General features: G+C 34.0%; 5 protein-coding genes and 1 long non-coding RNA gene across 15 annotated transcripts; 2 read left to right on the forward strand and 4 right to left on the reverse strand.

The window, feature by feature from the left end:
* Positions 1-11,956: 11,956 nt before the first annotated feature.
* On the forward strand, positions 11,957-20,843 carry LOC144565783 (calmodulin-binding transcription activator 3-like). Of its 5 annotated transcripts, XR_013514965.1 has the most exons (14): positions 11,958-12,270; positions 12,793-12,912; positions 13,150-13,265; positions 13,561-13,649; positions 13,785-13,830; positions 13,925-14,309; positions 14,774-14,967; positions 15,082-15,138; positions 15,516-15,896; positions 16,025-16,689; positions 17,079-17,643; positions 19,309-19,596; positions 20,023-20,173; positions 20,494-20,843. XR_013514965.1 is itself a non-coding variant. In XM_078315620.1 (13 exons), the coding sequence occupies exons 1-13, from the start codon at positions 12,210-12,212 to the stop codon at positions 20,107-20,109; spliced, it is 3,054 nt and encodes a 1,017-aa protein (XP_078171746.1). In that variant the 5' UTR covers positions 11,958-12,209; the 3' UTR covers positions 20,110-20,843. The 5 variants fall into 5 exon arrangements, 2 of the variants coding, with proteins under 2 accessions (XP_078171746.1, XP_078171747.1); XR_013514967.1 differs by having other exon boundaries at positions 11,957-12,270; positions 19,309-19,658; positions 20,023-20,843; XM_078315620.1 differs by having other exon boundaries at positions 20,023-20,843.
* Positions 20,844-21,107: 264 nt separating this feature from the next.
* Positions 21,108-24,320, reverse strand: LOC144565784 (Chaperone DnaJ-domain superfamily protein). Its single transcript, XM_078315622.1, has 6 exons — positions 24,119-24,320; positions 23,731-23,823; positions 22,862-22,892; positions 22,241-22,267; positions 21,657-21,786; positions 21,108-21,367 (listed from the first exon to the last, which is right to left on the reverse strand). The coding sequence occupies exons 1-6, from the start codon at positions 24,182-24,184 to the stop codon at positions 21,313-21,315; spliced, it is 402 nt and encodes a 133-aa protein (XP_078171748.1). The 5' UTR covers positions 24,185-24,320; the 3' UTR covers positions 21,108-21,312.
* Positions 22,928-23,802, forward strand: LOC144565785 (uncharacterized). Its single transcript, XR_013514968.1, has 2 exons — positions 22,928-23,428; positions 23,693-23,802. It is a non-coding gene; the product is annotated as an uncharacterized LOC144565785 (long non-coding RNA).
* A 623-nt stretch (positions 24,321-24,943) lies between the features above and the next one.
* LOC144565572 (uncharacterized) lies at positions 24,944-27,628 on the reverse strand. Its single transcript, XM_078315362.1, has 3 exons — positions 26,127-27,628; positions 25,203-26,019; positions 24,944-25,131 (listed from the first exon to the last, which is right to left on the reverse strand). The coding sequence occupies exons 1-3, from the start codon at positions 27,450-27,452 to the stop codon at positions 24,944-24,946; spliced, it is 2,331 nt and encodes a 776-aa protein (XP_078171488.1). The 5' UTR covers positions 27,453-27,628.
* A 9,080-nt stretch (positions 27,629-36,708) lies between these two features.
* Positions 36,709-42,266, reverse strand: LOC144565232 (CBL-interacting protein kinase 1-like). Of its 6 annotated transcripts, XR_013514858.1 has the most exons (14): positions 41,825-42,266; positions 41,427-41,489; positions 39,963-40,034; positions 39,765-39,872; positions 39,502-39,582; positions 39,367-39,420; positions 39,119-39,244; positions 38,686-38,898; positions 38,305-38,406; positions 37,795-37,911; positions 37,519-37,612; positions 37,352-37,423; positions 37,008-37,082; positions 36,709-36,867 (listed from the first exon to the last, which is right to left on the reverse strand). XR_013514858.1 is itself a non-coding variant. In XM_078314930.1 (13 exons), the coding sequence occupies exons 1-13, from the start codon at positions 41,990-41,992 to the stop codon at positions 36,775-36,777; spliced, it is 1,344 nt and encodes a 447-aa protein (XP_078171056.1). In that variant the 5' UTR covers positions 41,993-42,266; the 3' UTR covers positions 36,709-36,774. The 6 variants fall into 6 exon arrangements, 5 of the variants coding, with proteins under 5 accessions (XP_078171056.1, XP_078171057.1, XP_078171059.1 ...); XM_078314930.1 differs by lacking the exon at positions 37,519-37,612; XM_078314931.1 differs by lacking the exon at positions 37,519-37,612 and having other exon boundaries at positions 39,765-39,863; positions 41,825-42,115.
* Positions 42,267-65,745: 23,479 nt separating this feature from the next.
* Positions 65,746-69,571, reverse strand: KCO5 (Ca2+ activated outward rectifying K+ channel 5). Its single transcript, XM_078315579.1, has 3 exons — positions 68,946-69,571; positions 67,287-67,624; positions 65,746-66,053 (listed from the first exon to the last, which is right to left on the reverse strand). Exons 1-3 carry the CDS (start codon positions 69,528-69,530, stop codon positions 65,906-65,908), a joined length of 1,071 nt encoding a protein of 356 aa, XP_078171705.1. The 5' UTR covers positions 69,531-69,571; the 3' UTR covers positions 65,746-65,905.
* Positions 69,572-72,089: the final 2,518 nt, after the last annotated feature.

Raw genomic sequence — 72,089 nt, forward strand, 5'->3', positions numbered from 1 at the left:
AGTTACAGTACGCCACAACAAAATGTGGCTTAAGTACCAGAAGGCCTATGTAGGGACGTTGCGTGCCATGGGATTGTACCAGCTATCCCAGATGATCGAGGAGATTGCCGATCCGGGATTGTGCTCTGGGCTCATTGAGCGATGGCATCCCGAGACCCACTCATTTCATCTCCCCCACGCTGAGATGACAGTCACCCTACAGGATGTCAGCTGTCTATGGGGCATGACCATTGTCGGGGAGCCTGTGACGGGCGTCGAGTATGGAGATTTCAGATCCTTGTGCGCAGGGGCGGACACAGGATTTTTGTCAGGGTGGGACAATAATCGGATGCAAATAGCTTATCGGGTTCAAACCCAATAGCTTATCGGGTTCAAACCCAATAGCTTATCGGGTACAATTCAATATAACAAAAAAAAAACCAATCAATATAATAAAAATCCTAAATTACTTGAAAAAAAAATCAAAAATTCAACATTTATAAGGAATTTGAAATCAACATTTTGGTTCAACTTGGCAGCCTTTGAATTCAAAAAAAAAAAATAATAAATAAAAACATTTTGGTTCAATTAATTTTCGTTATTTGGGATCAGTGCCTATTTGAGCTCTGCTAATTTGTTTCGCTCAGAATTTATATGGGTCCCGTTCCGTCTATTAGACTTCCAGAATGGACTACAGGGGGGCAATTTGAATTCCAGGGAGGGGCAGAGGTCCGAAAAATAGATTTTTAGAACTATTTTTGAAAATCCAGCGGGGGGCAGCTGACCCCCCCTATGCTACAGTGGATCCGCCCCTGCTTGTGCGAGGACCTGCTGGGGATACCGCATGCTGCTTTGCAGAAAGAGAAGAAGAGAGGCGCAAAGACACGGATCTCCTCATGTATCATCAGCTTGGCAAAGCTGAGATCCGCCTTCAAGGAGTTTCCAGCTCCTAGTAGTCGTCCCCCTCAGGTATGTAAATTTTATCTTATTTACGTATACAAAATTTCAGTTTTCTTCTAAATAATATTTTAATTAAAATAAATAACAGGCCACCATTGATCAGCACTTGCGTGCATACATTTTGGAGATGATCACAGTCAAGTTGTTCCCTGATTCATGTTACACCCCAAAGGGGTATATAGAACAAAGTTTCAATACACCAAAAGATGTACAGTTTAAACCTTGACCTAACTATGATTCAGACTGCAAGTGCACAGTCCTATCTTGGTAGTAAAGTCAGGTATCGATCCACAGGGACGGGACTCAATTACTAAACTTGGCTTAGACTCGAATTGGTTAAGTACTAGAAGTGAGAAAGGGGTGTTTTGAGTATTTAATGTTCCTAACAATTCAATCAATCAATTCTAAGTAAAGAAAGCGATATAAACTTGGTTTTGGTTTATGGTAAGAGGCGCTTCATGGATTTCGGATTTCATTTCTGTTTTGCCTCAGTCTGTCCGACCTAAGAGGTCCGACCTTAGGTCCGACCTTGGTTGGTCCGACATTAGGTCCGGCCTTTGTGGTCCGAGTCGGACAATGAGGTCGGACCAGACTGAGTTAATGTACCAGATTGCTGGTACCAGGTACAAATCTTGTGTGTAGGGTTCATCTGACCATACCTAATGTTCCTAAACCTCAACTATCGTATATTGGTTCGTTAACTTGGTATAGAACTGCAGTTTTTACCCTCTAAGGTCTCTAATCCTCAACTTTCGTGTTTTGGTTCAATTCACCTTAGTTGCTTGTTGGAATTCTAAAGGTATCCTCTAATCCATCGATTAGAGGAGATGTTCACCTGTCGGTTACAGATCGGGTTCACCTTTCGGTTCACTACTCCTACCTCAATTGCTTGGTTTGGTTCAAGAAAAGGTAATGGTTACATAACCTTGGTAGATGTGATCAAGCATCCATAGGCACACCATATACAATCAAGAAAGACAGATCAAGCAAGTAAAATCAGTTCAATCACAAGCAAACAAACACAATCAAGATTCAATACAAGGATTCAACAATTCAATACAATACAAAACAAGAAAATAGATCCTAATCCATGAAACTAGGTCAACTACTCATCCATAGATCTAGAGATCAAAGAAAGTAAAGAGAGAGGGAAAGCCATGGCAGAATGGAGATGGAGGAGGAGAGAATTCGCAATCCGTCGATCTCTTTGAGCTCCCTTCCTTCTTCTCCAAGTCTTCTCCAAGATTCCTTCAATTGCTCCTTCTCTTGCTCCTCTCAGATCTCAATTTTTACTGGAAATGGTCGTTTTTTTTCTCCCCTTTGGAAAGAGCGAATCCCGCCTATTTATAGGGTTTGAATCGTCCTGACAGCTGTCAGCTGAAATAGAGCTGTTCTGCGAAGGCTGGTCCGACTCGGACCAAGAGGGTCGGACAGAGGCGGTCGGATCAGGGGTCGGACCATGGAGGTCGGACCGAAAGGTTGAAGCGCTTGTTTCCACCTTAATCTTGCTCGTATCCTGCAAAACAAGAACAAACTCACAGCAGTACCAAATCTTGGCATATTTCAATGAAACACAGCTGATTAAACAGTTTAAAGCAATTGTCTGGTATGAAATCAGGACCGAAATGTAGATATATTTGCGGGATATCAATTCACACGGAGATCAGGTACGGTTGTGCTATCTCCCATTGCTGGCTGATTTGCCCAATGCGAGCAAGTACAATTGGGGGGCTGCGACTCTCGCATGCTTGTATAGGTGTGTGACTTGAAATTATTGTTTACAAATTTCAATATGAAAAATATCATCACTACACCGGTTGTTGACACTAACATTGTACAGGGGTCTTAATCAAGCATGTCTGAAGAAGAACAAGACATTTATTGGACCATGCATGTTGTTGCAGCATTGGTCCTGGGCGCATCTGATTGTTGGACGTCCGACAATCACTTGCAAGACAGATGTGCCAGATTGGGGCAGACCCGAGCCAGACACATGCCCTGCATATGCGCATATGTGGAGCTATCTGAAGACCTATATCGGGGCAGGTCATGGCGGGACTCTCGGCATCAATCACTGGAGACAGGAGATCGAGCATCTCAGGGATGATCCAGAGTATGTTACCTGGCAGCCCTATAGAGAATATGTAAGTTCTTATTTTATTTAAAATTTGATCTAAATAAATTTGTAAATCTTGGCACATCTGATTGAGCAAGTGTTAAAATCTATGAATTCAGCTCGAGGTAAACGGGGTACATCAGACCTATCTTGAGATACTGCCCGAGAGATGTCGGCAGCAGGAGCGTTACTGGCGTGCCGAGGTGCCCCTCATATGTTTTCAGGTACTGTATTTTGAATTTATTTTACAAATTTTAGCTATGACAACATTTATTAAAAAACCTACTAAATTCAGATTGTCGAGCATCATTACCCTGGTCGGGTCATGAGACAGTTTGGATTGAGGCAGACAGCTCCTCCCCCAGAGCCGATCAGTGAGGACGTTTAGCGACAGCTTCATTTGGCCAGAGACATCTCTCCGGGCAGAGACTGGGCGCACTGGTACAGAGCATACGTCCAGCTGGCATCCGCTATCGACCCACCTATAGCTGATGAGCACCGCCGTCACATGGATGTACCGCCAATGTAAGAATCTTTTTTTTTAATCTCTCTGGTTAATGGATGATACGTCGCATTGATGACTTTTTTTTCAAAAAAATACAGGCCTTATAGAGATTGTTATCAGGAGTGTGGCGTGTACACAGTGTACTTAGAAGGGTGTATCACCGACAACCCTCACGAGCATGCACCGAGGCCGAGGGATCGGCGAGGACGAGTTCATGGTATCATTCCAGCCGGCACACCGTTTGCATCTACGATATGTTTACTTTAAAAAACTTGTAATATTTACATCTGTACAACATTTATATATTGTACTTACTTATAATTTTGCAGGCCTTATATCTGGTGAAGAGCTGTGTCATAGCGGCGACAATGGCCACAGTACGGGGCTGTAAGAGACTCGGAAAAGCCATTCTAAAGCACAATGTACCCGCGGTCTGCCAATGTGGGTACAAGACGCGCCTAGACTCTCTCCTGAGATGTGCAGGATTGCCTGGATGTGATCAGATTGATGACATATCGAATGAGCCTGATATATACGTCCGATACGGTGGTGACGAGGCATTGTGGGCTTCAGTCCAGGATGCTCAAACTGTCAGTCAGGCGTTCGATAGAGGACAAGAGACGCTTAGGAGGCGCGCTGCAGAGCAGGTTGTCCCTACTCAAGAGCAGGCCGTCCCTACTCAGTAGCAGATCCCTACTCAGTTTTTCTCTACGCAGGTAAGTTATTTTTTTAATATATACAACTTGTGCATTTTTTTTTAAAAAAATGATGCATAACTTGTTTGTAAATTTGTAGGAGGAGGAGGGACTCGGCTTCAATATCGACCCAAACCCTGATGGTTTGTATTCTCCGGGTTATGATCTGACCCAGTCGATTCCTCCTGCATATCTACCAAGGTTCACTATGCCGAACCCCTTTCCACACTTTCCTGGCAGCTCACAGCCTACGCAGTATCCTCCCATTCCGGAATTTGCTGGCACATCCACACAGTATCATCCTGGTACGTACTTTCTTGACATCTCCATGGATGATCCTATCGTGAGAGCTGCCTACGGTATGTTACCGACTCAGGAGTCTGGACACACAGTTGCATTTGGTCCTGCAGTCCAGCAGTCAGCTGAGATTGAGGAGGTTGAGGCCGTTGAGTCAGATGATTCTCTCGACCACACGCCACTCGCAGTGCGGATTAGGGGTTTGAGGACCAGGAGGGCGCCCATTCACTCCTTCTGACTTTTAGGTTGTTGTTTGTTTTTGTACTTTTTTTTACTCTAGTGTTGTCATATACTGTGATTTGTTATATCAGGATGCTTATCTTTCTTTCATGTTGTTATTTATCGTACTATTTTGCTTTTATCTTTCTTTCATGCTTATCCTTCTAATACATTTAATTTATAAAAAGTTATATCTATTTTGAGAATTATTTTTGAAAAACAATCATTAAATAAATTAAAGTTTTTATTTTTTTTCAAAAATAGATACAACTTTTTAAAAATTAAATGTAATAGAAGGATCATAATATTTTTTGTATTACCTAGAAGTGAATTTTGAACCGGGATCAATAACTCGGAATCTAAGTATTTTTATTATTTTTCAATAACACATAAAGAAATATATTAATTTTTCTTACAGCCGCGAAAAATCCGGCCTGAAAAATATTGATCCGGGTTATTTGTTGCAGTCTTTCTAATAAATCAAATTATATTGTATTTCATCTATTTTCAAAGAAATATATTCAACATTTCTAATATTTTAATACAAAAAAAAATTATGTTTTCCAAAAAAAAGCAAAATCCAGTGTGGCCGCTGGCCCCCAAAGCGGCCCAAATAAGTGCCCACTTCCCCGGGAAGCGGCCATGCGAAAAATATAATTTCCAACCGAAATTGGTGTTTTGGTTTAATAATTTAAAAAAAATGGTATTTTTAAAAATTTCGGGATTTGGACAGTTCAATCAGAACATGTAGGGCTGCTTATGAGTCGAGCCGGCTCAATATTTCATAACAAATTGGACTTGAAACTAAAAAATGTTCTAACTCGACTCAGCTCATTTTTGAAAGAAAAAAGCTTGGCTCGACTCGACTCATGTAAACATTTGGCTCGACTCGTGAGCTCGCGAGCCGGCTCATATTACATGTTGAAAAAATGATCATTTAACTATTTTAAAGAAATGATCGAAATGGGATAGTGACTTTAAATTACACGTTGAAAAACTTTGATTATTTTTTAAACAAATGATCTAAAAAATTTGAAAAAAAAATCATTTCTTTAAAATAATTTTAAAATGCCGGCTCATATTACTCGTTGAAAAACTTTGAAATATATTTTGTACTTTTGCTTTATATTAGTATATGATTTATGAGCGAGGTTAGCGCTTGTGACTTTGTGAGTCGAGAAAGAATTGAAAGAGGTTAATTTATTTTAAAATTGATTTTAAACGACAAATTTAAACTGTTAAAACTTTTTGTTTTCACGAGCGATTCATGTATATGCATAATTTAAAATTTAAAATTTTATTCAGACAAAATAATACTTTTGTTTTATATAAGTATATGATTTATGAGCGAGGTTAGCGTTTGTGAGTCGAGAAAGAATTGAAAGAGGTTAATTTATTTTAAAATCTATTAAGTTGATTTTAAACGGTAAATTTAAATTGTTAAACTTTTTATTTTCACGAGCGATTTATGTATATGCATAATTTAAAATTTAAAATTTTATTCAGCCAAAATCAAACATTAAAAAAATTGAAGATTCGTAAATTTAACTTTTTCTTCAATAATTGAACAAAGTCTGAAAATGGGCTTGAGAATAAAAAGCTTAATGTCTCGTCACGTCATGCCGTGGACAGGATATTATTTGATCATATCATCAACTATAAAATATGGATAACATGTTGAAATCTATGAATGAAATCCGCTGCTATCCTCTTTTCGTGAACAGTAACCCTGCTATTTTTGTTTTTTTTAATCCAATCGTTTAATATTTTTTTATAACGAATCTCAAAGCAACGTTTTTTAGAACTTTTCTGTGCACATATTTCGAAACAATTTAATGGTTGAATTTGGAAAACCAGGGATAGCAGGAATACTGTTCATGCACAAGAATAACAGCAGATTTTAATCTTGAAATCTAGGTGTCAAACGATGATTACGTGTTTACGGTACGGATTATTGCACACGGCACACTAATGGAACACAATTTATATAAGTACAATTAAACAGTCTTCAATAGTTAAAATTCTTTTATTTTTCCCTGAGACAAGTTAAATTATTCATCTACGAGATAGCACACCGAGAGCATGCACCGAGAAGCTAAGGTTAAGCACGAATCTAAGTGTTATGATTCCAATAGACGGTCCATATCATCGTAAGGCTATCCAGCAACTGTTCAGATTGACGGAGTAGATTTTTTTAGGAGACTTTTTTCAGATCGAAGTATTTAGCATTTCGAAGCAAATCAACAAATTGGGTTTGAATATAAACTTTTTCTAGGTAATTTCAACAGATTTTATTTCCGAAATTAGTTCCGAATGAATTTCTAAAAAAATATCAAACAAAATCCGGGATCTAGAAAGACCGGAATTGAAATTCCAACTTTAATCAATTTTTATTGAACACATCATGGGGAAACAATAATGTTTTATAAAAAAAGCCGTCGGATTATTATCCCGTCTTAGGAAGAACTGAACATTTAATTTTAATTCAAAATTCATTTTTTTAATAAAAAAGGAGAAGGACAGAATTTTATATCAAGATTCTTGAAGAACAGTTAAATAATTGTTCGTTTTTTTAGAGATCAAACTTTTAGATATTGTTATTAATCTTTTAATTAAAAGTATTTATGAGCGAAAATTAAAATATCCGGACTTTCTAAATCTAGTATTTTGCTTCTTTTTTTAAAATTAAATAGAAAGTTTCGGGAATACAATCGCTTCTCTTACCGATACTTTGCTTGTGTGTTGCAATAGAGACATTATAAGCGAAAAAAAATCTCATAAAAATTAGACCAGTAAAAAGAATAATTACTCAACAATGTCATGAATGATATTAAAATATATTGATTCTAAATTCAAATTGTAAATAAAAGTCAATTAGTATAAATTGACAATTTGACGATAGTAGCTATGTTATACATCCTATATCTATCAAAGAGAAAACAAGTATTCATTTGCTACAGTTGAAAAAATTATTTAATAAAATTAGAAATGTTAAATCAATATGGTTTTATCTTATTTCTCGCTCGAGACCTCCCAATAAACTGTATTTTTGGTATACACTTCTAACGCATCATTTTTTTTTTTGCTAATAAATAGTAACTAACAAAAATACTCCTTTCCTTTGAATTTCAATTTATATTTTAGTTATAAAAAATTAAGTCAAGATACAAGACGTAAATTTTAGATAGGCACTACTTTAAAAAAAAAAAAAAAAACCACTTATATGTCATGCATCCCCTCCCCCTCCCTCTCATGAACGCTTCACAACAGATTACAACTTGCTAATATTAATTATTACCGTGTCTTTGGTAGGAGTGTCAATGGCATCCTTCTATCTGTTTATCCGACCCGTACCGTATTCGATAAGACGAGTACGGGTAAGATTTTTTTTTTTTTTTAACTTATCGGGTACGGGTGCATGTAAATATTTTTTTCGTTATCTAAACGAGTAAGGGTACAGATAAAACTTATTTCGACCCATTACCAGATCGGATAAGAGTACTTTAATTGGTTTACTTGCACTTAGCATGATCATATTTTTTTTCAATAAAGTACCATCATGTGTGAAATGAATATATATTTTAGGGGGAATTTCATGTATACCCCTCAAAAATTTCAAAATTACATATTCCCCCCTCTAAAATTCATAATATCATATTTACCCTTCTAAATTTCAAAAACTCACAAATTTACCCAATTTATTAATTGTTTTGTTAAAAGGCATTTTAAATTTACAAATTACCTATATTACCCTTCATTAAAAAACTAAAAATCATCTCTTTCCCATCTCTCTATTGCCCACAAAGAGAACAAGTAGCGCCCCAAGTCTCTCTTCACCATCTCTGCAGAGGTTGACACCAAGGCTATTGAGAGGAGCTCCAAGCTCGGTCTATTCCTCGTCCTCAAGCCTTGATTGCTTCCATGCCATTCCACCCCTTGTCCTCTCCCTCTGTCTTTTGCTTCCTTTTGTCTCTGTGGGTTAAAGTGAATAGGAGAAAAACAAATTGATGATAAAATAAAAATGGCAATAATGATTTTCTTGTTTGGCTGCTATAGGTACCATTTTGTTGTTGTGGTTTTGATGAAATCATGAAACATGGAAGAGAGGGAGGGAGTGGGGCTTGGTTTCCTGTTTTCCAAAAAAAAAAATTGGGCTCATATCGGTATTTTTTATTGCAGAGACTAATGAAATATATTTTGTTGAATATCTTTTTTATATTTATCATTGAAGATAATAAACAGTCTTTTGATTTCCCTACTACTCAGCAGCTACAGACATTGATTGAAATTTCATTAGTCAGTACGGATATGGTGGACCCACTCTTTGTTTCTCGGTCGAGGAGTTGGTGCTGGGTAGCGAACGAGAGCAGCGGGAGTACTCGGTGGAAGCCTTAATCTTAGACATGAGCGCCTCGGCAGTGGGAGGAAAGGATCTGACAACTTCAAATACACTCCATGAACAAGAGCACATAAATTTTTCACAAAGAACGCATGTGGCAGAGAGATGGGGAAGAGATGATTTTTAGTTTTTTTAATGAAGGGTAATATAGGTAATTTGTAAATTAAAAAATTCCTTTTAACAGAACAATTAATAAATTGGGTAAATTTGTGAGTTTTTGAAATTTAGAAGGGTAAATATGATATTATGAATTTTAGAGGGGGAAATACGTAATTTTGAAGTTTTTGAGGGGTATACATGAAATTCCCCCTATATTTTAATGTTTTATTTAATAAATAATAAAAATAATTATTACATTAGGATTATCCGTTATTTATCCATTACCGTTTTGTTATCCAACAACCATAACGGATAAGAGTAGAGTACATGTAAGATAATTTGTAGCATGTAAGGGTAGAGCATGAGTAAAGACAATTTGTAACGAATACAAATATAAAAATACTTTCTCAATCCTTATTGTACCCGTTGACACCCCTAAACTTAGGCTGATAAAATTCAACTTATTTAAATAAATAAATAAATAAATAAATAGGGACGACAACAAATGTTGTGTATTATATATTAATTTGAAACGACATAAATCTTGAATAAATATAATTATGTTTACTTAAATAAGATCATTATAGATAAGAAATAATTTTTTTAAATAATATAAAAAATAGAATAAAATCGATGAATCATGATATCGACATGTTTTTGTTCTGAAAATATTAACAGTCGAAGTATTAGAATTTTCACGGCCATTTTTATTAATATCCTTAAAAAAACTTAATTTTAAAAATAACCCTATATTTAATTTTTTTTATTAAAAATGCCCCAACCGTCAGGCCCACGGGCGGCCCAAGACACAAGCGGACCGCCCGTGGCTGGGGCGCTCCATACCAACTAGCGGAGCGCCCCATGGTCCTTTTTTTTTTTAGATATCTTAGTATTTTGATTTGAATAATTTTGTGAAAAAAAAAGTTTTCTTATTTAGAGTGTATGCCAAAAAATAAAATATTTGATATATTTACGAAGTGATGTCGTAAATTTTTATAACTTTGATTTTTTTATTTTTATTTTTTTTGGTGAACTTTGATTTTATTTGTCAGTTGGATATCACAAGTCTAAATATAACACTAATAAGGACTTGGCCTTTATTATGGTTTTTATAATATATGTATAATATACACATACACATAAACATACACATATATATATTCATATACATATACATACACATACACATATTATATGAATTTACGACATCACTTCATAAATATATCCAAATGTTTTATTTTTTGGTATACACTCTAAACAATAAAACTTTTTCTTCACAAAATTATTTAAATCAAAATACTAGTATATGTATATGTATATGTGTGTATGTGTATATGTGTATGTGTATGTGTATGTGTGCATGTGTATACGTGTATGTGTGTATATTATACATATATTATAAAAACTATAATAAAGGCCAAGTCCTTATTAGTGTTATATTTAGACTTGTGATATCCAACTGACAAATAAAATCAAAGTTCACCAAAAAAAAAAAAAAAAAAAAATCAAAGTTATAAAAATTTACGACATCACTTCGTAAATATATCAAATATTTTATTTTTTGGCATACACTCTAAATAAGAAAACTTTTTTTTTCACAAAATTATTCAAATCAAAATACTAAGATCTCTAAAAAAAATAATAAAAAAAAGACCATGGGGCGCCCCAGCCACGGGCGCTCCGCTAGTTGGCATGGAGCGCCCCAACCACGAGCGGTCCGCTTGTGTTTTGGGCCGCCCGTGGGCCTGGCGGTTGGGGCATTTTTAATAAAAAATTAAATGTAGGGTTATTTTTAAAATTAATTTTTTTTAAGGATATTAATAAAAATGGCCAGAATTTTCACCACTAGATTATCAGGAAATACATTTTCATTCCCGTAGGCTGCAAAACTTACATAGTTCATAGAAAAAGCATGAAAATTCCCCTAAAATCTCCTAGACATCTCACTAATTACCCTCTGTAGGAAAAAATGGATATGTAAATCCAGGAAATACATTCTACATTTCTACGTGGGTGTTCGGCAGGGGCAGATTAAGCCTCCTTAGAGCTCCTTAGCACCCTAAGGAGTCTTAAGCTTACCGAACAAGTGTTCCTTTATAAAGCTTAAAACTACTTTCTTAGTGCTCCTTTTACCCTACTTTTTAAGCTTGCCCAAGATTTTAAGCTTTGATTCTACATGGCTTAAGCACTTTTTCAAGCTTAAGGTATTCTTAAGAAAGTGATTCTTCAACTTTATTACCGAACACCCTCTCCTTAGTGCAGCTTAAATTTTAAGCTGGTGACCCTTGCCGAACACCCTCTACGTGTTTAACAGAGAGAAGTTGAAAGTTCCGGGAATACAGCCGTCGGTTTTCCTCGTTTTCGTAGAACGCGTCCTTCCGAGTTTTCTACCCATTCGATCCTCTCGGCCGTAATTTATTCTTAGACCCGGTCTAATAATAAACTATTCGTTCAATCGCCCGGAAACCCGCTAAATTCCAAACGCAATAAAGCCAAAGAAGGCAAGAAGCCAAGAACTCATGAATGTCCGATCTTTATTGGTATACTTCATAGAACGTGTTCAGCGAATGTCTTCTTCCTCTGTAAATGAAACCACATGTATAAAACAAATTTTTATTTATTTATTAATAATAATATAATATCAACACTTGACATGATAATAGCCAATAAATGAGTGCCACGTTATCTTTGGTAAATATTGGTGCATCTTTCAGCTCCTGCGTGCTTACTCCATCCTCTATCGTCACGGGCACGGGGAGCTAACCCGAAACGCACCACCTTTTCTCTAGGGTTTCATTATCTTTATCCCCAATTTCTGCACTGCTCTTGTTATCTCCATTTTACATTTGGTAGTCGAATTCGAATTGATGCTTCATCAATTGTACGAGCGAAGAGTTAGGCGGGCGATGTGACTTTACCATTCATCAAATTGAGGATAAAATGGTGGATTCCACGTGGCGAATGGCTGATACGAGGCGATACGCCTTGAATCCCCAACTGGGTATGGGCTTTAAAATGTGTTATCTTATCAAAATTAATAGATTCTCATCTCATCTTATGAACCTTTTTCTCAAATTTACTCAATTTTAACACGGGTTTTGGTGAAGACGTATAATTCCTTTTGAAGTTCTTTTATAATAGGGGGATTGGATGTGCATGCTTTCTGTGTCTTCTGGCCAAATTATGTATGTAGCTTACTGAATTGGGGTTTGAGTGGTGACTAATACCTTCATGTTGTAATTAGTTCAAATATTATTTTACTTGGTTTGATGCAATGTGGGTTCCATAATCTCAAGGATAACGTCAGTTTTATAATTTGAAAGAAGTCGCAGCAATTATGTTTATCTTTCTTTTAGTCTTGTATAGATATTGAAAAGAAGTGGGTAATATACATACTAGAAGACAGAGTAATAAATACCAAACAAACACATATCAAGAATTAGAAAAAGAACTGCCGCCATGTTCTTGATTTACTCAATATTAGAAATTGGAGTTAACATTTGATATTTTCCCTTTCTACCAGACTTACCCAAAATACTACAAGAGGCAAAAACAAGGTGGCTTCGCCCGGGTGAAATTTGTGAAATAATCCGCAACTACCAGAGATTCACTTTTACCCCTGATCCCCCTTACATGCCTACAGGTACTCTCTTTTTTCTTTACACATGCATACAATTGCAATAGCACCATGGCATGTGGCATGTGATGGTAGATATGGTGTATCCGGAAGTTGCAATACAATTCCCTTCTTTCTCCTTTACCAACCCCAGTTTGAATAAGTCAAACTTAGCCTCAAGGGCTACTCCCAAATCACCACATCGCAGCTCTAACATCATACCAGTAGGTGTTTTTCTAAGAAGCTTTTTTTTCCCTCTGGTAGGTGGCTCATTGTTCTTATTTGATCGAAAAGCTCTGCGCTATTTTCGCAAGGATGGCCATAACTGGAGAAAAAAGAAGGATGGAAAAACTGTTCGGGAGGCCCATGAAAAACTTAAGGTACCATTTACATCAGTTGCTCTTGTTTGCTGGTATTATATTCTGGTAATATGCTTTCTTGAGTTGTCTAGTCATGTGTTGTCAATCTTGTCGTCATTTCTTGATATTTGAGCATCAGCTGAATTATCAATTATCACTGAGACACTGATAGAAGACAAGATAATTGAGGTCAGTTGGTACCTGTATTTCCTGCTGAGTATGCTAAATAATTGGTCTGCTCTTGAAAAGGTTTGCACTTAATAATTGCTTAAATTATCATAAAATGTAATGATTTCAAACTTTTTTTTCCAAATAGTGTGGCAGTGTAGATGTGCTTCATTGCTACTATGCCCATGGGGAGAACAATGAGAACTTTCAGAGGCGTAGCTACTGGATGCTTGACGGGTTCTTTCTATCTATCTCTCTACATATATATATGTGTGTGTGTGTGTGTTTGTGTGGGTGTGTGCATGTGGGTGCACGCTGTGATCTTTAATGCGTACTTTGTTTTACCAACACTTTACTTTTTGGACATTTCAGGAAGCTGGAACATATTGTGCTTGTGCACTACAGGGACATTAATGAGGTCAGTTGGCTCCCTATACATAGCAGTTACTTTTCTATCATAATCTTGTACTATCAATTTATATAGCTTGTTTTCTTTCCCTCGTCTTTTCTAGCCAAGTGGATCAAGCATCTCCTCTCACACATTAACCACTGATCAAAACAGAATAAACCAACAAGAACAGCAAACTGAACCTGTAAGATTTGCACAAACAAGCTCTAACTCTAATGCAAGTTCCTTCCAACTTCAACAATCATCTCCCGTATTTGAGGAGGATTCGGGAGAGGAGCTTGGCAGACATTCGGCCCCACTGGATGAGGCCCCTGGGGTATTCAACTTTGTGCCTCTGCCAGGAGAAAACCCTTTAATGAAGGAGAGGTTTACAGGATTCCCCACTGCCATTCATAATATCTACACTGATGACTTGATGTCAAATCAGGTCTCATTTCAAGACCTTATATTGAGTTCAGAACAGCAGAAAACCAGCATTGCCTCCAAAGGTGTGTTTTCCTTTCGACTACTATATAAATGAAATTTATTTAGTACTCATTTTTTGTTTCCCTTTTTGTTTTGCTTCCAAGTTACTCAATTTGACTGATGTTTGATATTTATAGTAGTGGCAATCTCACCTATATGCTAAAAGACCTCAAGTGCTGAGTGTCCCTATGGAGGAATAGAAATATTGTGTATATCCCTGAGATGTACAAGTATGACCTGTACATGTATAACACATGAAATATATTTGTTGCATTCCCTTTTGTCAACATTTACTTCAAAAGATGCCAGAAGTATATTTCTCTCCCTTTTTTTAGAGGGAAGGAGGCTTATAGATGATATTTTCATTTTCCAGAGGGGTATATTTCTCCTTTTTAGGGGCAGTAAATGACTAACTGATGTTTTTAAGGAGCATAAATAGATAGTCGCCTTTTGTAACACGTGAATGTTAATTTGATTTAATGTGCAGTCCCCGTTTCTCAACTGGCGACGGTTAAGTCAGAGTGGCTGGATATAGGAACAAGAGAGCAGAGCAACAGCCTCATCTCCTTTGAGGCTGACCTACAGAAGGGAGCTGAAGATATTTCTCGGGGGGAGATCTTCACTATTCCCACTGCCGTCCAACCTGTCTTTATTGGCGATAGTGAAAGACGGGGAGATCAGGTATGGATGGTACAAAATGGTGTGACATGCTTCTAGGAACTAATGACTGATTAAGAACATTCATAAACTAGCCATCATATTGCAATTAAACAATCCAATTTTCTGTCTATCTAGAAGAAATTTGGAACTCTGCCTCAGTTCTTGCTTTCATTCTCAGCAAATTGTCAGCAACTGAGTTCCGACACAAATGATGTAGCCGTCTATTGCATTCTGGTGACCGTATTTCTTGTAATTTAGTTCCAAAAGGACAAAGCTAAGTAGAGACCAGCTTATTCTTGTCTGCAAAAAGGGATCTTATACTTATATTTTAGAAGGAAAGCTGATAGGAAGAACATACTATATGGAGAGCAGCTTAGGCTTTTAAGTGTGGTTTTAATTGCTAGTGCCAGAGAACTTCTGCAACCAACTTTCTTTACAATTTATATATAATCTACTTCTGTATGGGAATTATGAGAATGCATCCATGTGTAGGGTATGCTGTGCTAATTCCTCTCTGGCAGTGTGAAATGAATATTTAGCTTCACCTCTAGTTCGTCTTTTATTAACAGATGAGAAAGAAGAACATGGTAAATGACCAGCACCATACTGAAGCATCCAATGAGACCACGTACCAATTGGAAATCCAAACCAAACCATTTGAAGAGAGAAAAGCAAAGGACCTTAACAAACTAGACAGCTTTGGCCGGTGGATGAGCAAAGAGCTCGTCAAGGACTGTGATGACTCAATCATGGCCGCAACTGCTTCGGATTCGTGCAATTACTGGAAAACCTTTGACGAATCGCCACATGCTGAGGACAAGGAGGTCATTTCACGCCACATTATGCAGCTTGATGCAGATGTTTCCTTGGGACCTTCAGTATCACAGGACCAATTATTTAGTATAGTTGATTTCTCTCCTGAGTGGGCTTACACCAATGTTGAAACAAAGGTAATTTAGTCCTTCACACCCGTACACCTCAAAGACTCCATCTTGAAAAAAAATGAACAGGAAACATCATTGGTTATACTGATTGCAATTTTTTTCTCCTCAACATTATGTTTAATTATGTTTTTCAGGTTCTCATCTCGGGGAAGTTCCTTGGTACTGCTGATCCGGAAACCATCAAATGGGGGTGCATGTTTGGTGAAACTGAGGTCCCTGCTGAGGTTCTGCCATCATTAGGTGGGGCCCTTCGGTGTCGTGCCCCACCTTGCAGCAAGTTGGGTCGGGTCCCATTTTATGTCACCCGCTCCAACCGCCTAGCATGCAGTGAAATACGTGAGTTTGAGTTTCGTGCAAACCCAGCTCCTGCAACTCAATATCCTCTAGCAGATCCCGAGGAGTACCGCCTCCAGGTGCGTCTCGCGAATCTCCTCTCTGTGGACCCCATGCAGAGGGCAACAGCACTCTGCTCAGTTCAGAACTGTACCAAGTGCGAGGTCTGGAGGTGCTTGAACAAAGAATTGGGTGAGAGCAGCACGAGTAACAAAAGTTCGAGGAATGGTCTGATTGAAAAGCTGATGATGGATAGGTTGATTAAATGGTTGGGATGTACATTGCATGGGGAAGAGGAGAACCGAATTGTACAATTATTGGATGCAGAAGGACAAGGGATTATTCACCTGGCAGGAGCTCTCGGATATGACTGGGCATTGGGACCCATTGTTGCATCAGGTATCAGCCCGAGTTTTAGGGATGCACGTGGTTGGACAGCTGTTCACTGGGCTGCTTATTACGGCAGGTGAATATATTCAAATAAATCAACTTTTATTTGCACTATAAGCTATTACTACTAGTAGCCGTATCACGCACTGCCGGTATCTTCTTGGTAATAACATCTAGCAGACTAGCTGAAATTTCATCAGCGGGCTGCAATGCCACCTTGCTGACTGGTACAGCAATCAAAAGAGAATTTTCTATACTTTGGTGCTATTTTGTTCCCTGACCATAGAGCTCTTGTTAGTACTTGGTAGCAATAGTTATTATTCATTGCGAGGTAGAAACTATTTGCTAGCTAACACTCAAGCTTAAAAAAAACGGACAAAGAAAAAAAATTCCCAAGTAATGATTTTTCGTGCTAACTGGCATGATGTGAAAAATGATGTGTTTCTGGTTAAATGGGGTTTACAGGGAAGAGACTGTAGTAGCATTGGTCAATATTGGAGCAGACCCAGCAGCACTTGAGGATCCCACCTCTAAATCTCCTGATGGGCGTACTGCTGCTGATGTGGCATCTTCTCGTGGTCACAAGGGTATTGCAGGGTTCCTAGCTGAAGCGCACTTAACAAGCCACCTCTCTTCGCTAAGCCTAAAGGAGGGGGTCATTTCTGACAATACTGACTTTCCTGAGAGCGTACTTATATTTGAAGGACAAACATATGACATGTCACTCAAGGGTTCATTGGCCGCATTGCGCAACTCCGTGCAGGCGGCTGCAAAGATCCATACTGCGCTTAGGGTGTTCTCTTTCCGCCAGCGAGAGATGAGAGGAAAAGAGAAGAGAGAAGGTGTCAACGTGTTGGACAGTGTAACTGTGGTTTCTTCAATTGGGAATAGGTTAAAGTTGGGCCCTTCTGCCAGATCTAACAGCGAGCCACTGCATTCTGCTGCAGCTGTCAAGATACAGCAGAAGTACCGTTGCTGGAAGGGAAGGAAGGATTTTCTGAAGATACGTGATAAAATTGTGAAAATTCAGGTACCATTTTGAAAAAGTTGTCATTGCTATTGATGCCACACATGGTAGAATAGTGCTCTCAGGATTGCCAATTGAGGCCCACTTTTTTAGAACTCATTAAGTCATTATTGATTAACCTTAATTAGGTCATCTTAGTTTGACAATGACAAATTACAGAAGTAACATGAGAAAGACAATAGAAAATAATATAAAAGTTTGGAGATCTGAGTCAACTGATTTTCTCATTTTGGTTAGGTTAATATTGGGTCTCAGGTTTTTGGTCTGGCTACAGCCAAATCAGATTTTGAGTCAATTCAAGATGAGCTTTGTGTTTCGGTCCAGTTTTGATTTCAGGCTGAGTTCACAATTCAGGATTTTTAGTTTGATCCGGCAAAATTTGATATAATGTTTTAGGGCAAGTTTTGTCGGAGGTCACTAAACTTTGCTCTTTGTTATGAATTGGCCACTCAGGTTTGATTTGTACCTCGGTAGCCATTGATCTTTCTATTTGTTCTGATTAAGTCACTTCGTTACTATTTCCATCTAAAATACTAACGGAATATGACGTGGCAGCCAATTCACACAACTCATTTTTCATAATTTGTGTAACTTATTAGGGTACTTCAGTTATTTCCTACATCTCCTTAATCTTCTCTTCTTTTATTTTACTCATTCTCTGGTTCTTCAAATATGGACAAATGGAGGGAAACAATGCATTAAAATACTCTTCTTCCTTTTATGCAAATTTGCACATGGGTGTTCTCCTTGAACAAGCACGAGTGTTCTCCATTAAAGTCTCTCTTGCAAATTTGTATTAGAGTACTTTCATTCTTTTTTGTTTGTATATACTGTGTTGCAGGTTTATTTTTCTTCTCTTTTGGGCGGGGTGGGGAAGTACAAAAGGAAATGCAATAAAGATCCCTTTCCACTTCTTAAACATCATAAATTGGCACCCACTAAATCTCTTACTTCCATTGTTGTCCAAGGAACACTCAAGCACCTTGTTTTTTTTTTTTTTTTGTCATTTTATTATCGATGTCATTCTTTCTTGCATTAAGTTGATTTAACTTAAGGTTCTTGAATTAGAATTGTTGTGTGTGAAATGTAATTGAGAGGCTGTGAAGAGTATATTAAAAGCTTGCTTAAGTGAAGAGAGACACTATTAACGGATAACTGGAAAAAAAAAAGACAGAGTAAAGAAGTACTGGGAGAGAGGAAATAGGAAGAGAAGTCATGGGTGAAATTAGCTGCCACATCATATTCCGTTAGTATTTTAGACGGAAATAACTTGATCGGAACAAATAGAAAGATCAACGGCTACCGAGGTACTGATGACACTTGAGTGACCAATTCGTGACAAAGAGCAAAGTTTAGTGACCTCTGACGAAATTTTCCCAATGTTTTAATATTTATCAGGTATGTCACCTTATTCCTTTCGGTCAGGAAGGGATATCAAGCCTGATGGGTTTTAGGTTCTTGTTGTATTCAGCACAGACCTAACTCTGCAAGTTTGTTAGATTACTGGTCAATTCATGTTCAAGTCTGATCATTTTCCAGTTGTTGACTTCATTTTGGGTCAGGTTGGGTTTTGGTTCTGGCAACTATTTTGGATCAGGCAGATTCTGCCAATTCTCATTTTATAATTTTAAAAGGTACAATTGCTAATTCTCTATATTTGATTCTCAGGCTCATGTGAGAGGGCACCAGGTACGGAAGCAGTACAAGAAGGTGGTATGGTCAGTCAGCATAGTAGAGAAAGCAGTTTTACGGTGGAGGCGCAAGGGAGCCGGGTTGAGGGGTTTCAGGGCCAGGGGAGGAGATGCCTTACATGATGAGTATGATTACCTCAGCCTAGGGCGGAGGCAGAAGGAGGCTGGAATTGAGAAAGCTCTTGCTAGGGTTAAGTCTATGGCCCGCTCATTGGAGGGACGCGACCAGTATATGAGGCTAAAGGGAAGCTCCCTCAAAGCAAAGGCATGTTGATTTATTAACTACTTCCTGGATCTATGTTATGGTCAAATGGAGTGATCAAACTGGTAATTTCCAATAATTCTAGTCTGAGCTAGTTGATTAAAATTTGGGAAGTACCAGCATGCTTCAATTTTTGTATTGGTGCAAGTGTGCTTGTGCAGTATAAATTTGTATATTTAGTGTACAAGCATCAACAGAGCAATCATCTAGCCTGGGGTAGTATAGCTACACTTACAGGAATATCATTTATTAACCAATAGTATACCAAAGAAAAAAAAATGCACCTCTTACATTTGAACTCTGGTTCCACCCTGTCAAGAACTCTGTTGAAATTTGTTTTTCTTAATTCTTATACTAAAATCTTAGCAGTTGACACTTGAACATCCATTCTTATCTCTGTTTATTTATTTATATATTTATTTATTGTAGCTTGGTGATGGTGGGAGTTCCTCTTCTCAAGATGAAAAGACTGGTGGACTGGAAAAATTACATTACAACTCACCTATGATTCAATAACATTTTATATTGGATATAGTTGGTATCTTCACTGGTACCCAGGCTGATCTGTCTGATTCTTTATGTAAATATCTTTTTCCTTCTGTATATGTTAACCATTTATCTTAGAGTCGCATTAGTGACCCTGATCTGTCCGGTTGAAGGTATATTCAGCTAGCAGGTTTGGTTTCTTTACCTGCCGCAAGGTTTTGTCAGCCTTTGATAAATGACCTAACCCCACGTCCCCACCTTTGATTTTGTACTTTTGTCATCCATTTAAAAAATCCCTTTCTTTTCTATCCGAAATTATGCAAAGATTAACGGCCTAATGTGTGTGCAATATCCTGTACGGGGTACTGTATTTGGCTAATCTGAGGGTGCTGACAGTTGGGTTCTACTTGCCAGGTTAACAGGCAAAGTCCACGTCGAATTTTATTGACTGTCGACTGTGGATTCGACCTGGTTTGGTCTAAATTTACCACTGACGGTCATCTCTACATGCTTCTGGTGAAACTAGTATAACACCGAGGGTAGATAGTTTTTGGAGCTTTCCTAAACTTCATGTGAGAAGAGTTACCCCACAGGAAGATAATGGCTTGACAAAATAGTGCGTCCTGTAAAATATGTTAATATTTTTTCTCCTATAATCACTCTGTAAAGTTGAGTTTAACCATGAAGATAGAAAAATTTACCTCGTACTTTGTATATAGAAGTCTATGTACCAATCTTACATGAAATTGAATGATTTTTTTTTTCTCTTGTTTTTAGTTTTCTCAAATCGTAGATCAGGTGCATGAACAAGTAAATAATACACTTTCACTTATTTTGTTAGAATTCTTGGCACGGATCATTTAAGTTTTCATTTGTTAAAATAAATGTCCTTTTTTTATTGATAAAAACATGTTAATCAAATAGTTTATATACTAACCACAGCTCGTCCAATTAACTTGATGATATACTAGATTTGGAAATTTATTGATCTTTTGACTTCTTTTCTGGAAAATTTAATTAGGCATCCATTCAGAAATTTGTAAACCATATACCTACATGAATAATTATTACATGTTCTTTACTGGCATGTTTCTTAGAATCACACAAATATATCGAATGCACAAAATCCAAAGAGATTCTTATGTTACTAATACAACAGAGATTGGCATGCTACTATGTGAATGGTATACACTTTAATGCTGTTATAGGTTTTACTATACACGATCTCTCTGTTCAAGGAAGAAAGGGATTGTACGAGGGACATGCTTCCTTTTCTCTCCTGTATGCCCTACACACAATAATAAGAATTATTAATAAATTATTTAAAGGGCAATTTCATTTGAAATATCAAAACCTCAAAATGTCAAGCATGATCTTGCAAAACATAAAAACACCCTCTCACTGTTGTTATTTTATCGGGGATTATATTTACACAAGAGATTAAGGGTAGTTTATTGCACATTAATTAAATTTTTGAAAGGGAGAGGAGAGATCTGTAATTTTGCAGGAGCATATTTCAATTTTGTAATAATGATGTAAAAATGCACAAAGTTTGTAAAATGGTACAGACTAGTCACCTTGATGCATTCAAGGAACCAAAAGAAATTGTAGCCAAAATTAGGAGAATAAACGGGGTTCTAATCAACGCCTGATTGTGTCTTGAATAACTTTTATATGCCCCTCTTCTTGCAACATGTACATATGAGCCTATCATGAGATATAAGCACCAAACTAAATTATGTGAGATTTAATTTCCAGAAGAAGCCATTAACATTTTAGGTGGCTGCAAGATGTTCAACAAATGTCAAATTGCAAGTTCCAGTTAGAGGCAACAAGGGAAGCTGAGTGGGTTTCGAAGGGGCAACAGAAAGGAGTCTGGATCCTCTGAGGTAACTCAAATTTTGAGTTTGGATCCAGATTGTCCTACCAGAATCTGGGCCAATCTGGTCCAAGGTGGAATGCACGGGTCCCCTTTAATATTCGTGCTAAAGTAGATCAGACGGTCTGGATATAAACTCAAACTTTGAGTAACTTCAGGGGATCCGAATTCTCAAAAGATATAGGACTTCATACCTTGTTTCACAAAAAGGGAGCAAAAAATAGTACGTAAACAATAAGCTTGGGATATTTTAAACACTATGAATCTGCTTTATGCAATTACCTCCTGCCCGATTTCCAAGTCTTTCACCTGTGAAATAAACATAACTAAAATTCAGCATAGTAAATGATAAGCATATATGAATCCAAAAACAAGCATACAACAAATATTCTTAGAAACTTGAAACAAGGATTGCACATCTTGCGCATATCGGTTGATGCATTTACTCAATCGTTCAGTTGAGCATCTATTCCAAGCAATTGAGCCTCCGAATCAAGTTTTTTTTTTTTTTTTTACCAATTTAAAGTTAGGTAACTTTAATTGAGCAATAAACTTCTTTTGCCTCTTTACCCTCACATTATAAACTATAGCCTCAGATAGAGTCAAATGTACAATAAGGCCTTTATTTTTGTCCAATTTAACCTATGTTTTTGCAATACTCCCTATTTTGCTTCAACTAGCCCTCAATTCTGCAATTGAACCTATTTAACCAGCATCTTAGCCTCATTTTACACTCAATTTGCAATTAAGCACCACCAAATCTAAAACAAATGATACTTCCAATTACTAAATTAGGTAAAGCTTGTAAACAAATGATACTTTCAATTTCCAATTTAGTATGTTAGTGCTTCATTTCGAGAAAGAATATAAGAATGGTAGTGTAAAAACATTGGTGATACTTACAATCTTTTAGACACGAGTATGCTTCTGAAATCTGCGCATAGAATTTAGTTAGGAGATTTGCTACAAAGCAAAGAAAAAACGAAAAAAAAAATCTTAATTCTAAGAGTCATTGCCATTAATGTTTACAGTAAAAAGTTTGATTAATCTAAGGAAGCTTAAGGTTGCCACCACAAAAACCTACAAAAATTATACATACACTTGGAAAATAAAAAAAGATCTGTTACTTTGCCTAATAAAATAAATCCAAAATTCATTTTCTCCTATTTCTTGAGTGAATATGTGAAGTACCCTATTTGACACATCCTGTTACTTTGACAAAATAAATTATTCTGAAAATCAAATCCATTTGGTCAAACTAACAGATACCTCCATTAAAGAGAAATAAAGAGTATTCTATAAAAGGTTAGCCCCCATGTCAGATTACCAATTTCCATGTGACTAATTCACCAAGTTAGAAGATCTGAATTTTATATTATGCACATTTCCAGATAAAACATTATTTGCAGATTCTGTTGTATAAAATACCAAAAATCTAAAGATTAAATATAAGTAGGTATGTGTTTATCTGTAAAATAAAATTAAGCCCTTCTACAGTCATAATCATTGCTTTTGGCTGTAAACATGTTTATCGAAGCCAAAATGCTATGGCTGACTTTTTAGCTAAAATAGGGAGCTCATTAGTTGAGGGGTATACGGGCTTTTCGTATCCCACATTCATGCAGTGAGAGATGTTTACTTAGGCAGAGTAATGCTACGATATGTTTTGTACTCTGTTAAAACTGTATTGGTTGTGATCAATGGAAAAGAATGCCAAGGGCATCAAAAAAAAAGAAAAAAAAGATTAAGTCCTTTTAGGTGGTAACAAAAACCTGCTTAAATTTAGTCTCGGCTTGAGATTTCTGATGTACCGGGAAAAGGTCAGGATGTGACTCCATCACTTTTCTTTTATATGCCGCCTTCACCTACAATGGCAAAAGCGAGGAATAACCAGTTGCACCAAACTATGCTGTAATACAGCCAAAAACAAAACACGTCAAATTAAACGTGTGGTTTCACCTAAAACCTCAATCAAACAACACTATATGAACAAAACAGTAATTAAAAGTGGTAAAATTGGCAGCTGGTACCAACTACCAAGCGATAAAACTGGTATTGAAGCTAATAACCGTAGTCCGATACTTAAATCAATCAAGAATTTTAGATTTGCAATACCATATCGCGCAATACTAAATTAAAAATAAATTGAAAACACAATACCTCAGACGGATTCGGGCGTGAATTGGGGGCAAAACCTAAAAGCTCCATGGCTTCATCTCCTCTCATGTCTCAGTCTCCGTCCCAGCTATCAGTTTTTGATAGGTATGTACGACTGCAAGAACGGTTTTAAAGGATTCGAGACCCTCGTTTATTTGTTAGTTAAATGGATAAATGGATTATGGATTGTGTGGCGAATCACTGGAAACGGCCGGCCATTTTTATTAATATCCCTGAAAAAAAAGAAAATTTTAAAAATAACCCTGTTCCTCATTTTTTTTTAAATATGCCCTGACCGCCTGGACCAGGGGCGGCCCAAAACACCAAGTGAGGCGCCCCAGGGCCCGGCGGCCCATACCCCAAGTGAGGCGCCACCCCCTGGGGCGCCCCATTAGTAATTTGGTTTTTTTTTTTTTTTTTTTGAGAAATCTTAGTATTTTGATTTGAATAATTTTGTTGAAAAAAGTGTTGGGTTTATGTATATGTGTATGTCAAAAAATAAAATATTATGTATATGTGTATGTGTATGCCAAAAAATATAATATTTGATATATTTACGAAGTGATGTCGTAAATTTTTATAACTTTAATTTTTATTTTTATTTCTTTGGTGAACTATATGTATAATATACACACATACACATACACACATGCACATACACATACACATACACATATACACATACATATATACACATACACATATAAAAAAACTCACACATACACATACACATACACATACACATACACATACACATACACACATACACATACACATACACATACACATATACCAAATAAATCAATTCGCATAAGCAAAATAGCAAGTTTATCTGCCACCACGTCTGAATAAACCTAACAAACGACTAGTTCTTCTGGTACCAGTGGCAGGTGCGGCATTACTTGTAGAGGCTTGGCTACTAGATGATTGGCTTACAGGAGGAGGGGGTTGTGTTCTACCGGTTGCTTCAGCGACAACTCTGGCATTTTCTCTTTCGTTGTGTTCGTTTATTGCATCTAAATGTAACAATGCAATTCAGTTAGTAATATAATTAAAGCATAAATAAATTTTGTACAATTCTACGTACCTGCCCTGCGCCTGTCGGAAACAGAACGGCGAGCCCGATTTCCCGACGGTCGCCTACCACCCATCTCGTCCATGGTCATTACAATACGCTTGTGTCTCCTCCTTCCCTTTCTTATCCATCCTTCTGAAGGTAATATTCTATCTCCGACATATGTAGGCCACTCATGCTGATCAGGATAAGAATGGAAAGATCCACCCCAAGTGGAAGCAAGGTAATCGGTACGGTACATGTCAGCAACATAGTGATCCTCACAGTAGTTCCTCACTCGGCATACCGCCATCACGTGACTGCAGGGTATGTGACTTAGCTGGGGTCCTTGGCATGTACAGGTTACCGCCCTGGCATCTCCGAATTTAACCACGTACTTGCAAGCCCTCTTGACAAACGCCATAGTGCCGTCTGGTTTACGGGTGGTAGGAACGTACTCATTTGGATTTTGCACTTCGAATTCTGTTCCATCGTTACCCATCGGGATCACGGTCATGGTTGCACCTTTGTCTCTGTGTCGTCTTAGTTTCTCCTCCACCCTTGTTGAAAATGACTGGTTCATCCTTATTAATTCTGCGGCCTTAGCACGCCGTTCCTGAAACCAGGCATTTAACTTGTAGAATGTGTCCTCTACAACTGCAGCCACAGGCAACATCCGGCTCTGCTTGAATACTGCATTCAGCGACTCGGATCCGTTGGTGGTCATAATTCCCCAACGCCAACCTCCATCCCGGGATTGATATATTTTCTCGTATGCTGGATCTTCGTTGACATCTCGGGGATTATTTTTCCCCACCTTCATTAAGTAGAGATTTGCCTTTGGCATGTACTACATAGAAAATAAGGAAATAGAATAATGTAAGTAAACAATTGTAGTAAAAAAAAATTGTTTTCTTAAAGTACAATAATATATGTAAACAATTGAAATGCATGTACCCTTGCAAAACTGCTAGTCATCTCTACCACCCTTCTCGGCTTTTTCTTTCTGCAATTCCATCTAAATGTATCAGTAACCCACGTGTCGCCTCCGGTTGCCTTGGAAAGGTTCTCCGCAACGTGTTGCATACACAACCTGTGCACACACTGGCCAGTACGTGTTGACCAACCGTAATCTTCACGATCAAAAACATATTTTATTCCTTTGTGCTGGTCTGATATCACACAGAAAAACTTCCCTTCCCCAATCACCCGTCTTCTTAAAAACTGCATAAAGAATCCCCAGTTCTCGCCGTCCTCTTTACGAACAATTGCAAACGCCAAAGGCAACAGCTGGTTCTCAGCATCATATGCGCATGCTATGAGTAGTCTCCCCTCGTAACGGCCAGACATGAAGCATGCATCAATGCTGATAACAGGTCTGATGTATGGCACAGCCTGGATACAAGGACCAAAAGCCCATGCTATGCCCTTGAATTGTTTAGCTCCCTCTATTAGTACACCGTCTTTATCAAAAAAAGGGCCATGCCATCGCTCATATACGGTGCCGACATTTGTACTTGCCATGGCCTGGAGCAATGGTGCCAGATAGCCATATGAGTCCTTCCAACTACCAAATATCCTGCAAATCGCAAGTTCACGACCTCTCCACAGCCTGTTGTATTTTGGGATTACATATTTGTATTTGTGTCTGACGGTCATAGCCACCGCCTTGATGCTCATCGATGGATCCAACTTAATGTCCTCCTCAATTGCATCGGCAATTAGTGATGCTGTCAGATTTGAATGGTCTGTCCTTGTGGACGCAGACTTGCATGTATGAGGTGGTTCGCACTTCTTAATCATCCATGCTTCCCCTGAACCCGCAGGGGTTGCAAAAAGGCGGAACTCGCAGTGCGGGTGAGTTGAACAAAGCACAACTAACCTTGTTCGGTCCCTTTTGTGTATTATACATTCCCAGTTGCCGTGAACATGAGTCTCATATATTTTCTTTACAAGCTCGTCTACGCTGGTATAAACTTGCCCTGCGGCAAGTTCTTTGTTGTATACAACACGAGGACCAAAGAAACTAATGTCTGCCTCTTCGAAAGCTGTGGTGTCGTTGAATGTGGCAACCGGATGCTTATTCCCCCGACCTCTAATCGGGAATTTTTCTGCCCTGGACAACCCTGCTACATTTGCATCACCATCTGATAAGTCATCATCTTCCCAAACCCCTTGGTATTCATCCCCCGTTTCCATTTCTCTTTCTGGTACGGCATCAATAGCATCAACATCAACATCAACATCATTTCGATTAACGGGTACCGGTCCTGACTCTGGCATAGTTGGAAATCTAGGGATTATGGGTGTCTGTCTGGGTGGTAGTGGTAACTCTTCAGTATTTTCTGGGGAGTTGTGGTACCCCTGGTTGTCATTACCGGGGCTGTGATACTCCTGGTGGTACCCCTGGTTGTCATAAGGGGATTGCTGGTGGTACTCCTGGTGGTCATAAGGGGAGTGCTGATGGTACCTCTGGTTGTCATAACCTGAAGGTCCAGCCCCAGCCGAACTTGAAGGTCCAGCCCTCGTGCGGGGAACCCTCTTCGAATATATGTCCATTACCGGGACCCCACAAGCTACAAATTGAGTATACACAACTCTCCACAAATTGGCATCTGTTATTGGAAACTTAACAAAGTAAGGTCTACCCCCCCCCCCCCACGTGAGTTGTCAATCCGTGTAGCCAACTCTATTTCATACCTGTTGGGGTTTACAGATGTCTTTTCGTATATTAGCTGCTTCAGTTCCTCAAATGTGGTATTTTCATTAATCTCGAAGCCAAATGCGACTTCTTTCGTGTAATGCACGCCATCTTCATCCCTTTCTAGCTTGCCGCCGACATACAGTGCAACTAACATCTCTTCTTTAACAAACTACATTTTAAAAAAAAAATTTACAAGTATTACATGACATAATAATGGGTACATTAATAAATGACTAATTGAAAAATAAATAAACAAAATTAAAAAAAATTACAATTTTTCTACAGTAGGTGTACAGCAATTGCTACAGTAATTGTACAGTACGCTGCAGTAAATACCAACAATAATGTACAGTACGATACAGTACAGGTCAACAGTAAATGTACAGTACGCTACAGTAAATGTCAACAGTAATGTACAGTACGCTACAGTAAGTGCAACAGTAAATTTGGAACAGTAATTACTAATTATTATAATTATAATTACTAATTATTATAATTATAATTACTAATTATTATAATTAAAAAAACATACCTATTTTCCCCAGTTATCGCCTCCAGAGAAGGTCTGAGATCGGGAAGTGACAGAGGCAGAAAATGCGTTTAAATCACAGGACTAGTGGGGCGCCCCAGGGGGTGGCGCCTCACTTAAGGTATGGGCCGCCGGGCCCTGGGGCGCCTCACTAGCTGTTTTGGGCCGCCCCAGGCCCAGGCGGTCAGGGCATGTATGAAAAAAAATTAGAGAGAGGGGCATTTTTAAAATTTTCTATTTTTTTAAGAATATTAATAAAAATGGCCGGGAAACGGCCTACTTCAATGATACAACTATGATACCTAACACAACTTTATATGAAGAGACTAACAGAGCGGCCATTTTTATTAGGGAAAATTTTCGATGTGCCCATTCAAAATGTCAAAATAGCCAATTTTCCCATAAATACATCATAATAGCTATTATTTTCATGTAAACTTTATTTTCTTTCTTCTATACCCAACCCATTTATTTAATCCTTTCTTTAGTTATTTTAAAACTGTATGGACAAATTTACCCTTTACTATTAAATGGAGGTATCCATTTAATTTAACAGTGACATCCTCCTTCCATCCTGCCAGTAAATCGTGAGCTTGTGACGGGAAAAGTCATCAACAACGGATCACCTCTCTTATCTATCTATCAACTATACACGCTCCATCTCTCGTGCCTCATGTGAATGAGCTCATCTCATAATACAAGGGCAAATGTACGGCTTCCGTCTCTCTCTCTCTTCTCTGCCCCGTGTCTTTATTGTGTAGCAAATTGTGTTATTTGATGATTTTTTGAAGTTGAACTGGTAAGAGTGGTTTTGTAAAAATTGTCATTCATCTTTTCATGAATCAGTGCTTTACTCTTAGAAATGGCCCGAGTAAATTGCAATTTCAATAAGTTCGTTGCGTGATTGCTAAACAAACTTTTCAGAAATAGTCCCCTTGCCATAGCAGGAAATCCAATTTTAATCAGTTCGAATGGGGCAATACTGGTTGATGGTTCAAATGACGCAATTTAATTAGTTCGAATAGGGTAATTTTAAATAGTATTTAGCAATGTTGATTAGTAAAGGTTAAGCAACTGACATGGCATATACCAGTAACGGCCAATTTTCAATTTTATACATCATTGAAGATGTTAGTTATTGAATTCATGAAATCAAATGTAAACTACTAGTTCAAATATAACAACAACAAAAATTTAGTTGCCGGTTGTTGTCTGATTCTAGATTTGAAGCTTCTTCCTTGTTCATAACACTTGCCAAGAATCGAATCGAGAGCTGTCGATTTTCGTCAGGTATCACGACCTCGAGATTGTTAGAGAGGGAGAGAGCGGAAAAGGGCGGTCCGAGACAGATTGGCGCAAGAGGAAAGAGGGCAACGAAGGACCACTTCGGAACAGGCTGTGTGCGGAAGAGCACAACGAAGAGGAGTCAGGGAGAAGCTATATTTTCTTTGAGGAAGGAGAGGGAAGGAGGGAAGAGATGGAACCTACTAAGAGAATCAGAGTAGGAGCTCCGAGAAAATAGTTCACTCTGACTCAATTACATTACCTCTGTTTTAATAATAAAAGGGTAAATTTGTCCATACAATTTGAAAATAACTAAAGAAAAGATTAAATAAATGGATTGGGTATAAAAGAAAGAAAATGAAGTTTACATGGGCATAATAGCTATTATGATGTATTTATGGGGAAATTGGCTATTTTGACATTTTGAATGGCACACCGGAAATTTTCCATTTTTATTAATACCCAAAATAAAGGAAATTTAAAAATTGCCCACGTGTTTGGTTTTTTTTTTTCAAAACTGCTCCGACCGCTGGGCCCACAGGCGGCCCAAAACACCAAGCAGACCATCCCCTACAGGGGCGGGCCACACCTCTAGCAGACTGCCCGGGCCAGGGGCGGTCCACTAGGGACCAAATCTCCTGTGGTCCGGGCAGTCCTTTTTTTTTTAGAGATACCTTAATATTTTGATTTAAATAATTTTATGAAGAAAAAATTTCCTTGTTTAGAGTGTATGCCAAAAAATAAGACATTTGGTATATTTATGCAGTGATATCGTAACTCTTTATAACTTTGATTTGGTTTGTCAGTTGGCTATCATAAGACTAAAAACATCAAATTTGACCTCTTCTGGTAAATCAGCAAGTCTGGACTGATATAGGAACCAAACTGCAAAAGTGATACACCAGCATGCAGAGCATTGAAAAATATACAGAATTGACACAAATTTCAATTTGTTTGGATTTTTCTGCAATTAGTTATGAATTTCCAAACGCTTGGCTTTTTCAAAACTTCAAACATCAATAACTTTGGCTATGAATGTCGGATTTGCGCGTATGATGACTTTTCGGAAAGGGGGGAACGAGACGGATGCGAATATCGCCCGGGGGTAGAGGTACAACGATCGGTATTTTATTTAGTCAAAAGCCTAAGGTTATTCAAGAATTATTCATATAATTATTTTAAAATGCATTTACTATTTATTGTGTTCGTTTGCCTATCTCCGAGCAAATGGTATATGTTGACAATAATCAAATAATCCAATTATTCTCTCTCTAAAAAAAGAAGAAGTTGACATCATTGAGACAATCTAACTATATTTCCTTGTGTACATTTGAATAAAATAAATTATTAATAATTAATGTCAATTCCTTAATTAATGTTATATTTAGACTTGTGATATGAAAGTTTTGATGCTTAGATAGCAAGGAATAAAAAAAAATTTTATTCGACTCAAAACAAACGATCTAGTTATTGTAAGTGCAAGAAACAATCTTAATTAGCCTAATCAAGAATGGAATAACATAATATCTTGGATTTGATCTCCAAATCAAATCAAGAAGAGTTGTCTTGCTTAGCAACTTCTTATTCCCTTCCTCCTTCAATGGTGGTTGTGCTTTAGCCCCTCAAATGACGAGCCTCCTTAGGTATCCACCGAGAGATTAAATAAATACTTGTATCTCTAAGGCTAGTAAGAGATTAACAAGTAGAACCTTAATCCTAATTTAACCCTCTTCTTAATTTCTGAAAACTTATTAGAGGATTTCTAGATCTCAACACATGAGAAAAATTGGAATAGAGGAGAAAAGAGCAAATTTCGGCCAAGATATCTTTCACAGAACTTCTGACCTTTCGGTACTAAAATCCTTATATCTTTTTCTAGGTAACTCCAAACGACTTGAAATCTTCACCATTGGATTCTAGACTCCAAGGGCTACAGATTACATAGGTTATGCGTCCAGAATGATTAGTATTTGCCCTTTCAAATTCCAGTTCAAAGTTACCTAAAAAATCTGTCCAGAAATCTCTTTGCTCTTTAATGAGATTGATTAGATTTAATGACATATTTAAATATTCCTTAAATCATGCCATTACTAATCAATTCTCCCCAGCATATATTTGGGCTTTGGGCTTAAACATATTAATCATATTAATATTTAATTAAGTCCACAATCCCATACATTAAAAGAGGCCAACATATAAATTAATATTCCATGTTAATTTATATGCATCTCTCATGTGTCAAAAGCTATTTAAAATATGTCACACATACTTTAAATATTACTAGGATTATTTTATAACATCTCCATGTCATAAAATTGTTCATATATTAATAACATATAATTTGTACAAATTAATTATAACTTCTTATAATTAACATAGCACATATACTTTATTAATATATTTTCTTTTAATCTTTCATATGGTGTGACCCTATGGGATCCTATCATTATGGCAATAGAATTAAACATTTTAATTCCATAAATCAATGATACAACTAGCCATGGTATATTGATTACCCAAATGACGTGGATGAAAAAGCACAATGCAAAATTACGATCCCTGTAACATTAAAAATGTTGTTGTGTCAATTCCTTGCCACATGATATCCAAATAATCGTAAGGTAGGAATGTGTCATCCTTACCAATTATTCTTTCTTGATTTCCTGAAGTTTAATTATGATATGATTATCATATAATCATATTGCATGCACATAATATAAACTTTATCAAGGGGCCCAGAGATATCATCACTTATATTAACATATAAGGGACAATGGTTTCTTGATACGTATCGTTCTTCCGCATAAGTTATATGCACTGCAGTAACTGCCTTTATAACTCCTGGTTAAAGAGAGCGTTGGACAGTACCAACAATACACATCCCTTATGTAAGAAAAATAAATATCCCAACCAAAGAATTCTAGACACAATGAAATATCAATGACACAGAACACAATCCATATGATATTTCATTATTGGGTCTGTCCAGTGCCATACATCTCCATGTATGCACATGTGTGATTAGATCGATAACTCCTTATTTATAACCTATAGAACATGGCCATCATCTAATCACCACACTTATCTTATATGGTCAACCAGTGTACCTTTGCTGATTGCTAAGATAAGGAACATTTAAGAGTAAACAAATTTATTCATTGTGAAGTTCTACAATTTAAGTCATCAACTCAAATGATCCACTAATATGAATACTCAAGGTACAAAATGATAAAATCATTCACTAATAAACTAAACATATCATAGATATGATCTGGATCTAGGACACCAACACTAACATGATATCCAACTGACAAATCAAATAGTTATAAAGAGTTACGACATCATTGTGTAAATATATCAAATGTCTTATTTTATGGCATACACTCTAAACAAGAAAAAAATTTCTTCATAAAATTATTTAAATCAAAATATTAAGATCTCTCTCTAAAAAAAAAAAAAGAGGACCGTCTCTGGCCCGGGCGGTCTGCTAGAGGTGTGGCCCTCCCCTGCAGGGGGCGGTCTGGTAGGGGTGTGGTCCGCCCCTGTAGGGGGCAGTCTGCTTGGTGTTTTCGGCCGCCCGCGGGCCCAGTGGTGGGGGCAGTTTTGAAAAAAAACCAAACATGGAGGCAATTTTAAAATTTCCTTTTTTTTGGGGGGGGGTATTAATAAAAATGGCCGCTAACAAACAATGAAGTCACGCATAGAATGAGAAAATTGGCACGACGGAGCAGGGTCCGTTACGGAACGGTATGTTTACAGTACGGAATGGTACAATATGCGTATCAATTACATGTCGTGACTTGCGTGTCCAGTACTGTAATTATTCGCATGTTGTGACTATCTTTTGAAAATTTGACACCGTACGTCATGCAAAATATCTAATTATGGTACGATAAGGCACGTGATCATGCGAGACATGTGTAATTAGAACTATTAGATCTTGATCAAATAATGAATTTTGAATAAATTACTTAAATTATAATAAAATGGTCACGCGAGTCACATCTAGTCACGGCATTTTGGACACGGTGTGACTCATGTAATGTGACTATTCGCGTGCCGTAACCACCCCTTGACATTTTGATCACGACATAGTACGTAGAAAATTAATTTGATCACAGTGTGCCAGTGCAGTACGAGACTAAAGTTATGGCACGATATGGCACGGCACGTTTTTTTCTCTCTAGTCACGCAACGGTCAAACTCTGATAGAGCCGATTTTTTTATTCATAACATAAACAAATAAAAGAAATTGATTTTATAATACCGAACTCATTCTAATCTCATCTCATAATATAAACGTTGATGTTAAATAATTAAGCGTTTTTTTAGACAGAAACGTTGAACTATTCAGCAATTTTTCTTTCTAAAAATGTTGAACAATAGAAGAAAGGAGTAGGTCCAATGTTATGGGATCTACTTTTGAATTCATTTGAAGGTTTCACCTTTCTTTTTTTACTGAAAATAAATTCGAAAAGAATAAAATTAATTAATTTGTTGAAAATAAATAAATTGGTTGAATGACATGAAACAATTTTAAGAAAAAGTTGTCTCAATTTCAAATAAAAAATGTACATAACAGTCGAGAATAAAAATAGAGTAAAACTAGGGTGCGATGTGCTCACCAAGAGGGGTTGGTGAGCACACCTCCAAATGACTATCGGATTGACTCCGAACTACGAATCTAAACTGTTAAAGTCCAAGTACTTCGTGAGTGATGCATGTACATGCAAATTTTTTTAAATTTCGAATTCATTTAGCACACGGTCAAGCGGTCAAAACAATGGACATTTTATAAATTATTTTTTAAATGTTTTATGTATTAATTTTTCATCATTGTTTTGACCGCTTGACCATGTACTTAATGAATTCGAAACTTTAAAATATTTTATGTACATGCATCACTTACGAAGTACTTGTATTTCAACGGTTTGAATTTGTAGTTCGGAATCAATCCAATAGCTATTTGAAGGTGTGCTCACCAATCTCTCTTGGTAAGCACATCACACCCTAATTTTGCTCATAAAAATATTTAAGTCCTACGTTTAATATTTTAGACAATATTTTTAAGGTCCAAAAAATATGTTTTGATGTATGTAATGTGATGCTACTATACACGGCTGAAGAAATCTTCCAAAAGCAACTACCGGGATAACCGGTAGTAGTTGACTAATTTCGGTTATCAGCGGATTTTCATCATGAGAATAAAAAAAAAATATCATATCGAATTTAAATAGCTAATTAGATTTAAATTTATTAGCTAACTTGATACTCATAAAAAAAAATACTTTGACTTATACTTTCCAATACTCTGACTTATAATTATTGATGCTTAAACTTATAATTCTAATTACCAATCATAATTCAAAAAAATTATTTTGATTTTAATACTAAATTTAACTCGAATTATAAATCAAACATCCAGAGTGGAAAAAAAGTTTTCAGGAGAGGGCAAAGCGTCAATTAAGACTGATAGATCACCACTAAAACTCAAAATCTAGGGGGAGGCTGCCCGTCCTAGGACCATGTGGGTCGACCTCTGTCAGTCACTACGGGGAAGAAATTTTTATCCATTTTATTGATTGTCATCAATTGTTATGTTGTGTGATTACTGTTTAGATAGTATGTGGAGTTAGAATTGTAAATTATGTGAGTTAAACATATATTATAAATTAATTATATAAAATTTTCATGCTGAGTATAAGATTAATTATTCTATATTATATAAAATATTCATTTGTAAGCATAATTTTTAAAAAAAATAAATATTGATCTTCATTCGCTAACACAGATTCATCCTTAGTATTGATGATGTCGATCGTTGTTTACCGCTGTAAGATGTTGAATGATTTTGATTTAATTTTAATTTTAATATAATCAGACTTGATAGCCGTTCTCAATTAAAAAGAAGAAGAAGAATAATATATGCATATTTCCACGTTAGTTGGTGCCCTTTCATTATAAAAAAATGCCAAATATTAACTATAATCCATTTGAACTACTAATTAATGTGATGAGTCAAGAGAAGAGTGGTGACACGGACACGGCACCTATATTAGTTCTAGAGATTCTATATAATTTCAATCTTACACCGTCATTAGTTGTACAAAAAGAACGTTCTTTGATTTTATAACCTTCTTATTATTAGAAGCGATGTTACAAACTTATTTGCGATGTTACAAAATTATTTGTAAACTACCAAACTGGTAAGTGCCCAGCTCAGAGAAGTTTGCTCTGATGAACTGGTTTTTGTAATTATCTTGTTTCATTAATATGAAACGGGCCATTAGCCTTTTTTTTTTTTTTTAAAATTGTAGACTACCAAATACGTACCAGTACGTATTGCATCATTCATTAAGTTAATCAGGTATTACTAAGCATTTTTTGTTTCTGTTTTCTAGCATCTGTCATTTCCGTAAACCGTAATAGTATTGCATTTTATTTTTCGTTCTCAGTCGTTTGTTATTTATTTATTTTTGAAAATACAGTTTAACCATGATGATATTGAAATGCAAAAATTAATTAAACAAATGACCAGTGAAAGGAGAATGCTTTACACAATAAAATTAATCCATTACTGCATGGAAAATAAATAATTTTAATTACATATCAAAACCTATACCTGAACTGATCCATTAAGACCGATTCAGTGGATAAATGATCAAGATGTAGATAAACTATTTCTCATCCGTGGTAGATCGGATCAAGGTATTAACCATAACATTTATAACAAGATTATACAGACTCGATCTGATCCGCTGGCATTCCTATGTAGATTATTGCATGACCAAAACAAACAAAAAATTTGAATGTTTTTCCCTTTTTTCCTTCACAAGAATACTGTTAAACAAACCTAAATGTGTGAGGTAGCTAGGGAGAAGTTCATATCAGCAAACAAACAGGACTCATTAATCCATTATAGGATTGCTATTTTGTTTTCTTTATGAAATTGCAAGTACAATCTCGCTACATCAAAAGAAAAGAAATAATGGAAAACATGTAAGAGCTATAACAGCTGACAATTTATTAATTTTTTTTGTAAAACTATGTCTGTACAAACTAAACATATTCTTTTGACAAAATGTTGGTCACAGAGCACAAAGAGACACTGGACAAGAATGAGTCTTCTGTAATTGCTGGCACTCGTACGCACCCAGGTCTTCTGACAGCTTTGCACACAACTGTACACATTTCCAAAAGATCCTTATTAGTTTTGGAAATTTAAAATAAAACATAGTCTGCGGCATTTGTATGAAAAAACTAGCATACTGGCTAATAACAGTATATTCCAGTGACTCAGAGAGAGAGAGAGAGAGATAACCTTTCTATACAACGAAGAGTCTCCACAAGATTTCCTAAGTTCCACTACATAGAGAGAAGGGCTGATCTGAAACACCTGTAATAAATAACACACACTTCAAAATTTTGAAAAAATGAGAAAAAAAACTAAAACAGACGTATACAGGAAAACAACTCATAAAATTCTATATACTGACTGACACTGCAAAACTATAGTATTAAATGTGAGATGTGTTTTTATTGTCTTCAAGTTCAGACCATAATTTTACTAATGCCTTTCTGAATGATACAAATTACCTTTTGTCTTTAATATATATATAAAAACAATAAATTGACCTATGTTTAGCTTAAAATAAGAAAATATACCTCCGCTGAGACTAACAAGGATGGAGTACTTTTCAGACCAAGAGTAGTCTTTCTTCTTTGCATTAGTTTCAGCTACAGAAAAGGAATATTCCACAATTAATTCAATAAGATCAATGAGCCTTCACTAGACAAAAACTTTCATGTACAAAACAAAAACACGAGAGTACCTGATATACTCAGTAAAAGAAAAAATTATTGCATATATATGTGTATACAGACACTTTGAAAATGTCCCTCCCTTGATTTCTTACCCAAAAGAATCTGAATATTCTATATTTCTGCTTTAATACTACGGAGGGTATTATGGGCATTTCCAAATAAGTTTGACAGAGAAAGAATATTTGTGGATAATCCACCCCGGTTTTCTTGTCTGGAGTAGCACTCATGTATATTTTCTAAGGATGAATAAAGAGGTTGCTAAAGGGCTATTTAATTATACATACTTTGCCATTGGCGCGTAGAACTTGAAAGCCCATTGTAGAAGCAATACCTTCAATCTTCTCAAATAAATCTGCTGGTAAATATGTCGATGTAAATCTAATCTTCCTCTCTGAGGCTTCCTACAATTAGACAAATTCGAGCTTATATCAAATCATTAGTTTTCCAATTAATGTTGCTTAAAAAATTTACTGCCTAGGTTTTGCAACCAGTGGCCTTGAATTTGTTCTTCTATCTACAATTTTGTAAAGGAAAACCGTTCCCACAAATTATCCACAATGAAAACTCGAGATGATTTATGTAATTACAAAATACGAAAATATCTCGCTTTGTTAATGATTTTAAAATATAATCCCAATAGTTGTGAACTTAAGTATTACAACTATCCAAATGATACAATAAGTAGATTTAATACAAACATGTATTGGTGTTCCTTTGGGAATTATTTCAGTCAATCAGAAACTTATATTGTTGTCAAAATAATAATATCACAGAAGGAAGTATGGCATTCACACCTCTTTCTCAAAGAATCCTGAAAGATCAAAGTATGACGACATGCCAATCAGCTGAAATGCATTTATTTGCGTAGGTGATGTACTGTCATATTCTTCCGTTTGCTGGAATAAACAGATGAAAAATAATTCAGACTTATTTAACTTTAATTCCCAGATGTTGACATGCTCTCAACAGCCCCATCATTACTGCAAGTTGTATTCCAAGAATATACAGGGTAGTTTTAATGAATGCAGAGGGTGAATATTTTTCTCATTCATTCTGGAGGGATGAGTAAAGCTTCTCCTAGTCTGGTAAAATGATACACTCTATTTTCAACTTTTGCAAGCTTGAACATGAACTGGCAATTAAAATGATTAAATTTTCTCTTGTTTTGTTGTTACCTGTTTAATTGATACACTTGCATCGCCAATTGTCGTACATTCTTCTTCATCCTCGTACGGCACTGCAGGAGTATAATCTTGTTTGAACCAATCATGGGCTTTTATACCTGCCATATTTAAACGGGTGATGGGTCTTGGGTCTAGGATCCGCTTCAAAATGTCTTGTGCTCCCGGTGAAAGCCATTTTGGGATTTTCATATCCCCCTTTACTATCTAGTTAACACATTCAGGAGAAAAATGTACTTCAATTTTAGACCCGTGAGATTATTGAAATGAAAGATAGTTTTGATGATCTCAGAATCCATATCAAACCAGTACTATTACTCTGCTGTTATGGTCTTTCTTTCTTTTACCAGATTTTGTTTCTAGGTATCATCTTTTGATAGCACCAAAGTCAATTGGAAAGCAGATCCTTTGAGAAATTATCACTCACCTTTTGACATAAAAGTGCAATATTGTTCGCATCGAATGGTAGGTCTCCTGTGAGAATAACATACAAAACCACACCACAAGACCAAATATCTGATAGAGAGCCATCATATCCTCTATTAAGAAGGACCTATCCATAAAAAAATTTCATTAATCAATCCAAGGTCCTATACATAGTAGAGAAATTCTTTTATTTTTGTCAAAATAAAATGACTATTTTTCTCCCTAATGTAATAGAAATATTAATCTTACCTCAGGTGCAACATAATTAGGACTACCACAGGTAGTATGTAGCAGTCCATCTCTCTGGCATGAAATAAAATTATGATATTAGTACTAAAGGTCTATTTGCATTCACAATACAAAATTAATGCCAGAGATCCTAACCCCAAGATGTTGAGGCAGCGCGCTTAAACCGAAATCGGATATCTTTATGTTTCCTTTTGCATCCATAAGAATATTTTCTGGCTGTAATAAACAAAAATTACTGGGTCAGAAGTTATGAAGTAGTCATAAAACCCAACCTTTAATGGTTTCTTGGGAAAATGAAGAAGTTCTAGTGGAATTATTGAAAAATCACTCTCCTTATGGCCCTTTGGCAATTTGATGCCATGACTCTTGTCAAATGTGTTGAGATTTGATTTTATTACCTTTAGGTCCCGATGATAAACACCTCTGTCATGACAATAGCTCACAGCATCAATTATCTGCTGAAATATCTTTCTTCCTTCTTGTTCTGAAAGCTTTCTCTGTTTTTCCTTGAAGAGAAAAATGATGCTGTACGTTAGAATAATTAAATTAATTCCAGGTTACATTACATCACAACGACTAGTAAGTCAAAATCTTACAATTTTGTTGTATAACTCGCCTCCGCTTACGTACTCCAGGACAATGTATATTTTAGTCTGGCTTGCTGATACCTACATTATTAGAATTGAAGTATAAGTGCCATGTTTAATAAATTCCTTGCAAATATTGTACAAAAAATGAAAATGAAATAACGCAGTAAAATTCTACAATAACGTTTTGTCATGTAACTTGCTGCAAAATTACTAGCTAGCAGGCTATGGATGTCTCTGCAAAAGCCATATTCATTTTAAAGGAAATGCATGCAAAAAATCATATGACTAATTTATTTGTGGGTGCCTATCTTCCAAGTTCCAAGGGTGTAATGTGAAACAGATAAACAAATGAACAAAAACATCAAATGTGTTACACGAGAATTATTAATTAACTTTATGACTCTTTGACAACTTAACAAAAAAAATCAAATATGTAACACATGGATTATTAAATAATTTTATGAGTTTTCAAAAATCAACAAAAACATCAAATGCGTTACACAAGGTTTATTAAATAATTACGAGGGCAAGGTACAGAGTTGACATTCTTCAAAACATTTTTCTATATACGTTGGAATTAATCACCATCAATTTGATCAGTTATTCAAAATATTCTGCTAGAATATTATAACACTGGATATATAATATTCTAACTTGGTTCAATAATAAGTTAGGAGTGGAAGCCACATCTCATCTCTCTTTCTCTCTTCATAAAAAAATAAAGCTCAAATAGGATTTGTATCTCCCTTAGGAAGAGAAAATACCTTTTACGTTCGCTTAATTATTACTTGTACAATTAGTTTTCGCACGTAATAATAAGCGTGCTTGCAAAGAAAGGAATTATTCGTAGCTTCCCTCTGTTTTGTCCCAAAAAAAGGAGAGTTTCATGTACATCCCTCAAACACCACAAAATTATGTATTTTTTCTCTAAAATTCAAAATATCATATTTAATGTTCTAAATTTCAAAAACTCACAAATTTATCTATTTTATTACCTTTCTCTATTAAAACTCATTTTAAATTTACAAAGTTATCATTTTATTATTTATTAAAATAAAAATATACAGTACGTGTACGAAAAAAATTTAAGCTTCTAATTAGTTGTTTTTTTAGGACAAATGATTTATTTCTCTACTTGTGATGCATTTAGATATATATTTGTGAGCATGTCACAATTAAAAAAATATATATATTTACTCTCACATCTGACTAATTACAAGACTGAACAATAATCTTAAACATGCTACAATTTTTTTAAGTTTTAGTAAATAATAAAATAGATACTTTATAATTTAAAATAGGTTTAAATAAAAACAAACAATTAATTGAGTGAATCTGTGAATTTTTAAAATTAGAAAGATAAATATGATATTCGAAGTTTCTTAAGGGTATACATAAAATTCCCAAAAAAGTATGGAAAAATTTTTATCAAAAAGAAAAAAAAGTTTCGAGACTCAATCTGATTCTGACCTCATGCAACCGAACGATATGGGGATGCCTGAGCAGCTTTAGCGTCCCAATCTCCCTTTTTAGCTGAAACCGCACATCAAAAACAATAATATAGTATGATAACCGAAAAATGCACCGACGAAACAAAGAAAAGCATAATGACATTAAAGCCCACAACAAAAATTTATTCAACATATCCAATTATAAACGAAGAAACAATAACCTGGATACAAAATGTCAAATTTGACTGGGTATCCCAGTAAATTGGCAAAATACAGAAATTTCTGACAAAGAGCTTCCCGTGAGGATTCAGTCATACAGTGGCAAAATGTCAAAATTTAAACGCACATCACAAATTTACGAAAGAACGCACGCGCCAATAGGAGAAAAGAACAAGAATGAAGAAGTGAAAGAATTACCTGCTCGTGGAATTTGCGAGCGAGGACGGAATGGCGCTCAAGGATTTTAATGGCGAAGGGTTCGCCGGTCGCCACGTGGCGCGCGAACTTGACTGTCCCGAAACCTCCTTCCCCAAGCGTACACCCAATCTTATATTTCCCCATTATAACTTTTGCTTCTTTCGTCATTATCTGATCTTTCCCGCTCTCGCCCCCTCTAACTAGTAACTTCTCTCTCGCTACGATCAACTGCCTTTTCTTTTATCAATGCTCTCTCTCTTACTATCTATCTCTCTCGAGAGAGAGAGGGGTCTTTGAGTTTGGCGTTTGTTAGAGCATGATCAGTAGATTCCTTTAAGATTTTGCAGGATTTGGAGGAGCGAATCTAAGATTTCCTTTTTTATCTTATTTGTTTTTATTTGTGGAAGTTAAGAAAGAGAGTTTGGAGAAGATCATAGACAGACTGCGAATGAGGAGATAATTACAAGCAACTGAACCTATTTATGGAAGGAAATGGTGATCAACTGATCCGATCCGCTACGTGGATTACTGGATTTAAATTTTGGCATAGTTTTCTTTTTTGCCCTTGAAAATGTCAAAATATAAAATACACCCTTGAAGTATAGTATTGCCTTTTATTTTTAACAGACCTCATATTACAACTACAAAATAATCTTATCTTGATTTGTACATTTGTAAATATATTATTAGTTTTCATTGTTTTTTATCTGAAGACTATCTAAAACTAATCTTTTTAACAATTTGGTGTGTATATTCAAATAGTATTCTAATCAGACAACTCTTATATTTTAATTCTTATCTCCTCGCTACTAAAACTATTTGGTGTAGACAAATTTTTCAAATAATATTTTGTTTGTATTTCTATACATAAAGTTCCATACAACTTATCGTGTCATTTTTATTTTATTAATTTTAGTATCTTGAAAAACATATTTATTCGTCCCAAAAATTGTTTGAATACAAATCTTTTTTTAAAAATACTTTATTATTCTAAACTATTTTTTTTGTATCAGACATTTCTTATCAACCACTTAACTTTATTTATTTTTGTCAAAAGATATGCATTTTGTTATTACTTTAATATGTTGTAGTAGCACTGTAGCAGGGATTTTGAAGTGATAATTTTTTTTATACAAAATTTATTATTTTGTAATACTGACATTTTTTTTTAACATGAGATCAGAGTCACGTATACTGAATTTTTTATTTTTTATTTTTAATTGATATAATTATTTTATGTTTCGGGTGTAAGGGAAAAAAATATTTTTTTATCCTGAAATTTGAATAATTTAATTAGGTAGGCTGAAAATATGACCTATATGACAAACGCTTTTTGTTTAGTTATATGTTAACTAACTTAGTCCTCTGTTCGTAGGAATCTAGAGAGGTTAACACAAAATTAGGTGAAGGGATTCCAAGTATTTCGGTTTATATTTCAGGTTACACGCAAAAGAAGGCTAAAGATATTGACAGAGAAGTCTTTACTTCATGCAGTGCATGAGTCATTTGCAACTCTGTTCTAATTCTATTGTCTGTGTGCTGCGTAAAGGCAAAGCCAATCTGTCAATATCTTTGAAAAATGATGCGTGCACAAAAGCTGTATCTTGTTCCCTCTTACCCGGTATCATACGTATCATACATATACAAGATGTCCCATCTCCAGAGAAAAACCCAATTGGATAATGTTGGTTCATGCTTTTGAGGTCCAATAATGCAGCCAACTAGCCTATTTGGCAAATAAAATATGAAAAATATTTTGGCTAGAAACAACCTTATCGGGTCATGTGCCTATGGGTATTTGGCAAAATAAAAATATCAACAATTTCAGTATTAATATTAGGAAAAAAATGGAATATTTTAATGATAATATAATTCAGACAAATAGGAGAACTTTTAATGAAAATAAATCTCCTGCAATCTCGAATTCAGTCGTCGAATTTTTTTCGAGATTGCATCTTGAAATAGTTAGTTTTTCTATGCACACATCTCGAAACAGTTCGATTGCTAGATTCAAATTGCAGAGATTTCAGAGTTATTGTTCACTAATTTCGGATTTCAGCAGATTGGGATCCACTTTTAGTTTGACTATTCATACCCATAGCCATTCTGGTTTAATTGTACATGGTCCTTTGACTTTTAGCAACATTTTATTTTTGTGAAGATGAAATAAGAATTATCAAGGCACTGTCGTATATGTTGGCATAGATATTAACCTCTAAAAAAAGGTGTTTCAATATGAGTAGAAAATAATATAATTTATAATTATAACTTAACCATAACAACACCGGGACCGTTTAAATAAAAAATATTTCCAGGGAAAAAGGAAGTTGAACAAATGATACAAGCAGAACAAAACACTAGAGATCACTTCTCCTTTTTTTTTTTTGCTTAAATTATACATCCAGTCAATTGTCTTCTTTAATTGTATTATTAGCATGTTTTTATATAGCCAATTTTTATTTTTTCAAGGATTTCTCCACAAATATGGGCCACCAATAGTTGTCCGCTGTAGTTGTTGATAGAAAAAGGAAATAGAAACATTACCAACAAAAAAACATTACTAACACGAGTCACAAATTGATAAAGAAAATAGGTGTCAACATCCCAATAATGCAGCAAATTAATGCATATACTTTGTAACAATATCGTTTTCCTTCTCTATGAAACCAAAACATGAAGAAAACGGGACATATTTCTAAATAATAATAAAAAAATGTTTCCAGGACCAAAATTTTTATTTCTAGCATAAAAGAAATAAATAAATTATTCAGATTTTGGAGAAATTCGAAAAATATTCAGGCCGCAAAAGCGTTCGGCAGTCCAAACTTTTTTTTTTAAAGTAAATTTTCTTGATTTATGTGCCTTTTATTTTGAACGTTTACATGAAACAATCAATGAAAGTCAAATGCCTTTATATTCTTTAGCACACTTTATATTCAAATTGCATGCTACTATAATTAATAATTTTGCTGAAATGTAAAAAAGAAAAAAAAGAAAAATTGGGCCGGAGAAGTGAGAACTATTCTGGAGACCGCAGAACGGCTGTGCAGCTTGGGTATTTCTCGAATTCTCTCAAAACCGAATTCTCTCAAAACCAGTGTGATTTGGGTTTTTTTTTTTAAATGCTAAAAATAAAAAATTTGGTTTCCAGGAAGAATAATTTTAGCATATTTCTAATTTAATGTGCATCCATTTGAATGCAATGCCTCAATTATTGTCCAATTTTTTTAAAAAAATTTGTGGATGTTTCTCATCATTGTTAGGTGCATCAATTTGAGTCCAAATTTAAGATTATTTAGTTAGCCATCTATTAAGTTCTTAGAATCAAACAGTAAAAAAATTATAAATATTGATAGATGCTCAAATAATTTAAATTGTATATATCAAAATATACAAGTTATATCCAAAAGTTAAATCCATGTGATCACAGACATATGAGAAAATAATTTATTTTATTTGCAAAATTCTGTTAAAAATATCAAATAGGTATACAATGGTAGTTTAGTACTAGCAACCAGAGTTTTTTTTATTTCATTTTCCAAAAATATATATCAAATATATCAAGTGATGTTTATGACAAGAATATAAATTAAAGGTTGACTTTTTAATTTTAATTAAATAGAAGGAAATCATAAACAATTCTGTTATTCAGTTATGAAATTACTTTTACTTTTTTTTTTAGATTGCTTTAACTGCTTCTTTTATTTTATTTTTTCTGTTGAAGAAAATTGCTTCTTTTAGTTGTGTCACTCATTTGATTTTGAATAATTATTTTAATCCCCACACTCCAGTACCCGCATTATACCCCCATCTCTTAAACAGATTTTAACTTTCCATAAACTAACTTAACTAACTAGTTTAATTAAATTTATTCAAAACACTAGTATAAATACTTGGAAGATAATAAATTAATACTTATAAATTAAGATACTAATACTTGCATGTCTAACTTGATATAACTATATGGAGGGACCACTCAAACTACATGGGGAGAAGAATCATACACGTTTTTAGAGGTGGTTTTTTTTTTCTTTTTTTTCAATATCTTCCACATTTCTCACGTTCTATGAGGAATTTTGCAAATCTAAAACCACGAATGTATTCTACGCAATTTTATCTTTCAAATGAGATCTATGATGACGTACTTTCGGATTCATCGTCACACAAGTATTTATACCTCATTGTGCAAGTATTTATACCTCATCGTGCAAGTATTTATATCTATAATTGTAAGTATTTATCTCCAATCGTGGCCCCCGCATCTCCGCATCACATTTTCCTAATCGTCCCTGCATCAATCTTTCTCTAATAAAAATAGTTGACCACATAGGTATAAATATTTCAGTGCATAGGTATAAATACTTGTAATACTTGATATTAATACTTATAAATGTTAGCAGTGTTATATGTGAAAAATACTAGGTATAAATACTTGTGTGATGACGAGCTCGAAAGTATGTCACCATGGATCTCATTTGAAAGATAAAATTGCGTAAAAGACGTTCGTGATTTTAGATTCACAAAATTCCTTATAGATAATGAGAAATGTGGATGAGATTGAACAAATAAAATTGGAGGGATAATGAGAGTATGAGAGTGCAGGTACTCATATCACATCCCTTTGATTTTATTGAAAAAAAAATTGTTAGTGACATTTTTAGTAGGTTGTCTTGTTCTTGATAAAACCTCTATTAAAAAAACGTGCATATAACAAGAAAGCTTGATATATACTTCAAGTTTCCAATAAAATAATGAAAAGATTTAGTAGTGCTTCTCTTTTTCCAGTGCTTCTTATCTATACTTAGATGTCTACATGAATAATTATGTCCGAATTTAAAATAAATTAAACTGATGTTCTAATAGGGGTATTAATGGCACAAGATATTTGTTTTCTTTATCGCAATGACACTTCGAAATTAATATTGTAAAATAATTAAGGAAAAATGATTAATTATTGAGAGGCAATTAAAGGGTAAATTTGTCCATCAAATGAAAATTTTAAATAATATTTGTGTCAATAACAATAATTATTAATTATGATAAATCAGACGTTCAGCATTTATTTACACATTATATATAAAATAAATAGAAGCCAAATTTTAGCGCAATTATTTCTTAGAAAAAGGTCACATGGATCAATACTGTTTGAAGGCATGGGTGTCCAAATCGACCATGACAAGTAAATGCAAATAAAGTATAAAATATTCATGAGTAATAAAAAATAATTGCAAATAGTTGGATTTCAGTCATTAAACGAATGAATAGATTTATATAACAACTATATGTAAATTGTTCATTTAAAAAAAATTAATATGTAAATTGTTCGATTTATACCTGATTTGTTCCTGTATTTATTGAATATTTCACAAAAAAGCTACAACGAAATAAGTAATTATTGTTAATTTTGAATACTACTTGCATTATTAAAAATAAACAAGTTCAGGTTTCTTTATAAATTTTTGATATTACACCAGATCTTTTAAATTTTGCTTAGTTATTATAAATCCCTAATTGATACCATGAATTAATGCAAATGATCAAACGATTGAGGCCGTATACAATCAGAACTCTGAATTAATGAGAACCAGAGCATATGCATATTTAAACATTTTTATATGGAAGTTAGAATAGATAGATGAAAATTCTGAATTTTATTTGTTTATTGACTTTTTAAAATTAAGAAGTAAAAACCATCTTTTGCACATATAATCTGCTGTATAAAAAAATGATTAGTTTTGATTTTTAAATCATTAAACCTTCTAAATGCATAATTCCCATTATACCCTTATAAGAAATAAAAGAAATTAAAGCAAGCTGTTGTCTAAGTCCACTGGAGCCGAAATTTTTATTAATAGGAAATTAATTAAATAAATATCCATAATGAAAAATGAATCTGAGTTTTTTCGAGATATAGGAAAAACATGATAGTTAATCATGTCCTCTGGCCGTTATAGACTATCACGGCCAAAATTAGCGATACAAATCACCACACTTATTAATTAACTAAAAAAAAAAAAATCCTGGCCATTATAGACTATCACGGCTAGGATTTTTTTTTTGAATGAAATTGCTGGCCGTGATAGTCTATAATGGCCAGAATTTTTTTTTTTATTAATCAATAAGTGTAAGTGCGAAGATTTACGCTAATTCTGGCCGTGATAGTATTCAAAATTAACAATAATTACTCTGGCCAGAGAACATGATTCGTTCTTCATTATGAATATTTAATTCTGGCCAGAGAACATGATTCGTTTTTTTTTATTAATCAATAAGTGTAAGTGCGGAGATTTACGCTAATTCTGGCCAGAGAACATGATTAACTATCACGTTTTTTCTATATCTCGAAAAAACTCAGATTCATTCTTCATTATGAATATTTAATTATTTATTTAATTAATTTCCTATTAATAAAAAGTTCGGTCCACTGGAGGCTAAGGATTTGAGGAGTGAGCTATTTGTGTTAGAGGAAAAGTTGTCTGTCTTCTATTCACTGGGACAAATACCCTTTGAAATATGGGTGGAGATATTTCAGATTAAAAAACTATGCATTGGCCTTGGCCGCCTCTTTACTAACCTTCTCCTTCTCTTGCCCTTTCAGCGTTTTCTTTAGCCTCTTCTGCTGCTCCTTTGTATCTACAAGAAACTTATGATTATCCAACAATTAATTCAGAGTGAGTCTATGGTACTATGCATATCACGGGTTGTTACCGTACTACGGCTCTATATTCGAGTTTTCAAATCCTAACGGTCGATCCGAACCGTTCATCTTGTTCTCCATATTAATATGTGTTTGGAGACCAAATTTTACATTTTTTAAAAAAAAATTACTATTTTTTTTTAGATATTTAGAAAATCACTTGATCTGAAAATTTTGGACCATCCAAAAACAGTGATTTTCAATAAATCTAAAAAAATAATAAATAAAAAAATTCAAAAAATGTAAAATTTGGTCTTCAAACACATTAATATGGAGAATAAGATAAACGGTTCGGATCGACCGTTAGAATTTGAAAAATCAAATATAAAGCCGTAACACAGTAACAAATCGTAATATGCATAGTACCATAAACTCACTCATTAATTCATCAAGTTCTACTTTGCCAAGATCCATGTTGATTCATTACCAACTGTTTGACCATTTCCATCTTTTCCTTTACTCTTCGGAGTAGCGCTCGTGGTCTTTTTTGGTGACAAAAAAAAAAGCAACAACCCTCTAAAAGGATGAATTCCCTGATCCTGTTTCAATCATAAAATAGAACACGGTTTCGGAAATGAGCTTCATCTTGTATCATATCAGTTCGTGGTTAAACTTTCCATCTTTTCTGATTGAAAAGCATGGGATATTTTCATTTTTTTTTTGAGGAAAAACATGGGTCAATACCCATATTCAATTAATGAAGGTTCAATTACATAGGGTTGTAACTTATAATGAAAAGAAAACAAATTGCTGAAAACAGCTGAGCCTATTTAGAAGGAAAATACACTGATTAATAATATGGTGTAATGAGAAAGCATTCAACCCGATACTGGTAAATTAATTCAAAAGGAACGAAAGAAAGGTAATTTGTGTGTATGTGACAGCCTTGAGTTCTTCAATCGTCCTGTCCATTTCTCTGATAATCCTGGAGTAGCGCTCTTTCCATAATATGATTTGAGTGAGTCTATGGTACTATGCATATTATGATTTGACCCGTGCTACGGTTCAATATTCGACTTTTTAAAATCCTAACTGTCGATCTGAACCGTTCATTTTGTTCTCCATATTAATATGTGTTTGGAGATCAAATTTTACATTTTTTGAAATTTTTTTACTATTTGTTTAGATTTATTGAAAATCACTGTTTTTGGATGGTCCAGAATTTTCAGATCAAGTGATTTTCTAAATATCTAAAAAAATAGTAAACAAATTTCAAAAAATATAAAATTTAGTCTCCAAACACATATTAATATGGAGAACAAGATGAACGGTTCGGATCGACCATTAGGATTTTGAAAACTCAAATATTGAACCGTAGCACAGACCAACCCGTGATATGCATAGTACCATAGACTCACTCATATGATATTACAAACTTTCTAAAACTTTCAAAAGGTAAATTTAACTTTTATTTCCATCTTATTTCTTATTTTGATTGATTAAAATTTAGAATATTAATGATAGATTTGATGACTGTTATAAGATTGTGACAAAAAATTCGTATGAGAATTATATATATAAGATATAGAATTGAGCATTTGTGTTAATTTTTTTAAAAACATTTGCAATAAAATTTCTTTCCATATGTTACACTCCAAATTAGAAAAAAAACTTATTTTATTGATTACAATGATACAAGGTAAAACCCTTCACCTTCTGTAACCTTCACCTCCGACATAATTTTGTCAATCAAATATGATTCGACGGAAAATTTTATTTTCTTTCCATTCCCATCCTTCCTCTACTCTCCATCCAAACAAGATGTAAGAGGAAGTACGTAATATTTAAGTTTTTGAAGTGGATACATGAAATTCACCCTACAAATATTTGTACATTTTGAACTTTATTAAATTCTTGATGTTAGAGATAAATGTCTCCTCTGTTTATTATTCTTTAATTATGTTATTTTTTTGTTTTATTAATGCCGGAAGTTAATCTTTAATGATCTCATATACCTAATGTCTTTAAATCATTACTAATGACTCAGATTTCATTCTACACGGTCAGGTATTGCACTGGATCTGAATTCCATAGTAAAAAGTTTCCAAATAATACTCGTCGTCTCTTTTTTTTATTTGGGATAATATATTTTAGACCGATGTCAATTTTGTTAGCACATGTCACAATATCTCCGATGACTTAGTTTACAGCCTTGATGCAACTTTTCTCTTTCAATGTTGATGGTTATTTATTGCCTCTATAGTTTGAGGCCGAAGAATACTATTTGGTTGAGCGTCTTTTCTACGTTTCCTGTTCATTTTGCATTAATTCTATTATTTTGATCGTGCGATATTCTTATTTTTAAAAAGGAGAGTTAACACGTCTTGTTAATCTAATTGATAGAGTTAGACTAATATAGAAATAATTATATTTGGTTTGAAATAAATGGTCCAAATTATATTTTATATTTCATATTCAAACACCAACTCTGACTTAATATGATTTACACATGAAATCTTTTAGAATATCAAATTTACTGTTTTTAGAATCTTGTTATTATTTTAATTGGATTTCTGAAAGACAATTATATTTGATATTCAAACATTTGTATAATTGTATTTCATTGACTACTTTAGGATCATTTTAAAAATAAAACAATAAATATAATAAATTTTGATGTCGTAATGTGGTGTATATCATATTATATCACTTGGATTGACTATTCGGATATGAAAGGGTGATTCAAATTATTTATATTCTAGTCAAAATAGAAATATTTATTTTGCGAAACTTCTTAGCACATGTTCAGTTGCAATGACAGATTCAGAATATTTGTGAGGAGAACAAAGAAAATAACGTATCAGATTCAAACTCGGTTATGAAAGGGTGATTCAAATTATTTGTATTTTAGTCAAAATAAAAGTATTTATTTTGCGGTACGCCTTAGCACATGTTCAGCTGCAAGGACGGATTCAGAATATTTGTGAGGAGAACAAAGAAAATAATGAATCAGATCCAAACTCATCAGCTAATCGGATATTAGATAAAAAAACAATGCTCTAACTTATAGTTTTCATTACTCTGACTTATAATTTTCAATGCTCAGACTTCTAATTTTAATTACAAATCCAAATTCAAAGAATTTAACTAAAATTAGAGATCAAAATTCTAGAGAGTTGAAAAAAATCCAGGAAGAGACAAAGTTAATCCGGACCTATCGATCTCCATAAAATTTTAAAATTCAACGGAGTAGTTGACCACCCTAGCTTCACTTGAGTCCGCACTATACATTTGTGTGTATACTTGCATAGTTTTCAAGGGGCCAGCTCTTGTGCTGGGCCAAAATTTTTTTTAGTTTGTATGTATTTAAAAAAAAATTAATCTATATATATATATATATTAAAAATAAATAAAATATTAGAGCTCAAACTTTGTATATATAAAGGGCTCAAACTTTTTTATAAATAGGTATGATTTATTAGCATATCAATAAAAAAAAATGTATATATAAATGATTTAAACTTTTCTTCCGTTCTGGATTTCAAAATTTTCAGAAAATTTTTAAAACCGGCCCTGGTGGTCATTAATAGCATATTAAATGAATGTACCAGAGTAAAACCGATTTATTACTTGGTCATGAAGCGAAATTCACAACTATGAGCAATGAACTTGAAAATAATAATTTTGAAGAAGAATAGACACGAAATTTGAAATGTCAGCTCTCAGCATTGAATGGTTGATAACTATTTATATTCCCAAGTAATTTATATTTAATTTGAAAATAATAATGCTTCATTTATTGCTCAAAAAACAAACGCAAGCAGGGGCTTGATTTTAGTGGAGGGAAAGTTGACTAAGAAAATAAATAAAAAATCTGTTATAAATATATTATAAATGTGTGGATGTCATTCATGTTGTAACTTCCAATATTAATCCTCAATTATTTCCCCACTAATTTATGCACTACTATTGAAATTGATGGCCACTACTATTGGAATTTATTTCTCCATTTACTTAGACGGTTTTTCGTTTACAATTTGTAGCCTATAAATAGAGGCTTTGTAATGTTGTATGGTGCACACATGAGAAATATATAAATAAAGATATTGCCATATTTTTCTTATGCTTGTTCATATTTATTTTATAACACGTTATCAGCACGAGAGCTCTACTAGTTGAAGATTCGAGGTAATTTTAATAACTTTTATTTCAATTTCATTTATATAAATAATACTTCCTAGTAATTGCTAAATGAAATAAGTTATCAATTTATTTATATTTATTTTGAGATATTTAGTATGATTCATAGAATTTTACATGAAGTGCATTTTTTAATTTAATCTTCCCGAAGAAGATTAAAAGAAAAATCTTTTTGAAGAAGATTTAAAAGAAAAATCTTCTTGAAGAAGATTTATATGATGTACAAATATTGTATAGTGGTTCATATTTTTTTTTTGCTTCAATAATTGAATCTTCTTGAAGAAGATTTCAAAAGATATTAAGAAGATCTTCCTGAAGAAGATATAAAGAAAAATTATATGATGCACAAATTTAACATGATGTTCATATTTTTTTTCAATAATTTAATCTTCTCGAAGAAGTTAAAAGATATTCTAAGTTGATTTATTATCTCTTTATGGTTAAAGAGATTATAACGAGTTGCTGGACAATATAATTCAATTGGTTCTGCTTTATTTCTTGAAGTAAATGTAGCAATATATAATAATAAATTTGAAAAAAAAAACTTGTGGACGTGGATGTACAAGAATGAGTTTATTATCATGGTGATTATTACAAAAACTCATATTTCCACCCGAAGTGGAAAGATAATGAAGAAAATTTAAATAATGTGCAAAAATTAATGTGATGTTCATATTTTTTTTTAATAATTTAATCTTCCTGAAGAAGATTTATAGAAATGTTTTGAGTATATTTCTTGTCTTCTTATGGTTGAACAAAATAATAATTCCACTAGAAGTGGAAAATAATATGATGGACACACTCTTAGATATGGACACGGTAATGAAGAAAAGACGCATCATTCCACTAGAAGTGGAAAAATAATAAACAAAAAGAATTACCACTAGAAGTGAAAAATAAAATGAACAAAAAGAATGAGAAAAGTGACAGAATAGCGAGTAAAATAATTCATGCTATTATTATGGTGATAAATGTTATTGGCCACATACCTTTCGTACGCGCAAATATTTTGTTGACCTATATCAAGCATCAATAATAATAAAGAAAAAAAATCGAGATAAATTTTATTTGTGAAGGTGACCTCAATCTTATTCAAATTGATGTTACTCATTTGGATGTTGTTGATTACTTTAACAAAGAAAATAAAAACTAATCACTTGATTAGTAATGATAGTATTCAAAAATAAATAAATTAATAAAAAATATTTTTGTAATGTATTTCTTTCTTATTTATAATTATTACTATTAACACGAGCAAATTAGTTGATAATGCATATATAGAAGCTAATTTATTCAGCAAGATTAGTTTTGTTAAGACAAGTTTGTAATTATAAAAATGTTGTAACCAATAAGATAAATATCCAATATATCTTTTAAATTATGTAAATAATTATTTAACTTCATAATCTTGGCAATATTTACAACTAATTTTAATTTTGAAATTCCATGTACTCACACATATTCCAATGAAAAATAACGAAATTTGGAGCTGGCTATAGCATTCATGGAACAAATTCAAATTTTCAATAGTTTTGAATTTATTTTATAGATGCGCTACTTAAATGGAACAATGTGTGTATTTCATATTGTTTTGATTTGATTTGAAAATTATTGTCAAACTATTATAATAATAACAAATCAAAAATAGTTGAAGTATGACAAAATATTTGTGAGATTTGTAAAAAGACAATATACGAGAGAATAGAAAACATATTTATTTATTTATTTATTTATTTATTTATTATATTCTTTGCTATTATTATTACTTTTGTTTCAACAAAGAAACATAATTATATATTTCGCTCAATTAAGTAATGTTTACAATATTTCTTTCTTATTTGCAATTATCATTATTATTTTTGTTATAGTGATGCTTATTTTTGTTATTTGCAATTGTTATAAATGAGAGAATTGATTGAAGGCTCCGGAAGAGCTACATTGTTGTGATATGGAGGAACACAAATTTATGATGTATTATATTCTTGTAAGTCTCAAAAAAATTTGTTAAGCTTTAAGAATATCCGCCGAAATGGATATCATGTTGGGACAACTATTGAAAACAAAAATTGAATATATGGAAAACAATGCATATGTTTTTCCTCCGACTTGTACTACACATATATTAATACAATTAAAGCACATGTTATTGTAAATGAGAAGTTTACATACAATAATATGTTTATAATTTGGCATAACCGGTTGGACCATTCCGGATCAATAATGATGCGAAAAATAGTAGAGAATTAATGTGAACATTAATCAAAGAACCAGAATATTCTTTAATCTGATGAATTTTTTTATGTGTTGATTTTATTTCTAGAACGTATACAATATGATATTTGTAGAACATTATATCTAACATGTGAACCATTTGAATATGTTATGGTTATAATTGATGCATCAATAAGATGATCACATGTATGTTTATTATCAAATCGCAACCTGGTGTTTGCGAGATTACTTGCTCAATTGATTTGATTAAGAAAATACGTCTAGACAATGCCAAAATTAATGTTGAATATCCTGTAGATGTTCCTATATCAAAAGAAGATATGATATTTTTAATGCAACAATACTAATTTGCATCATGCCAACAAGTTATTATAAAACTTCCCCTTTTTATTTGATTTTTGATCACATATGTAACATTTCCCATATAATAATTTTTTAATGTGCGGTATATATTCTAATTGCTCCACCACAACGCACTAAAATGGGACATCAAAGAAAGTTGAGAATTTATATTGAATTTGAATCTCTATATATAATAGGTATCTAGAACCATTGATGGTAGATTTATTCATGGCTAGTTTTGCCGATTGTCATGAATCAATATTCTCAACTTAGGGGGAGAAAATAATCAGCTGGGAAAAGATATTAGTTGGAATGAATTATCATTGTCCAATTTTGATCCTCATACTAAATAATGTGAACTAAATGTTCAAAAGATAATTCATTTGTAAAGATTAGTGAATCAATTGCCAGACACATTCACAGACTCAAAGAAAGTGATCAAATTACATGTACCAGCTGCTAATGCTCCAATTAAAGTCGGTGTTCCTGTTGGACAGACTAATTATAATACGCATGAAGCGTAAAAATGCAATCGGTTTCAAAGATTAAAAATATAAAAATCCTCGAAAAAAGGAGCAAATAATGAAAATGGTCAAATCGAAGATATGATAATTTCAGATAAAGCTCCAGAAGAGAATCAAATTTATAAATAATATTGGAGTTTCAGCAGAAACTCAGGTATCTGAAATTCATGAAAATAAAGAGATCTCGATAAATTATATCATGAATGAAATAAGATGGAACCGAGTTGAAATTGATATCAATAATATTTTTGTATATAATATAGCGCTAAATATAATAAATATTGAGGATCATGACTAGAAGTCTATTAAAGAATGTCGATAAATAAATAATTGGCCAAAAATATAAAGGTGCAATTGTGGCAGAGTTAAACTCCTTTGAAAAACGAAAAGTTTTTGGGCCTGTAGTCCCAATACCTGAATGTGTAGAACCAGTATGATATAAATGAGTATTTATGCGAAAAAAAAGAAATGAGAAATGTGAAATATGAAATTGTAAGATGTAAAGCACGGCTTGTTGCCTAAGATTTTTCACAAAGATATATAATTGATTATGATCAAACATACTCACCTGTGGTGGATGCAACAATTTTTCGGTACATAATTAGTTTGGCAGTTCATGAAGGAGTTGATTTGCGCCTAATGAATGTTGTTACAGCCTATTTCTATGGCTCACTTGATAATGTTATTTATATGAAAATCTCTGAAGGATTTAAGATGCCTGAAGCATGTAATTTAGGTTTTCAAGAACATTATTCAGTTAAATTAAATAAATATTTATATCGATTAAAGCAATATGGACGCATATGCTATAATCGTTTAAGTGAATATTTATTGAAACATGGATATAAGAATGATACGATCTGTCCATGTATTTTCATGAAAAGATATAAAAATAATTTTGTTATAATTGTAGTTTATGTTGACTATCTAAGTATTATTGGAACTCCTGAAGAGTTTCAAAAAACAATAAATTATTTAAAGGAAGAATTTGAAATGAAAGATCTTGGGAGAACAAAATTTTGCATTTGATTGCAAATTGAACATTTAAAAATGACATTTTTATGTATCAAGAAAATTATATTGCAAGAGTGTTGAAATAATTATATATGAATAAATAACATCTATTAAGCATCTATTAAGCACTCCGATGGTTGTAAGATCATTAGATGTGAATAAAGATCCTTTTAGATCTCGAGAAAATGATGAAAAACTATTTGGTCCTGAAGTACCATGCCTTAGTGCAATATGAGCACTTATGTACATACAATACATGATATATCATTTGCTGTAAAATTATTAACAAGATATAGTTTTTCTCTCACGCAAAGATATTGGTATATAATTAAACATATACTTCGCTACATATGAGAAAATTTAGCAATACACAAAAGCAAGCCTAGTATGTGTTTGTTTAAGATCTGTGATTCAAAATATTTGTCAGACATGTAGCTTGTCTTTTAGAGAAATGATCCCGACGATCATAGATGAATATAATATTGTATGTATTGCTCAATGAAATGAATGATATATTAAAGGAGATAGAACAAAACATATTTCACCAAAATTCTTTTTCACACATGATATCTAAAAGAATAATGTTATTAATATTCAGCAAATCCGTTCAATTGAAAAATCCAGTAGATTTATTCACTAATGCGCTCCCTACTGCAATATTTGAAAAGCTAGTTCGTAATATTGGAGTTCGCCGACTTAAAGATCTTGATTGATGCTGTCATGAGGGGGAGTTAATATGCACTATATTTTCCTTAACCATGGTTTTTCCCACTGGGTTTTCCTGGTAAGGCTGCAGTTGCGTATTTAGAAGAATATTGTACTCTTTTTCCTTCACTAGATTTTTATCCCATAGGGTTTTTCCTAGTAAGATTTTAATGAGGCTTATTCTTATGTAATGGACATCCAAGGAGAAGTGTTATTAATATATTATAAATGTGTGGATGCCATTCATGTTGTAACTCCCAATATTAATCCTCAATTATTTTTCCACTAATCCATGCACTACTATTGAAATTGATGGCCACTACTATTAGAATTTATTTCTCCATTTACATAGATGGTTTTTCATTTACAATTTGTAGCCTATAAATAGAGGCTTTGTAATGTTGTATGGTACACACATGAGAAATATATGAATAAAGATATTGTCGTCTTTTTCCTCTCTATTTTGTTTATTCTTCTTATGCTTGTTCATCTTTATTTTATAACAAAATCATCAAATTTTATAATTTTTACATGTATTAATACTTTTCAGTTTTCTTATAAAAAAAATTAGATTAGATTAGATTTTTCAGTCTTCCAATCTTAATTTATGGCTCATAACCTCAGACAGGATTAGAACGAGTTATATCTTGATTTAAGAAAATAAAGAGTTTCCTTGTTGTATAACTATTAATTTCAAGAAAAAGGAACAATTCCTTGTCGTTGTATAAGTACTCTTTTTTTTTTGACAAAGAAAATAGGATCTGGCTCTTTTTCATTAATCATTTTATAGTTACAAGGAGTATGTAACCAAAAACATTTGAACATAAATAAAATTATGAAAAAAGTAAATAGAATCAAAAAGAAAATCTAAGATAGAAATAGTAAAGAAAACCACAGACTTAATAGGTAATTATTTGTAAGCTTTCCATTATTCTTAAGCGCCTGTCATTGTATAAGTACTCTTTATTTCTTTATTAGTCTTTCTTATAATAACATGCTTCAATTTCAAATGCTCCTTTTAGAGGTACTTGAAGTACTATTTGCGCTTTGATAAATAGATGTATCGGTTTATTTCAGAATTTCGAGAGGTCTAAATTGTAAAATTCCCATGTCACGTTCTTCTTTGGTTGTGGTTCTCACTTCTCAGTTTAGACTTTAGACTCTTTAGAGGCTATGAATAAATCGTATTTTTAAGTTGTTCTGGTTCACATATTTTATTTTGACCGTTTTACCCTTCACTTCTCACTTTTGGATTTAACCTCTGATTTATTGTTGGCGTTTCGTAGCCTTGTATTTTCTTTTGTCACCAGAGATTAGGACAAGTCATAGGTGCATCGGGACGGTTTGATAGATATAAGATCAATTTTAGTTTGATTTTTAATTGAATTCATTTGATTTATGTTAATATTCGTACAAATAGTTTTAAATTTGTGTGGATTTTGTGTTCTTAAATTTTAATGTAGATCGAATGATTCTTCAGTCATAGATTGGTTGTCTGTAAACTACTACATAGTAATAACAATGTACCTTCATGGTTAATTTAATCGTTTGATTTCATTTTACATCTTAATTACGGACACATCTATGACTTAAGTTTCAAGAAATAAAAATAAAAAAAATCAAAAGAGCTGATAACCTCTGCTCTTTCAAGATTCTTCTTAGCTGTGATATGAGTTCTCATCTCTCTAAAGAAAGAAGCATATTCAATTCTTAATTGTACTTGAAACAGTTAATTTCTAATTAGACTACTTATGTATACGACGTAATTAAATTGAATTTGATATGATACACTTCATATTAAAAATGTTGCTAAACAATTAAAGTTTTTCAATTTGGATAGTATTGTAAAATGAGTAAGACTTGGGTGCTATATATGGAGAGCATAAGGTCATCTGTGTTACAGCTTTAAAAACTTATCGTGTAAATTTCAAATTTTGATTTAAGTAGCTTAGTAAATTGGTTATATAATAAACTTGTAGACTACCAATTTTTACGATTTTTAGAATTTTTTTACTATTTTTTATGATTTATAAAAGATGACAAATAATAGTCTAAAATATTGACAATTTTCTTTTACTTTTAAATAATTTTTGTCATCTTTCATAAATAATAAAAAATAGTAAAAATTAGTTTTCTACAAGTTCATTATATAATCAATTTATTGAGCTACTTAAATTGAAATTTGAAATTTATATAATAGATTTTTGAAGCTGTAGTACGGATGACCTTATGCTATCCATAGCACCCAAGTCTTACTCCTGTTAAATATATTAAAACAAATGAACCATTAAAACTGATATATCCAAAAATTACTCTCATGTTAATTCATCATTATATCTTGACCGAGATGGAAAAGTAATGTATTCAATTGATGTCATCAGGCACATATTTTAGTTAAAAATTTGCATTGATATAGAAATACCAATAAACTGCATGAATTTGAAATTGCAACAAAAAAAATTACAAGGTAAGAGTTGGTGGGATTCATTTTTCGGAAAATAAAATCATGTTTTTCATGTTTGACCCACCCGAATTAAATAGGATTTGATTTCCACATAATATGCTTTGTTTCACATTTAACCATCCGAATTAAATAGTACGGACTTAATTTACACGTAATATACCATATTTCACATTTTATTCATCCGAATTAAATAGTACGGACTTAATTTACGAATATAATATCATATTTCACATTTAATCCGTTCAATTAAATTAAATACAGCAGACTTGAATTACAAATAATATATTATGTTTCATATTTAGTCTGTCCGAATTAAATACGACATAATTTATTTACAAATAACAAATATATCATATTTCAAATTTGATCTGTCAAAATTATTTACAACCAACTTTTTTTTACATATAAAAATAGAGATCTAGTCAACTAACTTTTATTTAATATCCATAAAAAATCCTCTATTCATGTTTCGAATTCACAATCTCTCATACAAAGAATGTTGTCATTTAATACTAGATCAAATAATACCACATACTTAAATTTACAAATATCATATTTCACACTGGATCGTTCCAAATATATACGGTGGACTTTATTTACAAATATATTGCATATTATAAGATATCAATGCTGGAAATTGTATTATTTTTATTTTTAAGCATCAGAAGAATCCGATGCAATAATTCAGGGCTTACATAGATCCAACTTGGGGACTGTTATAATTTAAGGGATGAAGGCAACCCATTCTCTAAGACATATTTCTTTTTGTGCATAATTAAGAGATGGACCCATATTCGTTTTACTGTACATCTTTCTTTACGCTAATGACCTAATTCGTGTGCGCGTGTTTCACATGGTGGAGCTAGGGGTGCAAATGGATCGAATATGGATCGGATAGTGATAAAATCATATTTGTATCTGTTTTTATTTTTTGGATATTATTCGGATACGAATACGGATCAGATATGAATATGGATCGGATATAATTTGAATTTTTAATTCGGATATTATAACAAAATTAATATGTTATATCAAAAATTGAAGATGAGGTTAATGCATAGAAAAAAATGAAGAACTTGATTGCTAAATAATATTTGCTTGCTTCTGACCTGTGAGCGATTTATATAATCAGATAAAGTGGAAAAGAGAAATATTTGGAGAAATAAAAATTCAACAAATTTCAAAATTGATTAATTACGGTAAATTATAATTTACAATATATTAAAATCAAGATTTAATAGATAACTAATAATTTCAATCCATTTATAACTTTTTTAGAAAAAATATTAAATTAAAATCATAACTTGTAACTTTTGAGATTAATGAATTACATAAATACCATTTAAACAAAAATGAACAACAGGCGAAGCATTCTCGCCTCCGGACCTTTCTTCGCCAAAAAATAATAATAATAAATAAGAAAGAGAAACGCAAAAATATGCGGTCGAAATTAATGGCATAAATTACAATAAAAATAATTTACTCTGAATAATTTAATATTAATGTTTTAAAGAACAATGCCGCCCGCTAGCTGCTGCTGCCTGTTGTTATCAATATCACATTTTTATACTTTTTAGGGGGAAGTTCATGTATACCCCTCAAACCTCAAAATTACATTTTCTCCTTCTACACTTCAAAATTATGTATTCCCCCCTCTAACCTTTCAAAAATCACAAATTAACTTGGTTTAATATCTTTTATATTAAAAATCATTTAAAATTATAAAATACCCATCACACCCTTCATTAAAAGCATAATAAACGTGTAGCTTGTTTAAGAAAATTATCGTCTTATATTTGATCGGTTTTCGAGGACAAAATGAATATTTTATAAAAGGTTATGGGTATAATGGGTATCTAGTTTTCAAGAGCAAAAATAGAGGTATAATGAGTATCTTATTAGATCGACATTTTCTTAAACAAACTACAATTTTTTAAGCTTTTAATAAATGAGAAAATATATATTTTATAAATTTAAAATTAGTTTTAATATAAAAGACAATAAAATAGATAAATATGTGAGTTTTGAAAGTTTAGAGGTAGGAATATGTAATTTTAAAGTTTTTTAGGGGTATAAGATGAAATTCCCCCTATTTTTCATGCTATCAATATCATGCATGTGGTGCCTGGTGCGCTGATAAAATAAGAACCACCTCTTTATCCTGTGCTGGAGCCAGACAAAACTCTGTGGTGTTCGTTTTGAACAGCTCTCTCTCTCTTTCAATTAATGATCTATTCGGTGTGTGATCGACAAATGTTTTGTCCTTTCAAACTACCGGAAGTCATGTCTAGTATAACATGTGCTGATGGGAATTGTGGAGACCATTCATGAGATCACTCTGGAACACTTACAAAATTTAATTTTGGTTGGCTAGGTAAGATAAGAATTCTTCTCGTTTTTGTAAAGAATAATGAGACGGATAAACAAATTTTATCTATGATACTTTTTTTTTTTTTTACTGCTAAAATGTCAACATTTATGTATTTTAAATAGTAACTTGTGACAAAGTTAATTTATAAAGAGTGAGCTTACGGTACTAGTCTGTACTATCAATTATATATGGATCTTGTTAACATTCCAAATTTTTAGATTCTCATTCATAATTATTTAAAAGTTTTGTTGGACCTATTTGTGATAAATAACAAATTTATGACCTTACAATTCTAGTAGAAAAGTAAAAGTTTGATAAGTCAAACTTAAATGCATGGAATCTATATAGACTATAGTCTCTTTATAACTTTCAAAGTTAATTGATCATGTAATAAACGCGTTGGATACTTTTCTTGTGATTATATCTTGAAAATTATAATCGTATTCCTGCCATGCATGTACCTGCCCTAGCTTGGGTGATTTGAAAGCATAGAAACTGCAACACAGGGAGAAATCTGATAATACTTATGATGAATTTGATATATTACTGGATAGGTAGGGGTGCAAACGGATCGGATATTATCCGACCGTATTCGAAAATTTGATACGGATATCCGATATCTGAATATCCGTGCGGACACGGATATGGTTTTAAATTTCAATTATCCGTATCTGAATAGTAGAAATATACTATATAGTTTAATATATATTATGAACAAATTTATGTTATTTACTATTATAAAAGGCGGATATCCGTATCCGGTTAATATTCAATTCGTATCCGTCTAATATCCGATCCGTTTGCACCCCTATGGATATATAGGTACGGGTGAGGAGGAGACTGAGCAAGCCATGGAGAGATGAGTCATATCTGAGTGCCAAAAGAGACAGCATACATATCCCTTTTCAAGTGTGGGACCCAGCTTAGCTTCAGAGAGACGGATGGTATTAGACCCAGAAGATGAAGACCATTAAGAATTGAGACTTATGATGTTTTGTGTAATTAATTATATGGTTGATGGATTGATGTTAACTCTAGAATCTAGATATATATTAGCTCAGATTCAGATGTCGGTACTGTTAGGAGAACGGGCTTGATTATCACTCAACAAACATCGAGTGAATTGACTTAAATATGTTTCAATCCTTTCTCAAAAAAACTTAAATGTTTCAATTAATCAATGAAACGGGCCCAAAAGCCTCCTTTTAAAAAAAAATCCGGCCACGTATCGTATATATTTAGTATCTTTTAACTATATCTAGATTCTTATATTAAACAGTTCATAATATGCTCGTGATTGCAGAAGGACAGAACTTGTTGGCGGCATTAATCTGGTAAAATGATTTCATATTTTTAAAAAGGAGGATTTATATGACATCAATGTTTTACCTAAATCGAGTCTTTATAATTTGAAAATTGAATATATTCAAAGTCCAAAATAACTAAGGTAAAATATAGCATTACGAATTCCAAAGTGGGTTTTCAAGGGATTAGATGGGATTAGGAGGAATTTTCTCTGGAAAGGAAATGATCAGTGTAGGCCGATTAATTGCTAAGTAAATTGGGAATTAACATATATGCGCACTAAATGAGACAGGGGGACTGGGGATCATACATCTACAGACTCAGAATGAGGCCCTTTTGACTAAATGGATTTGGCTCTTCGACTCAAACCCGTTAAGCAACTGAGCAGGTGTCCTAAGACCTTTATATGGTTTACAACATGCGACAAGCATAGGAACTGGGTCTAACCACTCATTCTTCCTAAAAGACCTCAAAAGTCTTACGGAATTTTACAGTGCAGCGGTCAAGATGGACAATGATACTCTGCAACCAGAATGGACCTTGGAAGTGTCGAAGAAATTCACAACATCATCCACTTACAAAATGTTGCACAACACGGGAATCATGTGTCCATACCAACAGCGGTTGTGGTCAACGAAAGCACCACCTAAGGTCAGAGTTTTCTTGTGGGTTCTACTCAAAAATAAACTGCTGACAAGGGCGATGCTAAGGAGAAGGGGGTGCCAGGTAACGGAGGGCTGTGTACTGTGCGGGGGTCGGATGTTAGAAACAGGAAAGCACATCTTCTGGGAATGTCCATTCTCATTGTAATTCTCGAGATGCTTAATGTTGTCTGTCAACCTGGGTACAATACCGAATGGCATACGTAACCACATACACTTATGGAGAGTGGGAGACCTGGCGCATGAAATAACAATTAGAAGGATTTGGAAGACAGCATGGGCAGCGGACCTATGGGCAATATGGCGCGAACGCAACAGACGCATTTTCTCTGCTAAAAGAAAAACCCTTACTGTTTTAGTCGGTGACACGGCCCAGGAAATTAGCAGATGGTATATGAACTGTTGACTCTTAGATGGTTCTACAATTAAGGGCCTATGTGTTGTTTTCAGATAGATTACCAATGTAAGCATACGTGTAATATATTAGTGCTGTATAGGACTGTTAAACTGGGGCCTTTAAACTCTCCTTATTTGTAATTATTATTTTTTTATCAATCCAAAATCGTAAGAATGGCAATTGCCTTCTTACCATAAAAAAACTAAGGTAAAATATATATTGTTTTCTTTAAAACTGCTGCAGAAGAGGGGTGACGTGAGGGATGGAGGGGAGACCGACCTGACCACACTCAGTCCGTGCTCGATTACTCGCTCCACAACAATAAGTCCGAAGGGGAGGAGAGCAGACGAAAGGCAGAGCGGAGGTGAAATCGATGTATAATTTAAGATACTTTTCTCGCCAATTCTCACCTTCAAGTCAGGATGTAGCTAGGTCGTATAATATGAGTACTACAGAGGTACTGTTTTGTAGAGTTAGTGGATCTGGACCGTTCTTTTAACCTGGTACGAATCTTAAAGAGGACCTTTACAGTCTAAATAGGCATCGAATTGAGTTTGGTTTGGCTGAGAGTAGATCTGGACCGTAAAATTGTGAGCCCACCGTGTGGGTACTACAAAAGATACGCTGTCAGGATGTAGGGTGCGTGACTTCTTCGCTTGTCCTCTCCACATCACATTTATTTCTTTTTCTTTATACGCTGGTATGAGCACAATCTAAGCATATTGAAAAAAATAACGACATTACATTGTTATTTGAATGAACATAGAGAGTGAAAATCCAACATTCACATCATGAAGCCAGATTCTCTCTTTTATGAACACATAAGAAGGATAATAGTGACATAGAGATCATTTTAACAGTTTTAAATCATTGTATAAATTATAAAATTTGTTATTTAGGTAAGTACATGATTGAGGTAAAGATGATGGATGCATATCATCTCATGAAAAACTGTCAACCTTTAATAGGCAGGACATTTTAAATTGATTATAACAAAAGAACATTTTTTGCCTCTGGAAAATTTTGAGGAATACATCTGAAATTTCAAATGCATCTTTGCTATTATACAGACATTTTTGTACTGAGAGAATATCAATGAGAGAGAATTCGATATTCACATTATCCGCCTTACCTCATAATATACATTAGAATTACCAGGTTCCGCATTTGTGCAAAGAATAAATAATCATCTAGTGCTAACTTATACACACATAGATGTGGCTCATTGCTATCTGTTGGCACTTAACAAACCCGGGAGAGTGATCTTGCCAGTATGGTTGGTATCGTGCTTGTCAAATTGCTGGAGTATTAATATCACATCTTTTTCCCCTATCTTCCCCATCTCCTTCAGTTTGTGTAATACAAACTCAGATTTACTGTGAAAATGAAAGAGAAGGATATAAATTAAGGGAAAATATTTTTAAAAAAATAAAAAATAAAAAAGTCGGACCATACAAAACTTGGGATTGTAGCGACTTTGTCGATAAGCACATACACTACAGTTTAGAAGAAGAAAGATGTGCTGTGAAGCACATACAAAACTTGCTTTACTTCACACCCATATTTCGATTTTCAAAGTCCAAACAGTCGATCCAAACTGTTCAACATAATCTCTATATTAAAATATGCTTCAAGACCAAATTTTACATATTTTTATAATTTTTTACTATTTTTTTAGATAGGTAGAAAATCACAGTTACCAAATGGATTTTGAACCACCCAAAAACAACAATTTTCTAGCTATCTAAAAAAAAGTAAGAATGTTCCAAAAAAATGTAAAATTCAGTATACGAGAACATTTTCATATGAAGATCTCATGTTGAGCGGTTCCGATCGACTGTTTGGACTTTCAATGTAGAACAATATGGGCGTGAAGTGAAACAAGGCCCTTCACAACTCACTGTAGCCCATCTCCAGTTTTCCAGTGATGAATGATTTCATACAAATAGGACAATGGCATCCAATCATCTTTGTTGCGAATGTGTTATATTTTCATCATAGACCAATTGGGTGAACGGCTTTATCTGCACTGATTATGCCTTCTCTAAGTTGTTGCATACCTACAGTACTACTCATCTGCTGGTATTGCACATGAAACGTTCATTCTCACTGCATCCTCAACAAAGTGCCACGCTTCAATTTCAATAGTTACACGAGGATAGTGGGTATAATTCTGTTTTAAAGTACATTTACATTTTTGGGAGGGTTTATAGACATTAAACTATGCCAGAGGTACACTGAGGATGTGGAAAATAAAGAATACATACTTGCTCTTTTGACAAAGTTACCTCTGCAAAATAAAACCCCATTAAGCCTCAATTGTGCAGTCTCCCCAACTTAACATAATCAACCCTTGAATTATATGAAATTAATTTAGTCATCCTCAAGTTTAACAAAAGCCTCCATGCACAAGTAATGAGAAAAGGTGAAGATCTGTTTTCATTCATTTTAAGATATTGCGAGAGAAGGGTTACATGTGAAAAATTTCAATGTTTAGGAGCAGCTTGTGAGGTAAAGTCCATGTTGACGTTATGCAGCCCAACAGTTAAGAAAATCATCCCAATATAAAAAAAGTAATTATTTTTGGTAAACATAACTGTCTATCATACCTGATAAAACCATTGCGGTTAAGGTCAGCAGCCAGCAAATCATCAACAGTCAAATCCCGGTGGAGGATCCACTTGACGATGCGCCGGTGCCGCTTGTCGATCCTAGCCTCAGCCAAGAAAAGGAACGCCCTGGCCACAGCTAGTGTTGACACCAGCAACCACACCGAGGCAAACACCCGACCATACAGTGTCTTGAATGCCTTGTCCCCATAGCCCACTGTTGTCACTGATGTCACTGCCAGGTACAAGGAATCTATCCAGTTGAGGTTCTCGATAAAATACAGTGCGATTGCACCAAAACCAATGCAGAGGATGACAACAGAGACTGCTAGTGTGACCTACATCATTGTGTGGTTGTCATGTTAGAAATTAGCAGCAGTGGTGGATCCAGATTGTCATAAGAGCATGCACACAAATTCAAACCAACCTTTTTGGTCTCTGTTAGTATTTCAAACCAACCTTTTTGCTCTCTGTTAATATCTATTATAAGCCTAGGCAAAGTCAATCATATACTGGATCTGTTTGGCCTAAAAGAAAAACAGAAAAGGCTAGTAACTATTTTCAAAAGTTACACCTAGGCATTGGCCTGAACTTGCCCACGAATAGAGTCATCCCCTGATTAGCAAGCATTTATGCAAAGGTGTAATGTAATATTACTAGGGATATAAATTTCAGCATAGCTATTGGGGATCAAATTTCAAGATTCGGTCCCAAAGTACATTAACAGAATGGTGTCCCTATATAATGGTTCGTTTAATATTTCCATTACTTATTATTTGGTTGTTTATTCACGTCTTATATGCTCTGTCCATCCGAGCATGTCTTTGCTCTCTTGAGAAGTAACAAAAAGAATGAAAATAAGTGACTTGAAAAAGCACAGTTCTGGTCTTCCGCAATTTGTACTGGTGCCTATACTGGTGTGGCCCGCACCATAGTTGACTGTCAGTCTGTCACAACTAACAATCAAGAAGGTATACTGTGTACATCCAGCCAATGCTAGATATCCACTGCAGTACAATATTCAATACTAGAGCAACCTACAAATTTGTTGAACTGGAGGTTTAGAATCAAGAATTTCAATTTTGGCATGGCACTGTTTCGCCATAATTTTGGCTAGTGTTAAGCGGTAACCAGAAGTGGCAATTAAGTTAATACTTGCTATATCAGCATATTACTAATTACTACAATGGACGCAATTATGCACTGAAATTCAGTTCAGCTTTCTTTTGGGTAAAGATTTTAACATAGCAGTTTTGGCTTCATACAGCTCACAGACTATAGAATTAAAACAGCGCTACATATGATTTGTACGTTACATGAAGCCAAAACTGTTCTGTTAAAATCCATACCCCTTCTTTCTTTAAAATGCATTTAACCATGTAACCTATATTTGGCAACAAAAAAAAATGGCTAATTTTGGGATACATCCAACAATGTCGAATAAGATTGTAAAGATTGGGAGCCTACATGACCGATATCATCCCTTCTTAAAATTAAAAGAAAACTGAAGAGTGTACGTGAAAATTATCTATTTAGCTTTCCCCAAAAGAATCCTAAACGCCCAGTCAGAAAACACACCCAAGGATTATACAGTTATATACCGACTAACAGAAATTTGAAAATTCTTAAAAAGTTAAAAAATAAAGTGGATCACCATGCCTTCATACGGATCCGCATCCGACCCTTAGCCGGATCCACGAAAACTCCACCTCGTGCCCCGGCCAGAATTGCAGCCTCCTGTGCGTCAAGCATGTACGAAACGGCGCCCGATAAGAGAACATCTATCAAACCAAACCCGACAAGCACGAACAAACAGGCGAAGGCCTTAGTAAACCCCGTGGCGGGCGCAATATCCCCGTACCCGATAGTGCAGAGTGTCACGATGCAGAAGTAAACGGCGTCGACACAGAAATTAGTCTTCTGGCCAGTGAAGGAGTCGGGGCCCGCAAGACAGTAGACAGTGACGCCGATGGAGATGTAGGCTAGGAGGTAGAGGAAAGCGTGTTGGATGACGGAACTGGAGGTGTTCGGTGATCGGATAGAACCAGACGCTTCGGGGGAGGTAAGGACGGAGATCGCTGGGGCTGTGTTGGCGCGATGTAAATTGGATTTGCTGCGCCAAGGAAGGTGAGAGGAGGACGAGGAGGACGACGGAGTAGGTAGAGACAGTTGAGAGGGGAGGAGCGGTTGGCTGAGTATAGAGGCGTCCTTGAGAAAAGTGTCAGTGTCCGTGTCCGGTTCCATTCACTAATCAAAGGTTTGCAATAATTGAGTGAGAGAAGGGGATGCGGAGATCTCGATTGGGGCGCCCTTGGGGGGAAATTTGATGGTTTATAGAGATTGTTGCGTGGACTTGGTATCCTGTTAGCCGTTTAGACCCGGAAGTTCAGATTATGTAACATAATATTCTGTTTAGATCTGGACCGTCCGATCAGAATCCACACGAATATTAAAGGGACATGTGTATTTCATCTCGGATCAGATTGATCTGAATTTTGATCGGATAGTTAGGATCTAAACAGAAATATTTTGTTACCTCAGAGGATATGGACTCTAGATCCAATACAGTCCCCTACTATATGTAGAATGAGATTTGCATCGTTCTTTTCATTATGACACGAATTTTCAAATGCCCTCCTGCAGTGTATATTGCCGTAATTTTTAAAAATATCATATTCGAAAATAAAAAAAATCAAATAATCATGTTTTCTGAAAAATTCGAATTTTGATACGGCTGCTCTAAGTGCGGCCACCTTTCTGCGTGCCGCATCTAGAAGATGCAGCCCATTTTTTTTTTATTCAGATTGAACTACCGCATAAGAAGGAAAAAAAAATGGGCCACATCTCCTAGATGCGGCTCGCAGAAAGGTGGCCGCACCTAGGGGATGCGGCCGTGTCAAAATTCGAAATTTTCGGAGAACATGGTTGTTTGATTTTTTTTTTTTTTTTTTTGAAAGTGTATTATATTTAAAAATTTCGGTGCATATTAGTTGTGAAGTGGCAAAGTAAATCGTTTACTCCATCTTTGAACTGCTATAATATGAAAGAGTAAGATATAATAACATTTGAATTAATTCAAAATAAGTTCCTCCAGCTTTTCAGACGAAATAAGTTATTTTATGGTTACTCCACCAATTCACCTGTAATCTCGTTATTATAGTAACATTCATCTTTTAATTTTCTCTCTCTTTATAATTACTTTACAATTACTTCATCAAATATGGTTAAATTAATCTATTATAATTTGAAGTAAGCATTTTAATCCCTTAACTTTTACTCCACAATAAAAAATGCACATAAGCATCAAATTTATTTTGATTTAGCTGGAAGCTCATTCTATAAAGTGCGATATCCAGAGACAAGGCGTACAGTGCATTTATCACATATAGGTGAAAGCTCGCGTAAATGAGATAAATTAGGTTGTTTGATTTATTGCGGTTAGGAGGAGGTATTATTTTCTGTTTGTCCCGATCTGGAATGCCATGATTTGGGATTAAAGCTAGAATTACGTACACACTTATTATTTGTTTCCGTATTAGTTAAGAAAAGGTAAATGAGATAATTAAAGAAAAAAAAGATATCTAGATTACTATTGCTTTTGAGGTAGAATATACAAAGTGAGAATATAATATGTTTCCCATTTTTCTTTTATTTTCCTTTCATTAGACCTTGTTTGGTAGATCATAAAAGAATTTGTAATATATTCAAAATCATTTAACTCAATTAAGTGAGACTGAAGGATAATAATATATCATAAAGCAGGGGCGGAACGAGAGAATTGAAATAAAAAGTTAGATAAATAAGTATTATGTAATTTTATTTTATGAGATAGATTAATAATATATTTTTTATAAAAAAAATAAAAAAATTTAAAGGGTAAAACTGAAAGAAAAAAAAAAAGATTAATTAATTCATTAAGAACTTATTAGCATCTCTTTTCCACAACCTACTTCGGCCTTGAAAAGAAGTAATCACATCTACAATGACAAATTAAGAATTGTTATAAAAAACTTCAGTTTCAAAATACTTTTTCTTTTTTTTATTATAATCAGTTATCTTTTTTCGTTGTTGCGTACTTGCGTGATATGAATTACTTGTTTGGTTGAACAACCTTTTAGATAGAAAAGTTTGTTGTTGTTGTTTTTTTCTACAAATTTGCTCTTATAAATTATGCAACCAAACTGCAGAAACGGGTAAAAATTGCTCGTTGCATATTTTTCTTGTACATCGCTTTCTATGAGTACTGAAGTCCGTATTCTTTCCGGTATCGCACTCGATTCAATAAGCTGATTAATTCGTGGTTGGAATTTGATGTCTATTTAGACATAGATATTTGCTTTTTAGATATGTGCCATAATTAAATAACGATATGGATTTAGTAATTAACATACCTATTGAAAGTTTGAAACACATGGGTTATGTGCTAGAACTGCTAGAAAAGGATAGTTTTTCTAGTAGTTTTGTACTTGGAAGTTGAAACCCATAGAAAAGGTTGCTATGTGAATAAAAAAAAAAAAAAAAAATCTCCTCATTTTTGTGGTAATAATTTTGACCAAAATTTGATCAGTCATAACTTTATATAGAAAACTGCGTTTTCAACATTCTATCACTTTTCAGAAAACTCACGAGGAGATAACGCATTGAAATAGTGTAACATTATTGCTTGTTGGTATAATGAAGGTCATCTTCTTTTATTTGTTCTAAGTGTAGAACCGGTAGAATAGGGCTGTAAACGAGCTGGCTCGGGCCGAGCTGGGCCTCAGCTCAGCTCGTTTATTTTGGCCCGAGCTTGGACCGAGCGAG

The sequence above is a fragment of the Carex rostrata genome, chromosome 14, assembly GCF_964058835.1.
Source record: "Carex rostrata chromosome 14, lpCarRost1.2, whole genome shotgun sequence".
In the NCBI taxonomy this organism is placed as follows: domain Eukaryota; kingdom Viridiplantae; phylum Streptophyta; class Magnoliopsida; order Poales; family Cyperaceae; genus Carex; species Carex rostrata.

Coding starts and splice junctions, on each gene's coding strand:
- LOC144565783 (XM_078315620.1), top strand. CDS start 12,210: ATGGTGGATTCCACGTGGCGAATGGCTGATACGAGGCGATACGCCTTG. Junction 13,650..13,784: donor AGCTACTGGATGCTTGACGG/GTTCTTTCTATC, acceptor TGGACATTTCAG/GAAGCTGGAACATATTGTGC. Junction 14,310..14,773: donor AACCAGCATTGCCTCCAAAG/GTGTGTTTTCCT, acceptor TTTAATGTGCAG/TCCCCGTTTCTCAACTGGCG.
- LOC144565784 (XM_078315622.1), bottom strand. CDS start 24,184: ATGAGAGGAGATGAAGCCATGGAGCTTTTAGGTTTTGCCCCCAATTCA. Junction 23,824..24,118: donor CACGCCCGAATCCGTCTGAG/GTATTGTGTTTT, acceptor TTGCCATTGTAG/GTGAAGGCGGCATATAAAAG. Junction 22,893..23,730: donor CCGAGACTAAATTTAAGCAG/GTTTTTGTTACC, acceptor TTCTATGCGCAG/ATTTCAGAAGCATACTCGTG.
- LOC144565572 (XM_078315362.1), bottom strand. CDS start 27,452: ATGCCAGAGTCAGGACCGGTACCCGTTAATCGAAATGATGTTGATGTT. Junction 26,020..26,126: donor TGACTAGCAGTTTTGCAAGG/GTACATGCATTT, acceptor TTTTCTATGTAG/TACATGCCAAAGGCAAATCT. Junction 25,132..25,202: donor TTCCGACAGGCGCAGGGCAG/GTACGTAGAATT, acceptor TGTTACATTTAG/ATGCAATAAACGAACACAAC.
- LOC144565232 (XM_078314930.1), bottom strand. CDS start 41,992: ATGACGAAAGAAGCAAAAGTTATAATGGGGAAATATAAGATTGGGTGT. Junction 41,490..41,824: donor CTCGCAAATTCCACGAGCAG/GTAATTCTTTCA, acceptor GTGCGGTTTCAG/CTAAAAAGGGAGATTGGGAC. Junction 38,407..38,685: donor CAAGTGTATCAATTAAACAG/GTAACAACAAAA, acceptor TGTTTATTCCAG/CAAACGGAAGAATATGACAG.
- KCO5 (XM_078315579.1), bottom strand. CDS start 69,530: ATGGAACCGGACACGGACACTGACACTTTTCTCAAGGACGCCTCTATA. Junction 67,625..68,945: donor GGATGCGGATCCGTATGAAG/GCATGGTGATCC, acceptor ACAATGATGTAG/GTCACACTAGCAGTCTCTGT. Junction 66,054..67,286: donor AACCGCAATGGTTTTATCAG/GTATGATAGACA, acceptor TCATTTTCACAG/TAAATCTGAGTTTGTATTAC.